At 39.6% G+C, this 72089-nt stretch overlaps 1 protein-coding gene across 1 annotated transcript; it reads right to left on the reverse strand.

Moving 5' to 3' along the window:
- Positions 1–4416: 4416 nt before the first annotated feature.
- Positions 4417–29766, reverse strand: GNAT3 (G protein subunit alpha transducin 3). The gene is made up of 8 exons (XM_009943568.2): positions 29649–29766; positions 22990–23032; positions 18203–18344; positions 14653–14810; positions 10648–10776; positions 6332–6461; positions 5972–6125; positions 4417–4607 (listed from the first exon to the last, which is right to left on the reverse strand). The coding sequence occupies exons 1-8, from the start codon at positions 29764–29766 to the stop codon at positions 4417–4419; spliced, it is 1065 nt and encodes a 354-aa protein (XP_009941870.1).
- Between the last annotated feature and the right edge of the window lie 42323 nt (positions 29767–72089).

Raw genomic sequence — 72089 nt, forward strand, 5'->3', positions numbered from 1 at the left:
GCATTTATCCAGGACAAATCAAACCAGAGGAGTATGGAGTTCATGGTGGGTGGGTTTTCTCCTCTTTGCTAGGAGGAGCATGATGTCCATGTTGATGGCTGCTTCCTCCTCGTTCTAGGGGCTACTTGTGCCCATTTTATATGTCTGTTAACATGCTCTACACTGATTTTAGTTCCTTGGTCCACAATTCTTATGTTGCACCTAACTTTAGTACTTACGGTAGGTCTTACATACACATAAACACTTTTCTTCTTTGTTATGCCTACAGCTGGTTTTACCCAGTTCCTAGGCTTGCAGTGCCCTCACTGGTGAGTTACTGACAGCCCTGGGGCCTCTGGTGTCATCCTGCGCTCAAACCTTTGCAGCCACCACTACTGCAACACAGCTTTACTTCTTTATGCTTCCTCATTAATGTAGGGTCACAGATAGTCCATTCTACACAGCCAAGTTACTTGTTATTCCTATTTACATAAATGCTTCTAACAACAAACATTACACCAATTAGACAAAGCCAAGCAAAACTAAAACAAAAAAGGTAGGAGCCACCTGCTCATTAGGCAATCGCTGACACAGATAAACAAGCTGAAACAAAGCTCCAAGCTAGCTGAGACTAGTCCGGACAAAACCTGGCAAGCCCTCCGGCCTGTGTTAACTTAATGCAAAGCCTGCGGGTTGCTACCAGCAGCAGCAATCCTGTGTTTACTAACGCATGGGGGTACACGGGGGCTCCACCTGAAGGAGGAGAGATTCCAAGGGACTTGGTAAGAGAATCCAAGTCCTTAGGCTGAAAATCAGGGTGAGAGCTGATGAGATTTGAATACGGACAAGAACAGCTTTCAGAACACTAAATTCTCAGTGCAACATTGTCAACCCTGAGAAATAAGAAAAAGGGCTCATCTTGACTTGAAGTGCTGCTTTACCTTCTGCCATTCACATCTCACCTGATTTCTCGCATAGGGTAGATTTAAGACAAGGAGTAGGGCTTGAATATGAAAAAGTGCAAGCTCAGGAGCCCGGGGTCCTGCTGCATCTTGGAGCTGGGAAGAGGACTCACTGCCATTTTCCTCGTAACTATTTCACAGAATCACAGAATCACAGAATAGTAGGGGTTGGAAGGGACCTCTGTGGGTCATCTAGTCCAACCCTCCTGCCGAAGCAGGGTCACCTACAGTAGGCTGCACAGGACCTTGTCCAGGTGGGTCTTGAATATCTCCAGAGAAGGAGTCTCCACAACCTCCCTGGGCAGCCTGTTCCAGTGCTCCATCACCCTCAGAGGGAAGAAGTTCTTCCTCATGTTCAGACGGAACTTCCTGTGCCTCAGTTTGTGCCCATTGCCCCTTGTCCTGTCACTGGGCACCACTGAAAAGAGCTTGGCCCCATCCTCCTGACACCCACCCTTAAGATATTTATAAGCATATATAGGTCCCCTCGCAGCCTTCTCTTCTTCAGGCTGAACAAGCCCAGCTCCCTCAGCCTCTCCTCGTAGGAGAGATGTTCCAGTCCCCTCATCATCCTTGTAGCCCTCCGCTGGACTCTCTCCAGTAGCTCTTCATCTTTCTTGAACTGGGGAGCCCAGAACTGGACACAGTACTCCAGATGAGGCCTCACCAGGGCAGTGTAGAGGGGAAGGAGAACCTCCCTCATCCTGCTGGCCACACTCTTTTTGATGCACCCCAGGATCCCATTGGCTTTCTTGGCAGCCAGGGCACACTGCTGGCTCATGGTTAACCTGTCGTCCACCAGGACACCCAGGTCCCTCTCCACAGAGCTGCTCTCCAGCAGGTCCACCCCAAGCCTGTACTGGTGCATGGGGTTGTTCCTCCCCAGGTGCAGGACCCTGCATTTGCCTTTGTGGAACCTCATCAGGTTCCTCTCTGCCCAACTTTCCAGCCTGTCCAGGTCACGCTGAATGGCAGCACAGCCTTCCGGTGTGTCTACCAAACCTCCCAGTTTGGTGTCATCAGCAAACTTGCAGAGGGTACATTCTAACTCTTCATCCATGTCGTTGATGAAGAAGTTAAACAAGGCTGGGCCCCGTACTGACCCCTGGGGGACACCACTTGTTACCAGCCTCCAACTAGACTCAGTGCCGCTGACGACAACCCTCTGAGTTCTGCCATTCAGCCAGTTCTCAATCCACTTCACCGACCACTCATCCAGCCCACACTTCCTCAGCTTCCCTAGGAGGATGTTATGGGAGACTGTGTCGAAGACCTTGCTGAAGTCTAGGTAGACAACATCCACGGCTCTCCCTTCGTCTACCCAGCCAGTCATGTCATCGTAGAAAGCTATCAGATTGGTCAGGCATGATTTCCCTTTGGTGAATCCACGCTGACTACTCCTGATAACCTTCTTTTCTTCCACTTGCTTCATGATGACCTCCAGGATAAGCTGCTCCATCACCTTTCCCGGGATGGAGGTGAGGCTGACTGGCCTGTAGTTCCCTGGGTCCTCCTTCTTGCCCTTTTTGAAGATTGGAGTGACATTGGCCTTTCTCCAGTCCTCGGGCACCTCTCCTGTCCTCCAGGACCTCTCAAAGATGATGGAGAGTGGCTCAGCAATGACATCTACCAGCTCTCTCAGCACTCGTGGGTGCATTTCCTTAACCCCTTGTTGGCTCCTGTCTCAGGCGTAGCTTTACATTTTAAAGTGAGGTAGGACCAAGATCAGGGTTACAGCTAGGCTTTGGGAAAGTATGGGCCCATGAGCCCAGGTTCCTGCTGCAGCTTGGAGGTCCCTGAGTGCACAGAATAGGTTTCAAACTGTCGAAGACACCTTTTCTTCATCATTCTCTGCTCATGGGATCAACTTCCTTTCTAGCTAAGGCCAAAATCGCAGTTAGGGGTTGGGAAATCTGTTTTCTATTATTAAGTGCCTTTTCTATGTGAAGTGCAGACAGATTCCTGGGAAGATTTTTGGAAACCTCTGGGTGTCTTTTCTCTGGAAGTCACGTTTCATGTTTCCATATGGTCTCAAAGATTTCTTTCCCCCATGAATAAGAACAGCAATGGGAAAATGTATTTTACTGTGTGTAAAAATGCTACCATGTACGAAAACCACACAGCAGCTGTCATGGCCTTCCTTCTTCCTCCTCCCCACCCCTAACATGGCCCATTCACCGCGGTCCTCCCCAGGCCTCCCCCCGGGCCTCCCCGGGACTCCGGGCAGAGCTGGGGTCGGTGCAGGCCACAGGCGGGGCCGGGCTCCTGGTGCGGGTCAGGGCAACTCCGGCACAGTCTGACCCGTGTCAGCTCTCAGGCTGTGGAGTAAAGTCTGCCCTGCTTCTTCGGCATTCACTTGGAGAATACTTTTGAGAGATGTTTATGCGTTTTGTTCATGAGTTGGTATCATAAAGAGCTTGGCTTTTCTTATGCTGTCAGGGCATCCAGAAATTAATGTTGATGCCACCATAGTTCAAATTACTCATTTTAAATTAGATTTATTGCTGGAAATGAATCCAGAAACCTTACTACTGGAAATCCATTATTTTCAATACGAATAAGGAATTAATCATGTGGAGCATTACACATCAGGCAGCAACAGAAATGAAGACAATGGAAAATTTATTTTAGCTCTGTGCTTCCTACTGCTGCTGGGGGACCGGCACAGACCCAAGTCCTTGATCACGTGGAGGGCTTGTGGGACTCTGTTGTTCGGTGACCAATTTTAGTTGTTTAGTCTAGCCTATTCTAGTGTTTTCATTAATTAGATTAACCAGAACACAATGACTGGTTTTTTTTTCCCAAACTGGATAGCAGCATTTGTGAATTTTATACATGTGTAGTTTTTATGTACATGTCCCTCAACTTTTCTAATAAAACAGTATAATTAAACATTCAGATTTGCACTGCTCTTTGTCATACACCAGCTAAGTGGGAGGTTTGCCTGTGTTGAATTAGTGGTCTGTCTTTTTTGGTTGTGAATGTAACAAGAAAATAAAAAAGTACCAAATGGAAATTATCTATTGATGCTGTTTAATGCTGTAGCTTTCTTAAGGCTTCAGATATAAATAAACGTCTATTATCTGTTATATATTATCTTTTTTCTCCCATCACTAGAAAACACAGGATACTGAGGTGTCCCCAGTTTCCTGAGAAATGAACCATATTGATTAAAATTGATATCATACTGATTAATCATATTCATTGAAATAGGAATTTCCCTTTGATTCTGGTATGATTTATCAGTGGCTGGCATCTCTGTGGAGCAGGAAAATTTTTTCAATCTTCTTATGACATACAGAAGGTCAGTGTTGGTCTGCAATGCTCAGGGTATACCCAAGGCTTCAACTGATATCTAACGAAAGCCTCAATGATATTGTTTCTTCCCTAGAGTTTATTATTTTAGTCAGCACACAGGACGAAGAGAGAAAAGTGGACCGAGATGAAGCCAGGCTATGAGCAAGGGAATGAACAGCTAGAAAAGCCCACAGTCTTTCAGATTTTCTTTGATTATTATGTCTGTGACTGCATCGAATACAAACTTGACATTCTGGGTGTCTGTGGCACATGTCAAGTGAGAATATATCTCTTTATCTTCTTTCCTTGAGTTCAAGTCTAGGAATTGTTTCTTGATGTAATTTCCAGCATCTTCAAATGTGTTTGGTCCTAGTGAAGAGAACAGTAAAAGAAAAAAAAGACATTTCAATTGGTACTTCCTCATAGCTGCTAAGAAACAAGAATTATTTTTTTTCTGTTTTTTCTTTCTTTTTTTTTTCTAAAAGAAATTACCTTCATGCAATAGGTATGAAAAATATTATTTAAACTGCCCCCCGCTAAATTTAAATTTCCATGCCTAAAGAGAAGCTCTCATTTCTGAAGTGAAATGCTCCTGAGTAAGTGAGTGTGAAACAGTTGAGGACCTTAGAGAGCAAGCAGGAAGGGAAAGAAACAGAAGAAAAAAGAAAGGAGTGTGTATTCAAAGGGAATTGGGCACATGGCAGACAAAATTGGTGGGAAGTACAAAGAAGAAGAGATGAAGAAATGAAGAAGCAAAAGGGGAAAAACTCAGATACCTATATATTCAGCCATAATTTCTTCACACAGCTTTTCTGCCCCTCAGTAGTACTCCTTCAGAGCAGTGGCAGGCGTGAGCACCGGTTCAGTGGCCGGGCTCTGTGTCCAGAGCAGGCCGGGGCTCTGGAGGCAGGCTGCTGCAGGAACCTGTGATGGCTCCTGTCTTGTCTGTTGCCCTGGACAGAGTGAAGTGGTGTAGCTCTGCTGAGTGTAGCACATACTGTTTGATTAACCCAGTGAAGCACTGAGCAATTTTTGGTTGCTGTGTTGATGTGTCCTAAGACACATCAGTGTCTTAGTGAGTGAAGGAGCTGATGTTCAGGAAGAGCACAGAACCCATCTTATAGTGTTGCTTTACTTACGCTTCATTCTGGACACTCTCTATCCCAAATACATTAGGTTGATACTAAAATACTGACAGATTTTGATTGTTCTCTGGCACTTTCTGACATAGCCTCACATATTCTCCTGCATCAGCTGGGAAAAGCTGCTGTTTTTTATTTCCAATAGATGCTACTGTGGCATACAAAAAGAGACAGACATCCTTTATGGAATAGATCTTCAAAGTAAGAACAAAAGACTTGGATTCAGTTATGGTGTGTGTGAGTGATAAGCCACTGACTTGTACTGAAATATTGGGTGGGCTCATCACACCACACTTCAGCCATCTGAGACTTTTAGTTCTCTGATCTTCCTCTACTGCCAATGGAGAGAAATAAACATCTCCCAGGAGAGATGATCCCACCCTAGGATAAGCGTTGTGAGTAGGTGAGATGAATTGGATGCTGGCCGTGTCTGTCCCATACCATTCTTTTGAGAGAATAGCTAGATGCTCAGATAAGATGCTTAGTATTTAAATAATTATATGTAGGTGGCCCAAGTCAAAGTCTCAGTCTTTGATGCATGGCCTACACTAATCTTCTGAATCTATTTTCTTCTGAAAACACCAAACTTACCATTATACTCTGGAAAGCAGATACTCAGATGAACTTTTGCTATTTTCTCTTGAAAGAGGTCTTTTTTGTTTAGAAACAGCACAATGGAAGTGGCTGCAAAGCACTTGTGGTTGCAGATGCTGTTGAACAGTTGAAGGCTTTCGTGCATTCTGTTCTGTTAAGATGCAAAAGGTAACCATGAGAGACTGACAAATATCATCCCCATACGTGATTTTTACTGTAAAGTTCTTTACTGGCAAGAACCAATACAGTGTAATAGCCTTTCAATGGTTATCAGGGAACAGGAACAGTTCTGATATGCCATCAGAGAGTACATTAAAACTTAGCAGCAAAGAGAGTTGTTTGTCTCTTCTGACTCACCACTTCTTTATCTTCCACCAGAACCATGTCATAGGCACTGAGTGCAGCACAGAATATGATGCAAGTAACTCCTTCAAAGCAGTGAATCCACTTTTTTCTCTCTGATCGCTGTCCACCCACATCAAACATCCTTGCAGAAAAAAAAAAACATATGTACAATGTAAAGCACGAACTAATAAGGATGTAGTCATGCCGTTAATGCGCAGAGTGCAACAGGAGATGAATGACAATCCAACATTCAGCTTTTCCGAGTATTGGTCTGTTTCTATCTCAACTGCTCAATGAATACTATGTATTATTTACAGCTTTGTAGTGGGTGTAAAATGAAATGTAAAGGTTTAAATACCTGCATATAGGACATATATTCTGTGCTTTCAGGTGCCACTCTGTGTTGAGGAAGTGGGGCTCCACATAAGAGCTCAGTGCATGACTAAGCCCTTCTGGCACGGATTTATTCAGGACAGAGTTCATACGTGAAACATTGACAAAAGACCCTCAAATCCACGGTCATTTGTTGCTTCATGGTTTTGCTTGTAGTTAACTGACACATTGGTCAGTAAGGCTTATGACTGGAACCTGGCCCTGGATTGACCCACTGGCTGTGTTTAATTGGCTGCTTTAGATTTACATTTAGTCATCTCTTCATTGCCCTGGTGCGATCACTTTCCTGGCTGTATAACCCGCAGTGTGAGTGGGGGGTCTCTGCCCTTTCAATCTCATTGCTTGCTGTTTAAGCAGCAATTCATGGGGAGCAGGAATCCCTTCATTTGTAGAGAGGAAAATGTAGCGCTGTGCTCCTCTGCATTACTTTCTTTCAGTCTTTGCTGGAAATTCCTGTCTTTGGGTGGAGTCATATGAACTTTTTCTGGACTCTTTATGTGGCGCCTGATGCCAATTGAGCATACCTAGCTGGGACCTAGTTAGTAGAGCCCAGCTGAGATGGAGGTGTTGTCAAAGTGGCCGTGCTTCTGCTTAGCACTAGCTTTCAAAATTCCCGCTTAAATTTGCGGTTCTTCAGTGATAAGGGATAGGGCTCGCTTTTCTCTGTTTTTCTGATATAAAAGGTGCCGAACTGGACCATTTTTCAAGTGTATTAGAAAGGAGAAAATACGTGTAAAAAATTGAAATTTATCCTACCCTTACTATTTCTGTTTCCTTGTGTGCTTGGTGACTTTTCCCTGTGCTGCCTGTTTTTGAACTTAAAACTGTAAAACCTAATCCCTTGTTGCATTACCCCTTCCTTCAGGGAAATGCATTAGATCTTACTCTCTGGATGGATCTCCTGCAGTATCTGAATATTAAACACAACTCAATTTTTAGAACAATGAAAATATTGGGATTCAGTATGAAAAATCATGTCAGTAATAAACAGAGCAAGAGTAATTTGTTACTGAAGCACCATTTTTTGCAGTATATTGGTCCTCTGTTTTCTTCACCATCAGCAGTGCAGCTGATACAAACAGAGGTTATTGTTTATCATTTTTCATCCTGCTTAGAAGAAATGAAACCCTTCCCAATGCTCATGATAAACTGTTTCTGCAGCTGAGGAGTAATTAGAGATTTTTTTTTCTAGTACACTTCATCTCTTTGTCTGATCTTTGGGTGTCTATAAATGTGAATTATTAGGAAATCAGGAAGCTGTTGTGGAGCAAGATTTTGATATCAGTAATGGCATACTTCCAAGCATATCTTCACTGAGTTCAGTATGCCTGCTGAAGAGTGAGGTCAGTGTGAATAAAGCATTTTGACTTTCAACTGGGATTAGTGCTCAGAAGTAACCTGCCATTAAGTGTCTTCCTTGATTTGCGGTATATAACTCTGAAATCAGGGTTATGGAATTAAAAAAGCTTCAAAATTTAGTCCACAGTAAAGTTTTGCAAGCATACATATTCATACGAATCTGTACTCGCTTCCTGCAGGCTTTTAGCATATGGCCCTGTGAATGTTCATGAGAAGTCAGTTAACACAGGACAAGATCAAGGCCAAAGGCAATGCTGCTGGGCAGTTTTTGTTGTACTAACCTTAGTTTGGTTAGCTCTTTCCCTGTCAGCCCAGGACTTAACATACGCACTTATTAAACTGAAGTTCCTCTGTGAGTGGTATTAAATGTATTTCTGAGACAATCTTTTTCTTTTACCACGACAGTCAATTTTAGTCTTGAAAACTCTGTATTTTTGCAGCACTGCCTTTGGAAAACTTTGCTGCAGATGTGGGACTAGCTGTATATTCATTTGTCCTAATGGTACATGTAGTGAGACCTGAAGACTAAAATAAAGCTTGCCTGAGTTCAGTCAAACTCTTCCTAGCATATCAATGGAAACGACAGCGGGAGAGGACCTGTGAAGATCAGACCTTCTTATAAAAATATTTGAGTATGTTCTGAGCTCTGGAAATCAAAGTTAATGTTAGTGATGTAAATCAAAGAGCACAAGAAAGCTGAACTACACTAAAACATCAAAGTAACCACTAAGAAGATAGCAAATAATAAGAGGTGTTTTCTGTGCAACTGTAATTCAGTTCCCTGGAGCAGTACTGGGCTTTAGACTTTTACTGTAGAGCTACAAAAGGTTTTCTGCCTCATTGAGTTCAGGAGAGGGCGAAGTGTTTTGTGAATGAGGCATCCGTTCATGTTTTCTTTTTATACATGTATGGCTTGTGACCCCAAGCCTCATTTAAGTACATCAACCAAAACTCACTCAGGAATGTGGAAGTGTTCCTCTCTTGACAGATGTTTCTGTGGTACTTATCAAACGAAATGCAGAGTCATCAGGATTGCCCAGCTGTTTTGCATTGCTCTGACAATGTAAAATAGCAGTAACTGGTTGGTTTATAGCTGCTCTGTGTCACCATAGCAGCTCAAAACCCTCAGACTGTTTTGTAGTGTTTTTACCTCATTTTACTCAAGTGCCTAAAACCACCAATGAATTTACTCACATAACCCCACTGTGATACATAGCAGAGAGGCTAAACATAGTGGGTTTAGTGCTTGTGGTGGCACTGGGATCCTTCCTCTTGTTTACAGACACTCAGGTAACTTAATTCTCAGTTGTGCTGCCTTTCAGTCGAACTGAGACACCAATTCTGATATTCTAGTATCAGGACTGGTAGCACTCATGTTAAAAAGGATTTACATTCTGATGATTTATTTCTCCATCCTGATTTTTTTTTTTTACTTCTTACATAAACTGTGGTTGTAACTGAAGGTGCTCAGATTTCCAATGTACAAAGCGGTCTGGAAACGTGTCAATCAGAGAAAAAGAAGATGGTGTCTATGACATGGCACTGTACCGTTTGTCGGTAACTGCTGAATTTTCATGAGTGATCAGTGCATTAATAGGTGATAATAGCTTATTTGTAGAACATCTACTTCAGAATCTTATTTTGTATATGTGATCGCTGTTGTGTCAAGGCATCTGTGTGGTAGCATAGGTCGTTTGGGGGATGTTGAATTGCCACATGAGGAGAAAAAAAGAAGCCCAATGAAAAATGTAAAATTTATAATCCTGATGCTTCATACATCTGTCTATTTCTACAGACAATTTCTTGCCTAGGTTATGTTCCTCAATATGTACCCCAGCCTTCAAATTAAGAATTAAATGAGATTTAGTTCATAGAGAAAAGCATTATGGGACACTGAAACTATCATAATTCATTTAAATACATTTTTATGTGGAAATAAATGTTTTTAATTGCTTCACCAAGCACAACAAAATCTGGAGTATCTGAAAGAGTCCGTTATTTTCAGTCAAATTTCTCAGAGACATTATTTTGAAGATTTTTTTCTGAACATTTTGCTTTTGATCTTAAATGAGCGTGAAGGCATGCATGCTAATACTCAAATTTCCCATGGGACAGAAATGATTATTTTTTTGCTAACCATAATGCATTCCAGTGTTAAGAGCAGTTATTTCTGTTCTTAAAAGAAGAGAGTGAAAGGTTGAGAGTGCATACAAATTAGTAGTCATCAAACGTTTTGCATGCTGTTAAGGACATTTAGGTAGGCAAATTTCATAAATGTCACAAACAATTATTCAAATAGCAGGATACAAATAATGCTTTTTAGACACTTACATATGTAAAAATGTCCTTTTAGAACCTGATTTTCTGAGATCTCTTAATAACAGCATATTATAAGCTTAAAGCTGGAGTACTGGTACTAAAATATCTTGCTTTTTTGGCTGTTTCAAAATACAAAATAAGAGTCAATTCCAGGATATCACAATGGGATTACCAATATTACAAGATGTAAATACCTTTGAAAGAAAATAGGTAAGAAAGAGAAAATCGCAGAAAACTGTCAAATATGGCTTTCGTACCTGAAGTTCAAATCCTTGAAAGAAAACTGAGTCTCTATAATCCCAGTTGTTTTCACTCGGGAGTGCAAAATATCTTGCTCACTAGGCACATAGTCTGGCTTCGCTAACCTATCCAAATCGTTGAGGTAACTAAGGAGCAGAAGAAGAAATGGTGACTGGTGAGTTCAAAAGGTGAAATGAACACTGCAAAATCACTTCACAGTGAGCTGCTTTGAAATATTTTCTGTAAACTACATATTTAAATAAAATACTACTTTTTAATATAACCTAGATCCACAAACCAGAGCCTGCCCTTTTTCTTTTTTTTTTTCTTGTATATAGAAGTGTAATTTACTTGTATACCATAAACATCTTTCTGAGAATTTCAGTTAAGAAAAATCCTTATTTTCCTCAGAGATGCTAAAAAAACACCTTGTCCAGAGAGGGGTTTTGTCCATTTGCTTTCAGCACGTGGGAATTGCCACCGCAGGGGAAGAACTGCAAGCATCTTTCAGAAGCACATTGACTAGAAGTTATCGCAGCCTATCAGTCAGACCTGTTGTAACAGTATCTTCCTTCCTAAGTGAAAGTGCATGGCATCATATTTTGGAGAAATTCACATTTAAGGACTGTTTTCCCTGCAGAGGAAGGTACATGATAATTTAAAAAAAAATACATTTTGCAGCCAAAACCAGAAGCTTCAATGAAACTGAGTATCCCCTAGGCTAGTATTCTCACAACCCACTGGAAAAGAGTGTATTATCTGGTTTTATGTCTGGCATACAGAGATAAAATCATTATGAAGTAAGAATCCAAAACAGATCTTTGAAGCCTGTTCTTGTCCTACCACCAGCCCTTCTCCTGTGTCTTCCAGGGGCAGGCAGCTTTCTCGCAGTGGCAGAAAAGGGCCTGTGAATCCTACTGGCTGGTCTAGAAATCTGTGTAAAGAGCTTATGAACTGACAGAAGGAAAAGAAGAGGTGAAATCTGGGTAGTTTACTACCTTTTAACTACTAACTTTCAAATAAAGAACAAAGCCGAAAGCAAGACACCATATACAACAGTTGAAGAATTTTCAAACTTTCAGTGTCCCATTTGGCACCTTTCCATTTGTAGCCTCTTGTCTCTGACAAGCAAAAAACAGTCTTTCTAATGTTTATTAGGCTTCATGCTTTTTTTTACTTCTCTAACACAAAGTCTGCCCAGCATGAAGTTCTGCTGTTCAGACAGCTACTAAAACAAGCCTCACAGCTCATCATCCTTGTCGGCAATATTTAATATAAAATAAAATAAAATAAAATTTAATTTAATTTAAAAAGCTAGAATCTTCCATATGGACATTTTTAAGTAATGCTTGGAAATGAAATTTTCTTATGTTAAGTTGAATAAACTGAATCCACTCAGCAAGGAGTGCTGAAGTTTATTTGAGGAATTCAATGTTTGCCCATTATTTGAGTCCAGGAAACAATCTGTTTTTTTTAAAAAATAACATAGCTCTGGTTCTCTGAATAGGGCCTGAGACAAACTCATCTCAGCCCAACTTTGTGGAAGGCAGAAACAAAAGACCTTTTGCAATTTATAAAGCATGTAGGCACTAAAATAAATACTTGTATATAAAATTCATTATAAGGATCTGATAGTTCTTCTTCACAAATACCTAAATTCAGTTCAATGCAGCCAATTGTAATTGCATCGAAAATTAAAGAAGTTAATTATCTAGTCAATAGAGCAAGAGAGGCATCTTCAGATTCTTCCTAGAGCTGTACACAGCACCAACGGAACACTCTCTAGGCTGGCTTTCCCCTGGCACGAGAGGGAACACAAACCAGTAGGTTAGTCTAAACGCCTGATCTTTCTTGGCTTCAATTAGGTGACACGAATCCTACCCGGAGAGGCAAATGACTGAGCAAGCAATAAGCACCAAGTACCACTGCTAGCTATACAATGACATTTAAGGTCATGATTTATAATCCTGATTTTGCCTCTTCCTTATACATCTCTCCATTTTTAAACAGGATTTATTCCAGGTGAGCCTAAGGGCATAATTCAGCCAAATTAGATATATGGGGGATTTTCTGTTATTCGGAAAACCTGATTTTTTTCAATTGAAACACACAGAGGAAAGACAGTGATGAAACTTCGTTAGCGTGAATTAATAATGAAAAGACTCAGAGAAGATAGCCTCAGAAAGTTAGAGTTTACACAGTATAAATCAATAACTCTGTGTAGGAGCTGCTTCACAGGAGCTGAGAAACAGGGTTTTTGTTTTAAAAGAAATTGGAATGTAGCATTAGATGGTTGATTGACTCTAGATCGTTTTGAACTGATGATTAGAAGCCCAGCAGCAAGGGCAAAAATTAAATTGCTTTTAAAGGTTCAGAGCCAAAGGCTAGATTTTCAGAAGCATCAGGTACCACAAGATGAACTCAGAGGATTTTCAGGATTTTCAGAAGCATTCAAGCAGATGAAAAACATATCATGGTTGGTTTTGATGTAACTGTAGCAACAAATAGTGATTATTGTCTTCTTTACAGCCTGTACTATCTCCCTTAAATACTGAAACCTGTTGCACATTTATGATATATATATGACCCAGCCCATAACACTGAGAGGGAATTACTTTAGATTACCTTGTCTTCTTTTTAGGCAGCAAAACCTAATCTGCCAGGCACAGTGTACACACTAGAATGTTAGCTGGTAAACAGGTAATATTTTGTTCTTCTGCATTAGGCTTTTTTTGTATTTGTTTTTGCTTTTATTTGTGATAACTGACTTGTTATGGGCTTTTAGTGCTGGGCCCTGCGGTGTGGCCTGTCAGAAAGGGTGGGTCAGGAAAGAAAAGGTCGCTCTGTACGATTCCTACAGAAATACAAGGCTGCCATAAAATACTGCCAAATCAGGCACAAATCAACACAGGCAAGATTTTCTTTGTTTAGGTATCTTGCAGAAAGTTCTTCATTCTTGTTTTGAAGATATAAAGAAACTAAGAATTTTTAATGTTTTCATGGTGTATCCCTTTTACTATCTGCAATCAGTGAGCTGTTGCTGCCTTTGGTTTGCCTGGCCCTGACGTGTGCCATTCCAGGCTGAGCAGAAAGGCCACCCGACACCTGGTGAGGCTTCACCCCACAGGTGCCCTCAGCCTGCAGGAGGAGCTGCAGGAGCAGAGGAACCCCCATCTGCAGCTCTTGGAAGATGGACTTTGGCTGGAACAACCCTCTGCCCCAGGTCCAGAATCTGACTTAGGCACTCCAGGAAAGCTCTGACCCAGGTGACACCTCCCTTTTTGGTCTCATATGACCTTATGGAGGAAACAGTGGAACAGGACCACTGTAGCCCGCGAGAACACCTGTAGAAGCAACCAAACCAGGGACTCCTGAAAAGTCTAATATTACTGACTATTTCTAAGCTCGGAGATGTACCCCAGCTGAATGCTGACCTTTTGTGGAGGTGCAGCTGAGCAGCCCTGGTCCCCTGACTATCCGCCTGCCACCTCCCAGGCCGCAGAAAGGGAACTGGGGCCATGAGGCTGGAGAGCGGCTCCAGCACCGCTGGACAGGACCAGCTGGATGCCTAGATGGTGACGGCCCAGGGAACACCCGTTTATGCAGGCAGATCAGTTGAGAGGAAAGATTTTATGGTTTTCTCCAGACTTACACTTAGCAGCTTGAAGTCCATACGTTCAAAGTGCAGCTATAGGTAAAACCTAAGCTGTTTCAATTCACCTTTTCACTTGTTTTGTCAATTTTAGCGTTACCTAGGCAGAGAATAGACTTTTTTTTTTTTTTTACAGTTTAAACAAACTCACAGAAGCAAGTTGTTCCTTGTTTTCACACTTCTTTCCTTCAATTAAACATTGCTAGTATATTATAAACAGTAGCAAAAAAGCTCATTCTTTTTCAGGTTAATAAGCAATAATTTTCCTAGGCTATTCTGCACGTAAGGAAGAGATCTTGTCACAAGCCTTCCCCTGCTGTCCGTTACAGCAACAGCCAGCTGTTCAGCACCCGCAGCTGGTGCCACCTACTAGGCTGCCGAGTCGCTGAGCTGGTACTCCGCTGCCCTGGCGAAGCAGGCCTGCGTCCCGCCGTCGTTCCACAGTTGTTTGATGAGTTCAACCAGTTCAGAAGACAGGTCACCATCCTCCAGCGTTGTTGCAATGGCACACAGTTTCCTTTCATCTTCCTAAAGAGAAATGTAAGTAAATATTGTGCAAGGGCACTGTTCCCCTCCACCTGCTTGAAGATGTGCTTGATTTACAGCATGTTGCAGGGGCAAAATTTCTCATTTGCAATGATTTTTCTGGGTAGCTGTACTCGCCTGTGCATGTAACCATCCTTTTACAAGCTCACTTCCCTTTAGTTAGTGCCAAGGTTAGACTTGAATCATGATACACTGTTTTCCTCTTTTTATTGTTCTCTTCTGATCATGCAAGGGCTCAGTTTGCTCTTACCATAGGTCTTCACAAAGTTTCCAACTTGGAAGGAGGGTTTTATTGCAAGACAGAGTAGTGGGGTATCAAAAACTAAATTAGAAAGGATATTTAAAGCTTAAACATATCATATAAAAGCAGAAATATGCAGCTAAATATATTTTTTAATATATTTAGAAAAAAAAGATCTAGCTTAAAGCCACAGTGAGAAATGTGGCAAAGTCACTACAACAAGTGAATGCATTTCCTATATGTTTTATTATTTGGGAAAGAACAAATGTATAACTGAATAAATTCCCAAATATTTCAAATGTATTATTCTGTAATTTCTTCCTTTTGTAGTCAATCCAAAAAGACTTCAAGTAATCTATTACATTAAAAATATTTCTTTTCAGTGGTTAACAGCTTAGGAATGTACCATAAATAAAGAGCATGATTAAAATAGGGTCATCTGATACACTGTCACAGCAATGGATAATTATACAATATAATTCCTTCCTAGTTGTATAAGTAGACAACTGAAGTGACTTGTAGTAAATAGTTGCAAAAGTAGAAATGCATTCTGACAGGCACTGTTTTGGCAGGGAATATGTTTTATTCAAAAGTACAAAACAATAATTTGTAACAAATTTATTTGAGGAATATTCTGTATCTTTACGTTGCAATAGAAATTGCAGTTTATGGAAACTTTATAAAAGCCAGAGACTGATCAAAAATAAACGACTGCAGGTTTTCTAGAATGTTGGAGAAATAGAGTTAGCATGGAAAAAAAGAGAAAAAAAAAAAGGGGGGAAATAACCACTGGAGAATTGCCTTCATTTGAAAGAGGAGGGAGGACAGCCATACAATTGCCCTTCTAGATTCAACAAAACCAGCGCCATTCTACAGTCCCATCCACTCGCCCAGTGATGGGATCAGCAGAACTGAGTCATGCTCTCTCGTATGCTCCCCTCATTTGTCTCCAGGGCTGCTCTCTAGGGCGCACGCTTGTTCAGCTTTGAGATAAGGGTAGGAATGTTCTCTCCTTTGAGATATCACCTGTCATTTAATGATAGAGCTGTCCTCCTTCAGTGTTTGGCTTGCTGGTTGAATAGCCTACAATGAGAAGCCTTGAGCTCAAAGCCAATGGGTGTACGGTAAAAGTTTATTGACCGTTATGCAAAAGGTGGCTACTGTGGATTTTGGTTCTTACGTAGAAAATGAAGATAGCGGCAGATTGAGTTTATCATAACCCTGGTTTATACAATGTTTTGTTTCTCTCTGGCATTTAGACAGACTTCAGATGACTTTCATGTTAAAAATAGATTGCAATGGTGCTTTAGGAAGAAAAAAATACCTCTCTCACCTGAACAGATGTTGTTCGAAATGATGCACTGAGGCACTTTCAGGACCACTTAGAGGTTTTTACAGGCAGTCCTGGAACATGGATGAACCCATTGCTTTCAGGTCCAAGATAAGCACAGTCTTTGGACTTTATTACTATAAACAGCTAAATCTGGACCAGAACACAGCAAGAACAAAGTCTAGCTGATATTGAAGTTTATATCAAAACAACTCAAGGTTATAGATGGCTTATGATTTTACAGACAGTGTAAGTTAAGTTCGTTTTTGGAAGAAAAGGCAACGTTTAGGGGCAATTCAAATAAATGCGACCAAAATGCTAAATTCTTTAGATCTCGTATCCAGGTTGCTCTTATGTGATTCTGGGCAAAAAGAAGGCAGGCACTGCAATTGTTTTATACAGGTGTATTCAACGGTATTCCTAGAGGCCTATTCTGCTAATGACAGTAAGGGTGGGCTTACTGTTCTATAAATGGTAAGCTTACAAGAGCTGTATTTTCTGCATTTGGTTATATACAATACTAAGAAATGAACTGGGCTATTTAATAAAAATTTTCAATTCTCAGTTCCCCAGGCTGCGAAATCCCTTGAAAATAACATCTATGAAACTAGCATAGATGACAGATCATGAGAGAACATGTGTAAAACTCTCCGAAAGACTCTGGACCACGTGGTGTGTCTTAGAGGCTGAGCCAGGACCTGTGGCTAGGTGCTGCAAGGTGCAGATCTCTTAGGCTGTGTAGACAGGTGAATGGCTCCTTATGCGGAACATGTGTCTATCACAATTGAGGAGACAGACCAAGATGCAGACGTTCACATGGGTCTATTTCCTGTGTGCTGCTTTTGGGCACCATTACGTTTGTTTGAATGACTTGCATTTAGGGACCCTTAATAGGACACAGGAACAAAAAAAATTAATTTCTATTTTGTCAAATGACTGTGTGAGCTTCATTAACCTCTGAAACGTTGTTATCATTTTTTAGGTCAAAGTACCACATGTCATTGTAGTAAAATGGAGACTTCTGGAACAAGAAGAGCTCTGTCAGATAAGCAGATGTAATTCCATCTAAGATAAACCTCAAGGGAGTAGGCAGAAATTGCCAAAACTGGGACCAGCTGGTATTCTGACAGGCCTTTGCAAAATTCTCAGCAAGGTCTGAATTTCAGGCAATAGACTAAATCATTGCACTGAGAAGAAAAGTATGAGTTTTTCCTTTATTTCTGTCCCTGAAAATTCAGCGTGATTACCAGAAAATGGCAGGGCTTCTTACTGTGGGTTTTCCTCTGTGTGCTTGTGCATAGGATTGCTAACTGCATCAGGAAGGCCAGGCTCCACTTCTCTGCCATGCCACCACGCTAGTGCTGCGTCTGTACAGCAGGGAGGTCTCTGCTCCAGGAACAAAGCCAAACTGAAATATTCCCAACATGTCTAGATGACCCTTACATGGCTGAGCCCCAAGATTTGTTCATAAAAGGGAAATATTTATGATATTTCCTGATAGCAATAAATAAGTGACTAAGCAGCTAAGAATAGGTTCATTTTTTTCTTTCTTCTGTCTTTGCAAGTTGGACATTTCTTTTGTAACAAACTTGAGAGCAATTAATGCAGAGGTTAGACCTCAGGCATCAATCTTGAGAAAATAAAAATTAGTAAGGACATCTCATCACATATGACTCAAGCAGTACTTAGCTTCCACTATCATAAAGCAAATACTGAACCCACTTTGTTCTACTACTTTCTACTACCCTATTACAAAAAATTGTATTGTAGTGCCTATTTCAAGAGAAAGGGTGTCATACTCACAATTCTAGCTGGGTTTTCATAACTGATTCCTAACTGCGTCATTGCTTTCACGATAGACAGGATAGACTGCACTGCGTTACTGTAAACAACAGGTCTGAACTCCATGCGTTCCTTGTAGGTGAAACCATCTTTATGGATGATCCTGGTGCAAAAATAGAAAACAAAAGATTTATGGGATACATTAAAAAAAGGAAGTAATGAGAAGTTGGGTCAGATCCTTCTGTGGTCAGCGTGAGAAAGAACTGAATCTATCAGGCCCTTGGAAAAGCATTTATCATTGGTCAATCTGCCTATTCTGCTGGAACAGATAAACAGCAGTTTCTGCAGCTACGTGAGGTTAAATTTACGAGGCTAGGTTTTAACTTCCCAGTCTGAGTGAAAAGGTATTATTTTATTGCCTTGTGGGTCAATATGAGGTACTGTGTGAATCCAGAACAAGACCCAGGACCATTCCTGTGGCTTAAGGTCAAGATGCATAGCTTTACTTCTATCCTAAATCTTTTATTACTGGAATCTACAATGTTAGGCATGGGCTGCCACTTTGCTTGTTTAATCATTCTTTTTTTTTTTTTCCAGAGTCTTATCTAGAGGAGAAAGAAAATATTTAATATTTCTTTGTACATCAGTTACAATTTCTAGTTATTGAAAGGTGTTGCTGTTATTATCTACAGGCTTTTGGGACATACCTGTGACTCCAGAGGGTTTGGCCTTTATTCCAGAGGACAAAGAACCCTAGCAGTGCAATTCAATTATCTAATTCTGACAGGTGGATTATAATTTCTTAATCCTTTTTGTCTGGAGAATAGCATATGGTTAAAGTTCTTCAAGATCAGTGCACACATTGTATCATGATTCAGAAACATCTTTTTCCATGACTTGTGAAAAAGAATGAAAACTTGACTGTTTCTGGTGTAGTGTACTCTCAATGAACAGACGCCAGACTGCTTTGGCTGCTGCTGGCACCAATGCTCTATTCTTCCTCACCTCAGTTGTTCAGAGATGAAGGCCAGGTTATTTAATTAACAGTTTCTGGGGTTTGGGTTTTGTTTTTTTTTTTCCCTGTTTCTTGCCAGAGATACCATCTGGACAGAGCCATACAAGCAGAAAGGGGTGATGTGAAAGGATCTGACAGGTTAACCCAGGATGACTATAGGTGTGTGCCTTGGGGAGGCTTTCCTTTCCAGGGGATAGGTCAGCCCTGTCAAAAAATAATTTATTCACACACACACACAAAAAACCCAGATCACAACTGAATGTCTCTTAACATCTCTCTGACTTATGGATGTCAGAAAATTCAAAAGTTGCATTCTTATGTCTGTAGGAATAGCGTCTGTAGGAAAAAAGGGTTCTCTAAATGTGCTCCCCATCACTTCTAGGCCAGGCAAATCTATAAAATCTGTTTTGAAGCTTTGTTTTTTTGAATGCTTTTTTCAGTGTGAAATCGAGTGAATCTGCAAGATTCAAAGGAATCCTGTTAAACTTGGGAGAAATAAAAAGGGGAGCTATAATGTTATGTGTTCTGGTATACCAGTGAACCTGGTTTTGCCATCCTCTGAAATATCCATGTATCCCTGTGTAAAGACAGTGATTTGAATGAAGCAACTACAAACCTTTTGAAGTACATGAACTTGGTTTAACTACTTTGTGTATCTCACAGTGGTGGCCGTAATAAAATTTCTGAGGAAGGTGGGTGTTTTGCCTGTGGCTAAAAAAATCTGGGATGAGAGAGAAGGAAGGCCCCTAAGACAGTCCACAAATGGCTATTTTGTATTTTCATGCTTTCCCTTTGAAGAACAAAGGAAGGAAGAAAATATGAGATTTTGAAAGAAAGTTAGATTCTGTAATTACAGAAAGAAAACTTGGTTTTGCTTGAGGCTTTTCATGGAGCTTTTTGTTTCGTTGTTGTTTTTTCTTTAAAATAATATATTTATGTCCTCTGGCAGAAGGTATGTTAGCCACCCTTTTAAATCAGTAGTGAATTTTGCTGCTTTTATTAAGAATCTGCCATTCTTAAGGAAGGATGATAAAACAGGCTGATATCTTGTATGGCCAGAAGGCCCATTTTAGCAAATGGAAAATTTTGTTCCCTGTTCCTCTTTGAAAAAATAAACACCCTTTAAAAAGTAAATGCAGGACACTGAAAGCAAGAGGTGTTAGGTTACCAGCCATAAGAGGAAAAAAGTTAGTCTTCTGCTTTTTTTCATACAAGGAGGACTTCTAGCCAGATAGGTCAAATTGATTAAATCTCAACAGACATGATGAGTTACAGAATATTTTGTTTCCTGCTTTTTATTCACTGAATTATTTATAGTAGGTTTTTACTGCTAACATAGAGTATAACACAGAAATACTCAACACAGTTTTAAAAAAGTTAGATCACACTTTGGAAATGCTCTAGTCAGAGGCACAGAACTCCAGAGAAGCTCATTTTTTTCCTTTTTGTCTATCCCTCATAACCATCCTATGCCTTGCAGCATACCTATACTTTAAGCATCACAAGCTATTGTGCAAAGCTTAGTGGAAAGATTTTACTTTGAAATCTTTAGTCTGGAAAGAATGACATTTATGAATTAAAAATTTATATTCATAGGAGTGAAATCATCCTCATTTTGGTGGAAAATTGTATTTTCAGCAAAATTATTTCTTTTGTAAGCAGCTAGTGGTCTTCTCTAGAAAATGTTATGCTTCATTGAAAAAAATAATAACTGAAAATGGGTTTTTTTTAGCTGAAAGATTTACCTTTAAAAAAAAAAGTCCTCAGTTGCAACAGAAAGATGACATTTTGTGTGAAAGATGATAATTTTCTTAAACAGTTTTCCTGCAAAATAATTCATATTTGTGATCTGGTTGACAACTCCAGCACAGAGCTTTACAGATAACTCTCAGCTGTGCAGTTTTCTGCCCCTTCCTCAATGCTGTTAAGGGTTATCAGCCTTCTTAAAGTGCTCAATTCAAAGCAACATCTTTAATCTGCTCCTACTTGGGAAACCTTTGAGCACAATACATTGCAGTGATTTGCTGAATAGGGAGGGTCTGCTGATTGGAACTCAAAACAGAAATAAAATTATCCACCATTTAACTGGAACAAAAGAGTTAGCAATGTATTTGATGGATGGTTCTGAATCTGTCTTATTAAAGAACGAGCTACTTAAATAGTAAAAAACTTTTATTATGACATAACATTTTTTAATTCTCTCTTTAAAATGCATCAGTGAAGATATGAAATAGTTAGAAGACCTTAAGTTTAGAATAATATTGCTGATTTCTTAAAGCAGTCTGATTTTTACACTGGAAGAGATTGGTGCTTACAAAGTTGGGTCATGTCTAAACAGTTGCAATGCCTGTGAAATTTTTTTCTGTATTTGGACAGATTCAGGAAGAAGACCTGGGCACTGTCTATGAAAATAAGGCTAGATACAACAGCAGTATTATAGCAGGCTACACAGCAAACAAGGATTTTTGCTGCCTGTGTAAGTATGATCTCTTGAAGGCAGGTGGATTATCTATTTGAAACAGATCATCATTAGTATTTTGGCTACCCTTAAAAGAATAACATGAATAAATTTAGGTTTAGCCAGTTTTACATTATGTGAAGATATTGTGATAGTAAATTGTAAGTGAGGGCACACATACAGACACACACACATAAATCTGACCTTCCTCTGAAATCAGGGGAAATAAAGCTTCTGACTTCAATCTGTGTGGCACCATGTGCACTTTTAACAAACATTTACAAGTATTCTTACGGTACATTTATGGTGCAGTCACAAGATCTTCCTAACCAGATACTCAGTCTGAATTTGAACAGGGATTTCTACATTTGAGCTTGTACAGTCTGTTTTCTCCCAGATAGATTATTGTATGAAAATTTTGGTGGGTGATACCTTCCTTGCTAAAAGCAGTTCGCATGACTGTCCCTACCCATGAGAGTTGGTGGGTAGCAGCTGGTCATTGTGTAGGCTAAATATGTTCTCACCTGGCCTTTGGAAGACCTGAGAACAAAGTTGTTCACCTCTGGCAGTAGCTGGAATAAGACTGTGGAGACCAAAAATGATCTACAGAGCACAGTTTTGGGGAAAACAAAAAGACTGTGCTATTATACAATGTGAATGCTTAAATATTTTCTCTTGCAATACAGTGAAATAAAATGAAATTAATAGGGACCAAATTAAAATTCAACAAAGGGAGATGATTCACATCATATGTAATTAAACTGTGGAACTACTTGACCTAGAATATTGTGTATGTTAATAGTCCACACAGGTTCCAAAGAGATTAATGAGAAACATATATATGAATTCACTGAGGTGCCGTGTCTAGTTCAGGATGGTGCCTGAGTCACAGTTCATCAGATACTATCAGGGTATCCAGCACAAGAATTGCTGTGTGTTTGCTTGTCTGATCTGATGATCTTCTGGAAATGTCCTTCATTAGCTACCATGGGAGATGGGATACTAGGCTAGGTGAATGTGCCGTGGCTGGTTGTTTTATACATTCATGTTCTCACTGCAGTACTGTAACTCCTACTAAAGACAATGAAGACACTTCCCTGTCTTCAGTAGGGAGTTGGACCAGTGCATGATTCGATCAGATTTGATTACCAATACAGCTGTGTGTCTTAGTCACTTTGTGTTTTTCTTTATGTGGTTGAATGAGAACTTGATTTGAATGATGTTTCTTTGCATTTTATTCAAATAAGCATAAATATTGTAATAAGACATCAGCTAGATAGCTTATATTACAAATACCAATTCAACAACTGAATATATGAATATTCATATACTTACTTCATTTGCTTTACAATAGTGCTCTTTCCTGACTCCCCAGCACCTGCAGAAGGGGAATGTTGAGAAGATGTGATTGATAGATGAATAAGTAGCAAGTATTAAAAATAACTTTTTGGAACACAGAATTTTGTATCTATGTTTTAGATCCCCATTGTACTAACTATAACCCTCCCTAGTATCCATTCAGACTTAAAAAGAATGAAATCTTGGTAGAAGTTTTAATTCTGAAAAGGAAAGGGACATTTGAAAAGAAGGGAACATTCAGTCAATAAAGAGAAAAATATAGATTCTTTAATTAGCAAGGAAATAAAATATGGGTCATATTTTGATCTCATCTCTGGCAGATGGGTAGAAAGACATGAACAAGCTTCTGACAGTGTCCCGTTCATTACATGATTTGTAGTGGCTCATTTAATGTGTATCATGACCTTTTGCAAACCAGACCAGCTAGTTCCATGCTCTTTAGCCAGCCTCTTTGAGCACTGGAAACACAGAGCATGGAGACTTGCATGTGGTCTAGCTCATGATGCAGAGGCAACACATGAGCAAACTTCTTGACACTGGCATTCTGTCAGTTCTGCTTCCCCACAGTCTTCTGCTATGAAGGAAGCAGTGTGGCTGGAAGTGGGAATCTTGCAGAGCAATGCAACAGATCCAGCTTGGGAACAGTTCTGCAGGCAATCCCCATAGCTGTCAGGGAGATACAGGCATGTGCTTGCGCAGCCAGTTGCACGAATAGGGCATACATTTAGTCAGATTATCTATGGTTAATTTGCCCTTCTTATCTCACACAAAGTGAGTAATCACAATGCAAACCTTCTCCATTTCAAATCGGTGCCAGTGACGATCATCTTAACTTCTGTCAGTGAGAGTGGTGAGGTTTGGCAAGAACTGACAAACGAGCCAGATTTCGAAAGCACCTGAAGACAGAACTTAATTTGGCTGTGAATCCATAGGACAGGATTCATCTCAGTTTTTCTCTTAGCAGATTATTTATTTACCTCACTGGACGGTGTCAAATACTTTCGACAAAAGAGGGTATCTGGGTATCTGGGACATAGCTATTTTAACTGAGGGATTCTCAGTGAATGGAACAAACTGATTACAGACTTTCCAAACAGATTTTGTAAAGCTAATGACATTTAAATGACGGGGATTAATTTACTCAAATGAATCACAACAGACAGTAAACCATACGCAAAGCATTTTCAAAAGCCCACAAAGTGACTGGCAAAAAGTGCGAGAGAAAAATGAGCCTATGCAAAATGGGCTGATGCTGCCATCTGCCACAGTTTGGAAAAAATGCAAATTTGCCATAGATCATCTTCTATCCCTTCAATGCCCTTCTGAAGAACTTGGTAAAGCCCTGTTGGCAAGGTGGCATTTGCTGCACTTTCTGTAGGGAAGAGAGCAGCCTGTGCTGAGAATGCATACATTCACCTCATGGAAAGATGCCAGGAAACATAATATAGAAATGAACTCCTCTTTCAAACCTGAAAGGCAAAGTTAAAAATAGAGTGGGAGGCATAATTTATCTCTTTTGGGTGCATTTCTCTACCTCTGCTCATCTTTAATTTATAATCCAGTAATGTCTTTATCTAAACAACAGATGACTCTCAGACTTTGGCTTCACTCCGGAGTACAGTGTTAGTCGTAGCAGCATTTGCACCCCAGGAAATGAGTTAGAAACAATTTACGTTGCACCTGCTTCCTTTCTTCCTCCCTCGTCCTGTGCAGCCTGCTCCTCTGGCCAGGGCCCCAGGGTGGGAGAGAAACAGCAGCATGAGCACATCATGATAGCCCTTTCGTGACTGCATGGGGAACTGAAGGCAGCTTCCGTTTAGGAGGCAGTGAAAAGGCCAATTATAATCGAGCCCAGATTTCCTGAATAGAAGACAAGAATTTAGGCCAAACTTAGTCCTGTCTTGAAGCTTGGAAAGTTTAACTGGCTCTTGAAAAGTCCTCTGTCACTGTGAAGATTCATAGCTCAGCCTGGTAGGGACCAGGGATAATAAACTAATGAATGTAGCCTATCTATTGCATTTCACGTATTTAAGATCTTGCTTTTTCAGATTTACCTCTAATTTCTCTATCTCTGTTTGGGTGCCAAGTTTTCCTGAGGTGGATTAAGGCACAGAAAATAAAGGCACAGCCATCAGAGCCATTGCCTGAAGCTCTGGCCTCGCTCCTGGGAGCTGAAAGAAGTCCCCGCTGGCAGTAAAGTTGATCAAAGTTTGCTCCCATACTTCTTCACGGAGATCACGCCCTGGGGCATGCCACATTCACCTTTAGCGAGGTGCTCTGCACACTGCAACATGCCTCTCTTCTTGTTTTCGATATTTTAAACCGCACCCCTCTGCGTCCCGAGCCCATGGTGTTTCTGGGCACGCTGGGCCTGCAGAGGAGACTCCAGAAGTGGAGTGGCATGGATGCAGGCACCAAGCTGCAATGGAGCCATCCCTCACCAGCCTGATGTGAACCTGCCCGCTGCTCTGGACCTGCCTGACCCCTTCACTGCAGGCCACCACAGCAGTTAGAGCAGAAATAGAGAAAAAATTGGAGGTGACTTGAAAGCTGGTGAGAATCTCTCGAATTCAAATGAGGACAGAACCCAAGACATCAGCTGTAACTTGACATTACTGGTTTTCTAAGCAGAATTCATTTGAATAGTTGTGGAAACTGGGGAGACTACAAGCCCCTTTCAAGATTAGCATCTGCTGAGCTGTTGAAGAAAGTTCTTTTTAAGTATTAAACTGCTTTTGTGTCTTAGAGCAAGAGCTATTATCTCTTTACAGTTATTAAAGTTATCATTTATGTTGAAGTAAACGTTTGGTTTGGGAAAGTTTCCAGAAGTAAAGATAAGAAAATTAAAATACCTACTGCCTGAATATTTTGTTTGAAACCTGTCACAAAAGCCACTGACAGTGATATAAACCAGCAGAAAGCAGGAAAAGAAAAATATTCAAATTAAAATAAGAAAAGATTTCACATCTCTGCATGTGCCTTGTCTGTGCCATTCAGAGCTCTGGAAACTGTGAAAAAGACTGGAAATGGTATCTTTCTGGTTCTTTCGCCAAAGTGAGCAAACTTTCTCCATGGAAGGAAAAAAGGCGAGAAAAGATCTAAGGTCTAACCCCCTTGAGGGAATAAGGTCATGAAATGCTGTCCCTCCTCCACTAAAGAAAATCGGTGTATTCTGGTCAATAGGATTATTGGGCCATATTTGTGCTCAAAGTCTTTCCTTCCAGTGCAGGTGTTAGTAAAAGGAACTTACCTATGTCCAGTACTACAGTAACTGACTCAATTGGCTGGTTTTAAAGATCTATACTCTAAACTTCTGCCTTCAGACTACTTATCAGAGACCTCTTATAGTCGGTGGAGAAAAACATTTGCTACTAAAACTAAATCAACCAACCAACCAACCAACCAGCTTCAATTTTTGTCACCCTGAAGCAGACGTTTAAATTAAATCGGATGAGTCGTGCCCTAAAAGTGAGTATTTCTCAGTAAAGTGAGCTGAGGATGACCAGCTCAAATGAGGGTGAGTTTTGTCCTGCCACTGAAAACTGTAGACAATGAGTCCATGGGGTAATATTTTGAAAAGAAATAAGCTCAAAGTTTAATGATTATATACTCTGAAGCCAAGTTCTTATTTCTGTGAAACATCACTGTGAGCATCAGCTGGTTTTGGCCACATTTCAAATGTGCACTGTACTTTGCACACAAATAAATTGCAAGCTGGCCTCCTACAAAGTATATAAACTGCATGTGTCGTGGTAGGCAAGAGATGGCCCTGATATCAAGGAAATAAAACTTTCACCTTGGAGTTTGTTCCAGACTCATAAAACAAACTGATTTTTTTGAAGTATAGATACGTAGAGGCTAGGTTTGTGGACAAGGTGAGGGGTGGGATGGCCTTGACAGCATAGGGACACCTTGCACAGAGGAATTAACACCCCTGGCTCCTGGACAGCTTGTGAAGATCAGCAGAAAATGGCATGTTTTTCCACCTCCCCCAGTTTATATGTCCGGTTTTTATGTGCATGTCATATAAACTGTAAATTATCACGTCAGCACAGGTAACGTGCTTACCCAGTTCATAGAACTAAACATAAACAAATGTGATGTCTTTGGTTTCTGGATATAATTTAATTTTTTGTAAAGGGACCTGTTGGAGGACACAGAGAGACCAGACTTGGTATTAAACAATCCTTTCAGGAAATAACTTGAATACATATTTTTTTTGCATTTTAAGGGTAGAGTGTAATGATCACACTGAAAAACTTATGATATGCACATCCATTTTTTTTCCCGAGCATTTTCTACCAATCTGCCTATTGCAAAAGAAATAAAGGTGACATCTGGTCTGTAATATAGAGGCAACATATGGTCTGAATGAACAGAAACCTAGGACTAGGGTAGGACTAGGCTGGCTGGCTTGAATGGAGCTGCCCTTGATTTGTGAATTGTAATATATGAATCATTTCTGAGATCACCTCAAAGGTACGGAAAGGTAACATGCCAGATCTGAATATCGCAGACTTAATATTCTCCTGTCTGGCCATTTCACTGGTTGACTATGGAAGGGGCTAAACGGTGCCCCTTACACACATTGCTTCACCAGCTGTGATGCCAGGTGTTCAAGAGACACTTCCAGTCTATCTGTGCAACAGGCTCAAAACAAACTCATGTTTTATTCACTCCTTGCTTTTTTAAATACAAGAAAATTCAAGCTGTTAAGTCTAGAATCTCCACCTGCCCTCCCCCAATCTGTTTTTTTACCAACTCCTTAATTCCTTGTGATTTGCCATAATAGTTCTGAAAATTCTTCCAAAGCATTACCCACTGGCAAATTTGAATCTTTATCATGTGTAACATGAATAAAAGAACATATTAAAGAAATATACACTATAAAGAAGACTTCAGCAAAAGTACTGCAGATTCTGATGATCATCTTGTCTCATAAAAAGAGTGCTTTTATAGTTGATGAAACTGAAATATGTTCAGATTTGAAATGAATGAACTAGAAGTCTTTCACATAGCTTGCAATTTATCTCAAAGAATTTTACTACAGTAAACTTGAGAAAGTGATATTAATAGTGTCAGAAAACCATTGATTATATACATTGGGAAACATAAAAAGATGAAGTTCTTAATACTAAATACGTATATGTGTTCTGGGAGGGGTGATTTAGTTTGTGTCAGACAGCCTCCAGTATTACTACCAAGACATGAAGGCCTTAAGATAAAAATATATCGTGAAACTGCTTATCTCATAAATTGCTCTTTATCCTATAAATTACTCTGAAAAGATTTCTTACATCTTCCTCATATATCAGTGTTGGATTAGGTCACAGACAGGATGCTGGAGTAGAAGGACCCTGTCTCTAATTCGATAAGCCAATTCCTTTTTGTGAGACTATATAGAAAGTATTGAAACTTTATGAAAGTGTCCATGAAAATATTACTCTGGTTTTTGACCAGCTCAAGCTTGTCTCAGTAGGGGCAATATTTTGTATGAATGTGGCACAGAAAATCTTCATATTCTCCACTGGATTTAAAAGTTTTGTAAACCACAGTCTCAATACTGATGGTACATAAAGTGTATCAAAATACTACTTTCCTATCATTATTTGAGAAACCTGCATGGTTGTTTTTTTCTAGTATTTCTTTATTAATAACATAACAATAGTTAGATTCTCAGCATGTATAAATAAAAGAACTGAGTTAAGCCGATTTACTTTATCGAAAGGATCTAGCTATGCCTGAACTAGTGTCAGCTTAGAAGCATCTGTGAGCATTGTGGTTACAATGAAGGAAAAAGAGAAACATTTCAATTATGAAAGGCTGTTTTACTATTCATTTGGTGAAACCAAGGCAAACTGTCATAGCAGGTGTCATACTACTAGCAGAAAAATATTAAGATGGTGGCAGTGTTAATGTACTCTTAGATACTTCTTGTAGGCTATGCAGTACCATGGGAAAAAAGTGAGAATAACAAAGCTGTATCAAGAAAAAAATAATTTTTCTTTTACCATTACACCCACTGGGTGTAAACAAACTGATCATAATGTGGATTAGAAGTAGTAGTCTATGACAATATTCATTTGTATTCATCTCATTACCTTCCATTCTACTCTCCACAATACCTTTTTTATACATTGAAAAAAGACCTTCTAAGTGGCTTTTCTGCTTCTGTAAAAAACAAAGTGCAATGGCTTGGAAAATAAATAATATCAATACCTTGTGACACCTGTGGATTTTCTAGGTAAACAGTTATCTCACTTAATCCTGCAAACAAATGCATATAGATCCATGAAAAAAAAAAATAAGCCTGCGCTACATTCTGTGTAAGTAAGCATCATAAATTTTGTTCTAACAGTAGGTACTCATTTCTCAAATATTTTCAAAGTCAAAGAATTATAATAATTACAATTGAATACATGCAGTGACACGGCCATTTCCAGCCTGTTCCTTGTGACTTCATTTGTTGCTTCACGAGTGTTTCCGACTAGAAAATATTTTGTGCATGTAATACAGGAATGTCTTCTTCAAACAGAACAGTGAGAGATGGAAAATTCACTGTACTGAAATATAATTGCAGAGCAAAATAGCCCCTCAATAGGAAAGCATTATGAACAATTTTTTTTTCTATTTACCCAACAGTAGCAGTTTGACTGTTCGGGCTTCCCTTTCTGCATCTGCCTGGAGTTTCTTTTCCAGTTCTCTGGATCTCCTGGCCGACTCCTTGCTCTCAGAACTGGCTCCACTGCCCATCTTGAGGTGTTAAAAATCCTTTGTTTGTTCAGCTGATTTGCTTCTTATCAGACTAGTTGCTTTAATTCAGAAGAAGGACAACAGCCTGTTCTTCAAGAAAATTTAAAAATCCCATTTGACCTCTGCGTTCAGCCTTCAAATCAAGCAGTCCTTTTTCATCTGTCACATGATCTGGAGATGCTACAGTCAAGCATTTACATAGGGACATAAAAACGTACTGTTATGGTGTCATAGAATTGAAATGATCCATTCGAGTGCAAAACCAAGGTCCAAATAGGTCTCTGTCCTTTTTTGGACAGGTTCCAGCTTCATGTGCTTCAAAGAAATGTGCAGAATATCTTGAAACAATAAAATTGGTAATAACTCAGCCCAAGGAAAAAAATTTCAGCTTGTGAATCAGTGTTGGTGCCCTGTAGCAAAATCAGGTTTATATATCTTTGAAACATTTGCATAATTTATTTGTCATGTTTCTCCGTGGTTGTAGCTCTAAATATATGTATTCTTTATTTTAAAATGTCAGAATGTGGATTTATATTGTTAAGACAGCTTTTGTTTTGAATTATTAATTAACATGCAGAACTTTTCCTGCATTTAAGTATTATGGTAAGTGCATTTATTTTCTTGTGATAGTAATGTGTAATTTACTGCAATCTGTAACTTCTTTGGGATATTGTTGTGTAGCCATTCCTTGATAAGTGTTGTAGTCTTTTCGATTTTCCTATGATGTCGTTGGCAGTTATCAGTTTTGACTGAAAGCACCACAACATTTTTGTATAACAAAGAACACAGGTCAGATTCTCCCCACTGATGTAATAATTCATCTTCATTTCTTCGTGGTGCAATAGTAATACAGAAGTGTTTTTTGCAATATGGTGGAAATGTTACTTGGCATGTGGTGTCAACAGTATATGGAGAAAATACACTCTGCTGTAACATTTTGGTAGTGGATAAGAGTAAAATTACTGTCAGAACTTAAAGATCCAAAATACTTTCTTTTTGGTCCCTTCTCTTCAGATTAAGAGTTTCAGTAAAATATATCTCACTGGTGTGCAACACTAAAATTAATTGTAATGTACTTATTCACTTTATGTCCAATTATATAAAACATACAAAAATGAAATTGTATTACAGTGTTACAATTATTGTCTAGTAATAGTCAATAAAGCTCTGACTTCACAGCATGTAAGTTTATAAGGTTTAGCCTAGAAATAATGTTTGAGGGAAACATAAGCATACAGGTCAGTTTGGGTGACATTAGATGCATTTTTAGGTCACAAGATAAATGAGGAAGAGGGCCAGAGGTAAAGTGTTTAACTCCTCCCCTCCTATCCAAAAGCCACTTTCACACAGCAGAAGTAGGTGGACCCCAGATGTAACAGGAAGGCAACTGGTACTGGATGAGGAAGACAGGAGTGAGAGGAATAAAGATCACCAGTGGTGCTGATGAGTTCAGTGCCGCTAGAGCAGGAGAGACCAGTTTTCTGAGAAGACAGGTCCTTTGCTGTGCTGATCCCATTCAAAGTGAGTGTCTTCTCAGATTTAAAATTAGGACCACATACTGCAATAAAGATCTGAAGTTGTACTTTTTCAGTATATGCTTCTCAGTCAGCGCAGCAGGAAGCCCTGTTTTCAGTCTCCTTCGCTGCTTTGCCAGAAATGATTAATCAGTACTTGTTAACCACTGAATTTTTGCATACACATTTACAATGCAAGAAAACGCTCTGCTTTGTTAAGCTTATATTCTTTCTTACTTTGTTTATTCTTTAAAATAGGCTGTAATAAGATCTTTGTGCAGCCATAGTAACAACTGGTTTGTTTTCAAAATGAAAATAAACAGCTTCGGAAGTGCAATATCAGTGCCAGGTGTCTGTTTATCAGAACCATAGGCAAGTACAGTGCACCTATGGATTTCAGTAGGTTTGAAAAGTAAGTCTGTTTGAGCATTTCAGAACACTAACTGAATTTACATATTAATCTATACAGCCACAAGTCATGGAGAAGAACATTGTTTCCAGATGAAGGGCCTGTTTCACTACTGAGTTGCTCCGGGCATGTACTAATATAACTTCACTCATTTTGCATTTAATTTTTACAGCATCAAACTGGACTATTGTAATGGTAAACTAGGTCCTATTCAATTGTACTGCGAGAAAATGGGCGTAAATAAATCAAGATAGAAAGCTTAATATCTTTTTTCCTAGGTGGAAAGTAATGGAAAAATCAAATGTACACCCCCTAGCATAGATTTCCTGCCACCCTCCATTGCTGTTATGACTACATACAGAAATTGGCTTTAAATAAGTAGGTGTCCGATACAAGCAGGCTGTAAACAGAATAAAGAAATAAAGATACAAACAATTACTTCATAAACATACAACATCTGTAACTTCTTATCCATTTGATCTGCTCACTTCTGCCTTCAAACCCTTATCTAAATAGTTCGCTGAAAAAACAACAATCTGCTTCTATTTCTTTGGAGACTCAAGGCCGATTTAGGAGAATGGACAGGATTCTGTTCTGCTTTGGACATCTTTGTTGTAGTTGTCGTCATCATCATCGTCGTCGTCATCATCATCATCATCATCATCATCATCAAGTGTATTCTGCTTGAGGAACTTGCTGATGATCATCAAGCCAAAAGCAACAGACACTGTCATACAGGGTTCAGTTGAATCAAAAATGCCTTGTGGCATCTTTTCTCTGTCTCTTCTAGGTGTAATAATAAAAAGACGGCCTCTCCCTGCCTCTCTTTTATTGTATCTGCCATGTATATTTGATATGGAAGTCTTCACAAGACAGTAAGTCTGGCAAATTCTCCTTTGAAATACAAACACACTTTGTAAATAACATAAATTTATGTTTTTGGAGTTGTTTCTAGTGATGCACTCTAGGTGGTGCTGATAACATAGAGTGTACACTAAAGGCTTTCTGTAGCTAGTAAGAGTTATAAGATACAAGAGACTTTCTGAAAGGCTCTTTCAAACCGTATGTTCAGAAGTCATACTTTTGTGATACTGGATTCCAATTCCAAAATTTATTTCGGAACTTCTATTAAAGGTGTACTGGTCTGGGATTTTTGTATGGCAAATAATATAGCTTGTTCTCTTAACACAGTCTTTCAATTAATTCAGGTTTTTATTTTCAGTTTCTTCTGAAAGTACCATACTCTTCTCAGTCAAAGCGAGAGGAATAACTTAGGAAATTCACACCTTCTAAGTTCTTCTGTCTTATTTTCTTCCTAGGTCTTTGCATTTAGAAACTGTTCGGACTGGAGTCTGTTCACCTTTTCCATGTTACCCTATAACTAATGTTTTCCCTTTTCCCTGATAAAATTTGGAGGAATGACATATTGATGGAAAAGGAGGAAGTTTTAGTAAGAATAGAATTCTCTAAATTTAGGAACTTTGGATACTTTTTCTTCAGTATGCTCCTAAATAAAGGAAGCCTGAAAAATCTTCAGTACAGTGCCTGTTACAATCAAAGGAAACCCTTCAGCTCTTTCAGTTGGCTACTGAATTACTTCCAGTGCACAAGAAGAAACAAAACAGCAAATTACTCTGTTGTGCATTGGCAACATCTCGGTGGAAAGATATTTCCCTTACACCCTGAACATTGACAAGCCCATCTAGACTTTTGTAACTACTGACATGCAGAGATATCTGCTGAAAGACAGATATTCTAGAGACATAACGAAGTAGGTACAGAGACTTCTTATATGCTCCCAGTCAGCACTGGTATTCGCTTGGATCCATGGCAAGCTGCATTAACACAGCACAAAGCTAAAGCTTTTGAAACCAGTTAAGAGTAAAGTTTTATTACCTCTGGCACTCGGCCACTATCATGGGGCTGATATGTTTGTGGATCTGAGGTACTATGTCCACATAGGGCTATGTTTCACTGTGTGATGTTTACAGTTTGGATTGTCGTCTGCCTTGTACAGTGTAGGCATATTTACATTGCTTGACTGCTTTAAGTGATATACCAGATGGACGTTAATCCTTCTGTGAGCTTTTCATCTCTCAGACTGCTTTGCATCTCTCAGACTCACAAGAATGCAAGTAGGCCCTGGAAGAAGCTACTAGGGTTGACTTCAGAACTGACCATCTAGCCTAGCAAAAAAGTCTAACAGCTGGAGAATCTTTGGGTAGTAGATTGGCCATGGAGGGCTTCTCAAGTTATCTCCTCTTGTTACTCTGATCCTCTTCCAAGATTTTGTGACTCAGTCACAAAACTGAAACTGTTGAAGCTCGAGTGTGATATGAAACCCACAAAAAGTCGTCCAGATAAGTGTCTACTCCTCTTAAGAATCGTATCCATACACCTCAAGCCAAAGGGAAAACGTATCAATCTCAACAGCAACTGTACTATGGCACTGCGATATCAGACACAGACCAAGTAAATGTGACAATCATCAAACTGGTGTCACCAGCCAACTTCATACTACTTTAAATGTTTATAAAAATGACAGTAGGAGACTGAATTACTTCTATTACTCATCATTCTGTCTCCATGACAGAAGCAGACATTCCAGTGTCATTGGCAGCAAGTTCTCCAGGTTCTCTGGTTTTCCCTGTACCACTTCTGCTATCCATTCTGCCTGTGCACGTATGTGACATGCTCAGTCTTGTTGACACAAGCGTAGTCAAAGCCTGGACTTCCTCAGTTTCCTACTGGGGAATCCAGACACAATCCTTTGGGCACACTGCCTGCAAGGATTTGGCCACAAGATCTGATGAAGAGAGGAGTATTCAGATCTTACCATGCTACTACTGTCTGTTCAGTTATCTTACATGCATAAGATAAGGTGACTTAATCAGAAAACACCCTCTGGACTGTCTGTCCTCTCGGCGGCGGAATATATTGAAATTCATGGGTGCAGATCAAGTTCACAGGTCAATCTCTTGTGTTCTATTCTGCATGAGCAGTAGTTCTGTTTGTGAATGTGCACAATTGCAAAGTGGGATCCTTTGAGTTTATTGACAGAGAAGGTTGAGATGTTTTGGGACAGAGGTCCATTTATAGTTCAGATACCTATGCTGGAGATGTTCACAGTATACACTGACATGAAAGTCAGGTGATACCTGAGACATATCATTCACCAGTAAAGACAGCACATGTTTCCTAATCCACCCTTCTCCAGACACACAGATAAGTGGTCTTCTACGAACATGATTTTATATAAAATATAGAGGATCTTTAAGAAAGAGGCACTGCAGAGTGTCGTGCTTGAGGCCTTAGGAACACACAGAACATCTTCATACATTAAAGGTAAAACTAGTTACGATTTCTCTAGTAGAATAATGTAACAATTTATGCTGAAAGTCCAACCCTCAGCTTAAAGCAGAGATAAATTCAAAGTTAAAGTTTCTCAGGGCTTTGCATTGCTAAATTATGAAGTATCCAAAGATGAACATTTCACAGCCTCTCCAGGTAACGTATTCCAGCCCTTAAACATTCAGTGTGAAGAATTTTTTTCATTTCTCTGGTTGAAATTTCCTTTGCTAGAGCACGTGGCTGTTGCCTCCTTTCTCGGGAGAGTTTGGCTCTGTCAGCTTTCCTTTTCCTTAATGGAAGACTACCATTAGATCCTCTCCTTAGCCAGACTGAGCAAACCAGTGCCGTCTTCCTGATATGCTTTAGCCTTCTAATCTTCTTCATTGGCTTTGTTTTTATTAGTGGTCCAAAACCTAGAAACATTTCTCTGGATGTTCCTTCATGAGAGCTCAGTAGAATGATTCCTTTGACCTAATGGCTGTGTTCTTAAGGCAGTCCAGTACGTGGTTGGCCTTGTCTAAGGGCATGTTGCTGTTCATACTCAACTTACTGTCCACCATTCAGGTCCTTTTCTGCAAAGCTGCTTTGTCTCTAGTCAGCTCCCAACCCGTAATATTTCATGGAGTCCTTCTGTTCCATATGCAGGAGTTTGCATTTGCCCTTGAGCTTTGTGAGGTTCATGTTGGCCCATTCCTCTAGCTTACTGAGGTCCGTCTGAAAGGCAGCCCTGCCCCTAAGCATACCAGCCAGCAATAAGCACTGTCCAAAGTTAATGTTAAGTAAGTTAACCCAAAGTGGTATGCAAGTACACTCATTATTCAGTGTTTTTTCAACAGAGCTATTTGCTACTGGAAAAAGTTAACAAGTTACTTGAGTCTTTTCAAGAACAATTGAAAGCATATCCTCATAAAAACAAATGAACATTTAACTCAGAACAACTCAAGTATATGATCTAGCACCTCCTTAATACTATTCCTATTATGTACCCACTGTGAAACATTTTCCGTATGCACTGCATGATTCCACAGTGATTTAAATATTCTGTTATATGAAAGATAAGCTTCTTGTAGTCCTGGTGCCTGTAATCAGCCATGTTTACTTAAGATTCCATTTATTGATGAAACCTGATGTTTATCCTCTTGCTGTAATTGAAGAAAAAACATATAAAATAGTTCTACATAATTCTCCTCATATGTAGTGGTGCAGCCTCCCCGACTGGGTCACCTGGCACTCTCAGAATTAGCCAATATTGTGTTCTTGCCTCCGTTACAAGAGCAGTGAGTGGGGCAACCTGGAATTTGTCTTGTCTTTGGTTGGACGCTCCCTAACCATACCTGGAACTCCTGCTGCCTGGATCATAGCCCTGTCTGGTGGATACCAGAATTGTACATTCTGGAAAATACCAGAATAGTATGGTTGCTGCTAAGATACCAGAATTACTTGACACAGGTTATGACTAAGATGGAAATTTACTGATGACTAAAGCAAATCGTCTCACGACCCTGTAAACAGCAGTCTCAAGTTAGGCCCTTTGAGCTCTCCTGGACCACAGCGGGCTGCAACTAGCATCTCCTTCTGCATGGGACACCTCTCAGAGCTTGCAAACACTTCAGTTTGAGAAGTTCGGAGGACTGTCACCGAAAACTAATGATGGTACCTGGGCTGGAAGCCTTCATTGCTTGAGGCTCAACCCTGGCCCACTGAGAAATGGTGAGACATTTGAAGTGAATAGTGCACTGACCTTGAGGGGGGATTTTAACAGGTATACCTTCACAAGTTTATATATCCTTGTGTCTGTGTGGCTGCATGTGTGACTTGATTTAGGTACCTGGTAACTAGTATAGTATAAATATTGCCATGTTGAATCTGTAATTAAGTCACTGTTGTGACTGAAGTAAATCCCATTAACTCACTTTGTAAGTGTTAAATTAATCAATGATTCAGTGCTGCTAAAATCCTGTGATCCCGCTTAAACTGTGACTAAACCTTAGATTGCTGCTAGCTGTATAAATCATCCTACCTCAATCCTACCTCGATTTTCCTTTGTATGTTCCATCCATGTAGCAAGTAACAGAGTGGACCTTGCCATCAAACTTTGTCAAATGATGTTTTTACGAATCCCTGTTAAAATTACTTTCGCTAACTCCTGTGAAAGAAAATGATTTTTAAGTGATCTAAACTGCTTACTTTGTGACAACATGAATTTGAAGAAAAGAACTCTAAAGAACTCTAACATAGCTGTTTCAGAAGGGTCACATAGCTGAATTTAGATCATCCTGGATGTTTGTGTGGTAAACTATCATCTGTATTTTCCATGCTATGTAAAAAAGCCTAAGTAAGAAAAACTAATATACTGACAATTGGTAAGAAAACAATGATGTAGTTAATATCAGCTGAGACAGTTCTACGTATTCACCAGTACTTCACATTTTTGTCCTCTTATTTTCATATCATCTCTACATTTTGATGAAAGACCATTGTGCAGATTTAATTGGCAACTGAATTCATGTGGAAATGGCAACTGAATTCATGTGGAAATGTTAACTGAATTCATGTGGAAAAAAATGTGATTGTTGGGTCTTTAGCTCTGTGGTTTCCTTTATAAGCAGAATTATTCTTCAGCTGCAGGTTTATGAAATTTTCCAAATGAAAACAAAAAAACTCTCCAAGTTTCTAATGGGGAAGAAAATATTGTTGCTATGAAAAACATTGAAATGCATTGATAGCTCCCTTAAGTTGAAGATTTTGACATTTTTTCTCTAAATATTAAAAAAATACAAAATTCAGGGTTTTTTTTCTTTTTGATTTGCTGTGCTCCTTCCCAGTTTTTCTTTTTCCTTTTTCTACACTGGATATAAATAAGTGAGTTCAGTCTAAAATTTTCTGGTTTTCCTCCTCCCACCCCTCTCAGTCCTCATTTGTCATTTTCTATCTAGGAAACTTTACCAAATAGCAGAAAAATAAAAAGGAAATCTTGTTCCTTAGATCTGCAGTAGTATGACAGTAATGACACTGTAACATTTGCAAAGCTGTATGGTTATATAAGAGAAGAAAAATGAATGGTGCATTCATTCATTTTTGCTGCTTTCAGAAGTGAAAAAGAAAATGAAGTAGAAGAAGGAAAGAAATAATATTACAAATGTGAAGAGAAAATATTTTTTAAATAATAAGGAGCTGTTACGTTTTCAACCCTGTCAAACAGATTTTTTTCCCCAAATATTGACATACCCGACAATTCTCTTCCCTTTTTCTGAAAATCACATCAGATGCATGAATGGTACCAGCTTCAGTACACTCGTTATCCTCCGTTCTATATTTGCAACACATGCTAATGCAATGGAGTATGTGACATTGTGTAAGCAAAGATTAGTGAGCACTGGGTGGGGGCTTGCTGGCTAAGTATTGGTCAAGGTAAGACTCACAGAATTTTGGCAAGTTTACAAATACTTCAGCTGTACATAGGCTGTGTTCTCAGTGAACATCTGCCAATTTTGCGGCAGTGTATGTGTGGCTGAGCTACTATGTTCACATTAAGATCTTGTCTTCCCAAAAGTCTGAAACTTGATGTATAGATTCGACTCACCAGTGACAAAGAAACTTCCAGTGCAAAGCTATAAAAGAAGCCCAAACCCTTCAGTCTCTCCTGAACCAACACTCTGACTCCAGACCATGCTTATGGGATGTCTGTTATATATTTGAAAGAGCTATGAACTGCACAGAGCAATGCTGGTTTCCCCCGATTTCTCACATGAGGACAGCAAATATCTCAGGGTCTGACCTTTCTACAAAGATTAACAAACTATCTTTCAGCTATGGTGAGTTTAAATTTTCTCCTGTCTTCTTGCTCATTCACCCAAGAAAATTAAAAAGAACAGTCAGAATGTAATGCATTATAACAAATAAATTATTTGAGGTATTTGAACTGATTCACATGTATTTCCCACTGGAGTGTCTGACACTCTCCTGCTGACTCCTGCAAGAGGTGCATCTCATATTTTTTTGGGGGGAAAATCACAGAATCACAGAAAAAAAGAGAAAAAAAAAGAAAAAGGGAATCTTAGCAAGAAAATGAGTGTTGCCTGCTATCTCTGCTAAAAGGATTTAGTTTCTAGTACAAGGTGAACAGTCAACACAATACATTAAAAAAAGAGCTTTAAACAATGGGGAAATATTTTGTCAACACCCCACTCTAAATGTTTCCAATTCCCAGTAGAACCATAGATTAAGACCTGCCAAGTCCCACAGTGCCTTGCACAGCCAGAAATAAATGAAGAGTAACAGCAAACACAATTCTTATTTGACTTGTAGAAGTCCTTGAATAACAAATATTTTCATATTTCCTTTTGGTGTCAAACTAACACGCATGGAAAAGTATGGGATAGATGAAAAGACATTTTTCCCAGCATTCTAGCATTCCTTCTCTTTTATCTGGCAGTTTTGTTCCAGATAAACCAGCCTGGAATGGCCATCTCTTCAGCGGAATACGAGTGGCTCTGTGTTGTAACACAGCTGTGTAGTGCCTGGATAAAATTTGATTTCTGAACACTGAAGAGGATGTAAGGGTGTAGCTTCAGAGCTTGGAGTGATTTCCAGGATGTCAGCTGAATTGAACTATGCTGTGTGGAGTGTGTCCATAAACATTTTTTCCATAAGAACTGTTGTTGTATTGTAATAATCCCGATAGAAAATACTCTAGAAGAGATTGTTCTGCTGCTGAGATAAGGCACTGCATCTGAAGAGACTGGGTTTATTCTATATGGATTCTTATACCGCATACTTATGGAAGCTGGCTAACAGCTGCTGCGTAATATTTGTTCTGTCATTCACACTGCAGGCCATAACTATAACTAAATAAGATCCTTATTTTGTTAGCGTTTTAGAGAGGATGGTGGTGTTAAGTTTTTAAAGATACATTTCACTGTAACTTTGTGTTAGACCTGATTAATTCAAGAATGGAACATGGCAGCAAAACGTGGCAAGACAAAAAAGAGAGCGATATTTCTTAGGGAAATCCATCTATAAGATTGAAATTTTTCTGGGAGAACTCTGTCTCCTGCTCAGTATAACTTCTGGAAGAAAAATTATTTCTCCAGAGGAGCAAAGTTGTCTCTCATTAGCTTTGTGGCTTGTAACCATTTTAGCTTCTGGTTGAGCCCTATACATTCTCTTCTCATGTGGTCAGATTTGCTTAACTTTCAAATCTCTTCATATAAGATACCTAAAGTACTTTCTGTCTTGCTGGTATCCTGAAATACAGTGAGATAGCATAATGATGTACCTCATCCTGACCCATGCAGCATGTGGAGGAAATACTGAGACTTTTCACTCTTTTGGGACTGTAAGAATTAATGATGTTTTTAGTATTCTTCCATTCTGCTTATAAAGCAGTGTTTTAATTAATACAACTCTAGATGACACTTCCCCTAGAAAAATATGTATTGTCCTGGGAAGAATTCCAGGGAAAATGGAAATTATCTCATTCTTCTCAATTCCCGCTCCCCTTAAAGAGGAACTTCAGAGTTGAGCATTTCTTCCTGAGCTAGGCCGGCCTCCACCCTAAAAAATGTTCTGTTCTTAGATAGGGAAGGAAAACGAAAACAAAAACAAAATGTTTTTACTACTCTCCTGAATGGAATGAGAACAGATCAGACTCCCTGGGTATTTGGGGATGGAGATCCTAAGCACATATGTTAAGAACTCCACCCATGTACAATAAGTTGATGGGAAAAAAAGTAAACCTTTGAATCCTCAGGTCTCATAAGAAAAGAGGTCAGGACTTAGGTGCAAAGGAAATGGAAGAGCCTACAAGACTAGCCAGACGTTTTGTGAATGCCAGTAGGGTCTAAGTGTTGTTCCATAAGAAATCACAGCTGGGAGTGTCTCCATCTTTGACAGTATTCAACTTCAGTTGCCTGAAACGAAGTGTCAGCCATGTTTGGTAATTACAGAATAACATGTTGAGATGGGAAAAGCCTCCATACCTTCAGGCAGCACATTAGTTTACACCTTCAATAGTGATGTTTTTCTTCTTCAAAACCACATGATCATTTCCAGAATTAAATACTATCCTTCTAGTTTTATTCTCAGAATCCTAACTTCAAGTAGAATTACTTTCTAGTCTCCTGGGTCTTGTTCTCTTGGCATCCACAGATGCTTTGTGCAAATGTCTCTGTCCATGATTTCTTCTATTTCCAGCATTTACCATGCCTCAAAGTTGGCTTTATCTGAGTCTGCTGCTTACTGAAGTGCAGAACAGAATCTGCCAGTTCTTTCGATAGTGACTGTGTTTTCCCATTTGCTCATTTGAGTATTTTTCTCATTAGAGATTCTACATGGTAAGGCTGCAGCTGTTTAAGATCCCCTGTGGGACAACTTGAGTTATCCCATGTTACAGTGTCCTGTGTCCCAAATGTTTTGTTTGTTCTGGCAATTGATTTTGTGTTTTCATATTTATTATTAAATTTTTTGTGGCAGTACTTTTGTGGGGTGCAGGGTGCCATTTCCCCCAGAAGTCACTGTAGTGCCTATCCCTCATTATCAAGTGTTGTGCAGTTGGCAAGCTGCGTTACTGATATTTCACACAACTCTGTCAGGCTTTTTATTTATCTGCATGCCCTCTGCGGCTCCGGAGTCACCCTGGTGGAAAGTCCTCTCTGGGTTGAAGTGCTGGCCAGATGCCATGCCTTGCCCTGTGTGATTGCAGCTCCATGGAGGGGGGTCACATACCTGCTGCGGTCCTACTGCCTGAGAGTCACGCCGTGTCCTTTAGTGTGCCGCTCCGCTTGCATCTTGGATTTCATTTGTGCCTGCTCAGTTTTGAATTCCCTCTGAACGGCACACACTGCAGGGCTGGACTCCAAGAAGTTGTGATCAAACACCTCATATGTATTCAACCCCATATTCTGTTCAGATTTCCACTCCTTAGTTAAACCATTCCCTACATATATAGCTTAGCAATGCAGGTTGCTTTTCCAGATTATCAGCTCTTCTGCATTATCTTGTGGCATGGGACAGAAAAAAAGAAGTCTCCTCACTCAGTATTTGCTCCCTACGTTCAGTTATCTGTTGAATTTATAGGCAGCAACTATATTAGTAAATTCAAGAATGCCTAGCAATTAGCCTGGAGCTGGATTGTCTGTGTTTGTAAATTGTTAAGACAGTCCCAGTAAAGAATTTGATGTATTTATGACATTCCTTGGACAATTTATAGACTGCCAAAGAAAATTGGCACAACTAAAGGCAGATTGCTTGCAACCTGTTTAGTCTGAAGGCTGTGACTCTTTGTTAATACAGACTTGAGGTGCACTGTGATACTTATTCTCAGTTAAAGTAGGTGTAAGTCGTACATTCTGAAGCTGACATTATGTAAAGGACAAAGTGTTTGCAAGCTGTCTCATGCTCAGCCTTTCTGGATCTTGACTCTCAGAGCCTTATTCCACATTACACCTGCCTGTGCTTCCGAAGTTAGTGTCAGGGTGTAAGCACAGGCTGAGGTGACTGCTGTGCCCGCAATATGCACAAATCTGCAACATCAGAGATGGGAGTTTCGCTTACAGCAGAAGAACCACTTAGATCACAAGTGTGATCCAAGCTTTAGAGGAAGTCTTTCCACTATGTTATGTGATAGTAAAAAAATACTATTGTGTTACTTAGTTCCTTTATGTCAGGATGCTGACTGCCAAGATGCTTTAGCTTCCCAGATTTTTTAACCTTTAGTATAGCCACATCTTCTCTCTCCCCATCTTCTGAGATCCCTGGAATTAAGGGTACCTTTAGCATAGTGAGAGGCTCAGAAAACAAAAGAACAGTAGAGGCATTATTTGTCTTGTGGCTTCCTTAATGTCTTCCGCTGTTAGAGCAAACTAGTCAATAAATGGCAGACAAACACTTTCAAGAATGCACTTCTCTTCAGATGACTGCAGCATTCTACTTATTTTTCAATGCATTCTATGCTGATCCGTGTGCACGAGGAGGCCAATCCCTGCATCCCAGAGGAAAGCAAAGACTATTTAGCAAAGTGGTCGTTTCAATACCGTCCAGGCATCTTGCAGCTCCCTTCTACTCCTGCTGAAACCCTAAGCACTATCAAGCGAGAAGTGGAGCAGCCTATTTTCCTAGTTTGCCTACCAGTTTATTTTGTAATATCCTTCTCTGATTTGTGGGGAATGTTCGAGGTTAACAACTGGAAAAGTGCTGCCTTCAGAAATGAACAAACAATGATGAGCTCCCTGCTACTCTGTTCAAAATTTTTGTCTGCCTCTGGTCTATGATTGCATCAGTATCCACAACTAGCATTTTTTGGTCAAGGTGCTGATTAGCCACCTGCTCAGCATCCTTCACGTATCATCCTCTTGGAACATATGATCCTATACAGTAAGAATGAATTTTGAAAATGTCTTACCACTTCCAAGATCCAAGACTGAGGAGAGCTTTTGGGAAAATAATACCAAATAACAAAGGAAAACAGATGGTGAATCATTGTGAATAGAGACCTACAGTGTGGGCAATACTGTCCTTTTCCTCTCTTTTTTTGTATGTCAGAGATGTCACAGTGGCCAAAGGTAAAAATGTCATGAGTTGTGTGAGAACTATAAAACTAGGAGGAAGAGATACAACTTTTAAAAGATCCCCAAAAGACATACTCAAAGACAGAAGAAGATATATCTCTGACATGTGTGTATTTTGGGAAAAGCTCATCATGTTCTCCAGGGGCATTTCTAATTATGTGACACTGTATGAAAAAGAACTGAAAGATCCTCTAACTTTATCACCCTTTGATAGCCCAAGATGTCATTTTGAGCATTCTGTTTGCACAAGTTTGTATTTATGAAAAAAACCCAGTGTTTGTAGATATATTATTTTCTTTTAAAAGTGCAGGTTTGTGTAAAGGCAAAAAAAATACATATGAATATGTACAAATAATAATTTGTTGTTCACTTTTATGTTGTGTGTTCTTTATCAATAATTCACTAGACTCATGAATGCTTAGTAAAACTACATTCTGTCACTGCTGTTACAATGTTGAAATGTATTTGTTGACATTAGTTGCAGCTGTCTGCAGATGCCTACAGTGTAGAAGTCTACATCTGAACTAGTCCTCTTCTTCTCTTTTTGTGGGCAATGTAAAATAATAGGCATTTCCAGAGTTCAGTTTCCTCTCACACTTCCAGCATATAGTCAAGAGGCCTCATCTTTTGCTGCTAAAAATCTTCAGCAAGAATGCTAAAATCTTTAATATCTCCATCTGCAGTGCTCTCCCTGTGCTTCTCAAAAAGATTCTTCTGAGCATGGTTCTCATCAGAAGCGTATATTTTTGATCAGAACCCTTCAGCTTTTTTTCATTGCTGAAAACCCAGCAATTATCCAGGGAGAATTTGAATAGTGTCCCTCTCCCATGCAAGTATGTGGTGAAAGATTTCTTCACCATGGAAGCTGAATGAACTGTTTTTCTCACAGTCATTGGACAGATGACAGTGTCATCAATACCCAGAGAGACTCCAAGAGCCAAAGTTCAATGTCCCATTTTAAGAAAAGACCTTGCATTTAGGAGCCTTTGCAGACTTCAGTGCATGAACATGTTTGACTTGTTACTGGAGGTTGCTTGCAGAGGTTAGTGGCAGGCAGTCTGGAGACATCCTGATAAACTCTGAGACTTGCTGTGCAACAGGTCTGTGTAAATCTTGTGAGTGTCTCCAAAAGAGTTTGGAAAACTGACAGAAAGTTGGAAAATGGCCAAAGCTAGTTATAATTTCCAGATTAAATAATTTTATGGATAGAAACACATATTTCTTTAAAATATTCCAGGGATCTATCTATGAACACGAAAAGAGGAAAAGGTGATCAAGGCCATTGGGAGACAGGGAGTGTCCTTGAGACGATAACCAGTGCACCTTTGTGTTAACAAGAGCTCTTTTGTGTATGAGATGGTTGGGGTTTTTCCCCTATTCTGCATGCAAGGTATCACATTTAATTTCACTTCATTAGATTGATTGTATAATCTAGCCATCCATCTAGGTCTCACTTTTGAAAGGACATTTTCATGTCAGAGGTTATATCTAATTAATAACTAAGAATGAAATCCGTCTCTGGAATAATTTCTACCTGCTTCATTACCCTGTAATATGAATATTAGAACATTTGTTCAGAACTCATGGGTTTCAAAAAGGAAAAAAACAGAAAAAATGAAAACGTCAGAAATAATATAGAACCATTTTCTCTAGCAGAAAAATAAATATAAATGAACTTTAAAGGCAAGCAAAATTGGCTACTGTGTGTGTGATTACGGAGACTTATAGTCCGCTATAGAAAAACATCTGATTTACTACAGGGCAGTTCTGAATTGTTTTGAGTCTGTGTGGGTGTACACGGAAATTATGTGGAAAAAAGACAGAGACATAGCTCTAGGGGCAGGAAAATGTTGAAGGCCTCAGTTCTACATATATACCAAGGAAATGAAGAAAGTGGATATACAGACGTCTTCTGAATATGACGCCTGTCTTAGAGTTTCAGATTTGTCGTAACACGCATACCTGAAAGGAATTGTAGCTGATAATATTCAAGTCAACATAGTCAAGGAGAGTTATTCCCAGAGATAACATTACGCTGCTGAAATACAAGAGGAGTTTCATACAAGACAGTGATCAGTTCCATCATCTCCTTACAGAAGCCTCTTACAGCCAAGTGCAGTAGCTCATAATGGAGGCCAAAGCCTAGAAGCAGCCTTCTTCGCCCTTGTTACACTTTTTCTGACTGAAAATGTCAGGGGAATTCTAGACAAAACTGTTGTATACGTTCACCTTATCGCTTTGTAAGTAAACACCAGTTGAATATCATAGGCGACAGACTTCCACTATGCCCTAATTTTTACAATAAATATGCAGCACAATTGTTTTAGTGTATTTGTCTAATGTGATATATGCCATCTGAAAGTATGATCATGAAAATTCTTTAATTTCTAATAGTTTTGACAGCTTAGGTGCATTTTTCCATTATTAATAGAGAATATACAAGGGGGTTATGCTGTTTAAGTGACAAAGCAAAGACAAGGTGTATTAAGCACTAGGAAAAAATAAGCTTATAGAAATAATGGTCATAGTAAAAAAAAGATCAGATTTCTTTGTAAGTTTGGAAGATAGAGTAACAAGGAACTGAAGTGTGGAAATGGTGATGATAGCAAAAAAATACCAAACATGCATTTTGAGAAGAGTGGAGATCTGATGTTCAGGTCAGGAAAAAAAAGAAAATCATAATTCATAGCAAAGAAGGTTTCAATCAGATCTTATGAAAACCTTCTAACTGTACAGATAGTTAAGCACTGGGACAAACTATATATGAAGGTTATTGAAATCCCTTGGTTTTATAGGAATAAATGGGATTAGTTTCTACCAGGGACTGTTACAGCACACTAAATCAGTCATATTTAACCCAGAGAGACAGACTGGAACTGCTTTTGATGTCCCATGTACTTCTACACTTCATTACTTGCGTTGTCTTTGTAAGAATTGGGGCAAATCTTAAGATTTTGTGTCAACAACACGATTCCTCTCCTCACTCACATGAATCCTAGTGTTCCTTTACACATAGTTAGCTTGATCAGTGACCTCTTCTTCCTCAGATACAGCCTTTTTGGCAACTTGCAAAGATCCTCATAATAGTATCCCCTTCCTTCCTGAAGGTTACACTGAAATACTGTACCACATGCCTCAATGTTGTATGCCAGATTAAAACATAGTTTTTTACTTGCTTTAAACAAAATTATAAGGATTTCAGAAACTTTTTTTAGGCTGAGGATTTTTCCTACACCCTCCAATCATGTGGTTGTGCATTGCTTTTAAGAGTACTCAGGGGTCAAAAGGGAGTCCAGAGTGAACAAAACAATATCAAAGAAACAGAAAGCTGTGTATGAAATTCATCCAGACTAACTGAGAACTACCTAGTTGCCTCAATATGCAGTTGTTGATCTGATCCAAATTCAATAGGCAGACTCTCACCACCTGAATTAACCACCCTAGTGCAAGGAGGGTTTGCCTGGACCCCTGAGGCAAGTCAGAGAGCTGATATTGGGCACGGAGGTTTATGGTCCAATCAATGGTAGGAAGCTGTCACCTCCAGGAGAGATGCTGAACTCTCCAAAGAGGTGCTGAGTGCAAAATCTAGCTTAGACTTTTCCACCAAGAGCAGAAGATGGTAGGAAGGAGATCATCAAGTACAATGGCTCTCTAAGCTAGGGGTTGGGTACTCAGTATTGAATAGACACTCAAGAATATATACATTTTTCTGTTTGTCTTGTATTTACCAACAGGTAAAACAGCAGAAGAAGAGTTTCCTTCTTCCTTTTCTGAAAGTTAAGATCACCTTTTCAGGTCTGAATTGGGATGAAAGTTAGGTGGGAGCCTCCATGGCTTCTCTGATCAAGATAATGTGAAGGACCTTATGGCATAATATACAAATGTGATCTGAACTTGTCCACGTTCAGGGTTCCTTCATGCTGGAGAGCAAACACTAGACCTCTCTTTATCCATCTCAAGATCCTTAATTGCTCTTCAGGTTTATCATTGGGACCAAAGTAGGTGATCTTAATCTTATCATGGCTGTTTCTTACAATGGAAGAAAATAAATTTGGGTGAGCCTTATTACCTATGAATGGAACTTTACTTCAGAAATTCCTAGGATGTTTTGCTTTTTAAGCATGTTTCTAAGACTTCAAAACAGCTATTAAGGTAAGGAAATTGTTTAGCTACTTTATGTCTGTTTCCTTCTTTTGTTGAGCCCTTAGTAAAAAACTAGAACATTACTTAGATGGTGATACGAAACACAGGTGGTGGGCTGAAACCTCCTTGTATTTATGGCAATGTACTAATTTTATATCTCCTAATCTTCCTTCCATCCCATCTCCAATTGTTTCAGTAATTGATGACAATTTGTAAGAGCCTAGAGAGAAAATTTTGCAAGAATGGAGCTCTTCAAATAGGATTTCAGGGAAGTCCTATGTCTCATGTTATGCAGACAGTCAGAAAAGACAATCACAACGCAGCACTAGCTTTGTCACTTATGGACTGGTTTGTATTGCATTTCTGGTCAGCTCTAAACAGAAAGAGACCTGATATCCACTTGGGGCATTTAAGTGCTATGGTAGCACCAGGCATAAAAACATCGTTAGTGATGTATGACAAGATCTGTAACAGCTCACAGAAAGTAGAAGCTGGTTCCTTACATTGGTGGTAACTAACTGATTAGCAAGAAATTTATAATTATAAAGATGTGGTTTGCTTCCAAAAAAGTTTTCATAAGTTCTGTTGACTGTGCTTACGAAGCATATTGCTGTATATCTCTTCTATCCAGCCTTGTATGCTGATCTCACGAATCAGAAACTTTTGCTGTCTTGTTTCTTCACAGGTATATAGATGAAGCAGAAATGCACATACGACTTTGTTCTATTTTTTGTGTATTGCTTTCTTTCCTATATCTTTTCCTCAGCTTCTTTCCCTTAATTTCATGGAATTACACCCAGGAAGTCGAGGGATCCAAAGCTAAACCAGGGCTGGACAGGCGGCTTGGAGTCCTGTACTGATGCTGGACCTGAAATGGGGGACCTGGTTCTTGTGAGCATCCAGTTGACAGTGGACACTGCAACTGCCTTGCAGGTAGGTCTAGCTTAGTGCCTCTGATGTGGCCAAACAGCAGTGGAAAAGGGGAAGCAGATGTTAAAGAATGAATCAGTCCATGTTCTCTAGGCTGTTGCTCCCTCAGCAGCCCTGCTTAAGTGGGTTTCTCTTTTTATGAAGAAGGGGCAGCAGGAAAGACATAAGAGTTTTAGCCTACATTACCCCCCCATGGCTGACGGAGAGTGCTAACTCTATTTATCTGCTAGTTATCTCAGTTACCCAAACCACACCAGTCCCAACTCAGTTCTGTCTGCACCGCTAGTGGTGCCCATTCAAATGATTCTAACATTGAAGTAACCAACAAAAATGTGTGATAAACAGAAAATTCTGAATCTTCTTCAAGCTCAGTCTGATCCTGTGTATTCGATGTTTATCTGTGTTCAGCTAGACCAAATTCTAAAATTACAATTCAAATTACATGGAGTGCTGGCCATCTAGAAGCCTTAGCTTCAATGCCAGCAGAAACCTTTTGCCCTTGTTCCTCTGTCAGATTACACTGCTGGGGGCTTCAAGGCAGTTGGGTTAAACTCAGAACAGGTATTGAAAAAGAGAGTGCTGTGGAACATACAAGCTTTTTTTTGTACTTCACTTATCTTTACAGGGCCTCAGAACAGCAATCAAGTGAAACATTTTGATTTGTTTTGTTAGGTAGTCTGAACAGGAGGAGGCTGCTCTGCAGCATGTGTTCCACTAGAGAGCTCCAATGCAGCAGCAGCATTTGGGATGCTATTGTCGTCTTGGTTATGGGCTCTCCACATCCTCTTTCGTGGTTTGTTCAGAAGAACTCACTATGGGGCCCTCCCAGTCAGGGACAATGATGAGGGCAAATGTTGTATATGACTAAATTCTTGGGAGGATACACTGTGCAGGTCCTCCTAAGGTCTCTCAGAGTTTGTGTTTGAATAATATGAATAGTATGCATGTCCATACCTCAAGCCACAACCCACCACTGTACCCTCCAGGCACAAACTGAGAAAGGTTGTCTCTCTCTCTCTCTGGAGGCTACGAAACCTTTTTCTTCCCCAGTTTTGCCTCTGAACTTTTTAGTTAGATATGAGATTAGAAACAAAACCACGACCATTTTTTTTTAAAGCTGGAATCATAATTTTTTTACTGGACATTATAACATCCCTGACTGAAGTTAAAAGTTTAAGGGAAAACAAAAATACACCATTGCTCTAAAGTAAAAATACTGTTAAACTAAAACCACACTCTTCATAGTAAGAAAGAGGGAGATGGGGAAGAAATTTCTGTATGCGGACTGGGAAGCAGGTTTTGAAATCCCCAAGCCTAGTTGTTTCAGTTGTTCGGAAGAGTACTGAAACAGAGTTAGACACACAAATTCATCAGTATTAAATAGTTTTATAAAGAAAGTTTTCTCATAGGGTGAGTTTTAGAAGTAGTGTTCTATGGAAAAGAAGAGCTATGTCCTCAAATGGAAACATGAAATTAAATGAAATGTCTGAAGCTCCCCTTAGACAGGTAAGGGTAATGTAATCCTCTGGGGAAGATTTCAGAGAAAAGCAGGTTACACGCTCCCCCACCAGATGCTGTGCTACATTTTCCCTTTCACAAGTTATATAAAGCATTTCATAGGAAGAGCTCTAATATTAAACCTCGAATCACAACATTCATCTTTGTTTATTCTGGAGGGTTGTCTCACAATGACTTCCTAGAACCTACACTTACCTGGCACAGCAACTCCCCACCGTGAATGCATGTAACAGAGACGGGTTAAACCTTGGAGCTAACACTGAAATTTGCTACTGAGAGAAATAGACCTGGGAGGAGGGTGGAGGCTGGCTGGGGCTGAGCAACTTCCACTACAAGGAGGGAAGAGGAAACTGGTGGGAAAATGTGTGGAGCTGCGCTTGCTGCTGCTGTTACCTCTCAGGAGACAGGGAAAAAAAGGATGGTGAATGGTGCCTGGGAGGAGCTTCTCTTCCTCCTCTCCCCAGCACTGTGCACCAGCCCACTGGCCACAGAAAGACAAACCATCTTTGAAAGGACTCAGTATCATAAGCAAGGAGAAGGGAGAAGGAACCGCTGTTTCTATTTTCTTGATCTGCTTTCCTAAACAACGGCCTACATTATCCATGACTAAATCAATCATCTGTAGGAGTGAGTGAATGTTGCTGTGCACCTTAACTGCGATTCCTGTCTTTCTGTTAGAAAAACTAGGCAATCTAGTTTGTCAGAACAGCTTTGACAGAAATGGCTATGGGCAGCTACTCAAGTTATCATTGATTTATCTCAAGTACAATCTATTTCTGGCAAGGCAAAGCTCGATGTGATGTAATTTACCTTTCTTTATGTCAAGAACATGTTTACTGTTATTAGTCCAATCTGATGAGAGTTTCCTTTTGGGAAACTCATCAGAGTTTTCCATAAAAACTGCAAACCATTGTGCTGCTTCGTATGGAACACTTAGTACTGCGGAGTCCCTGTGTAGAAGCTGTTCCTGCTACACCTCTTTTCAGTGACTGTCTACCAAAATGCCAAGCCATGTCTCCTCCTTTCTTGGCTGTGCAAATGCTCTTCTTCTTCTGGCCTTCCGATTCAAGCTTCAAGTTTGAGATTTGCATATCTTATAAGAAAGGGTATAAGGATTCTCAGAGATAAAATATAAGGTTTATTGGAGTTTGCTCATCAACACAGGGATACGCCTCTGACTGGAGTAGTTGTTACCCAGGAATGGTCAGAAGCTTCCTTTTTCATTCCAGCACCCTCCCTTTTATATCTGGTTGTCCGAGTTACTCGGGGACTCCTCCAGTGGTTCTGGAAGGGGGTCCTCTTTTCCTTTTTCAGTAGGATTAGACAAATTTATGTCCTGTGTTGATGTCTCAATGCTGCCACTGAAATAACACACCATGGTACATTTTTCAAAACTAGAAGGCACCTTTCCCCCACTCTTAAAACTTTAACAGGTTTTACTAAAACCTTTAACTAAAGGTTTTAGTAGGACTGGGTAACGTAGTCATGGCTATTGTCACAGATATGGCTGGCATCCATCCATTTTTTCAGGAATGCTAAACAGTCTGTTTTAATAATACATTTCCTCATATTGAATGCACTTTACATACTGTGCCATGGTTCTTGAAGGTTGCAAACAGGTTCAAGGACTTAGGCTTCTCATAGCTGATTTTCTGTTGCTTTGGTTGTGATTCTTTCAATCAGTGAACGCTGCTTCTAAAATTTTCTTGCGCATTATGCACAACAGTTGGAGATTGCTTGCTAAGAAGGGTTGTGTTTGGGGAATTTCCTTTAATGGACTAAACAACACTTCTGGCTGTTCCTTCTTGTTCGGTTTTTCTGATTGACCTAGCGAATAATTTTAGGTAGTTCCTGAGATGGTTTGTGAAAGCAGTAATTTCAAGTGCTACTTGTGTGAATTCTTCATTCTACTGTTTCAGCTGAGCAGTGGCTACATCTTCTATTAACAATCTAATTTCATGGTGAGATCTTTAACCTCTTTTGAAAGAGGCTTGTCATGGTTCTGGTTAAAATAGAACCGATTCTCTTTTAGGGAATCTTCCTCACAGCTAAGTTTTTCTAAGAAACTTTGTTTTTCTGAAGTTGGCTGCATGTTACAGACGGTGTCACTCCAAAGCTGATAACATCTAATGTTTGTAGTTATACTATAGGGAAGAAAAGGCCAATGTTGATAATTATTACTATAGCAGCCAAGATCACCAATAGACCTTGTATAAACAGGGGCCTTTTTCTGCATTCCATTTCTACCGTTACCTCAGTATAACTATTAACATTAGGCATTATCAGCTTTGGAGCAGACATTGTCTGTAAAATATGCAGCCAACTTCAGAGAAATGCAGTTTTTTAGAAAAACTTAGCTGTAAGGAAGATTCCCTAAAAGAGAATCGGTTTTATTTTAACTAAAACCATGACAAGGCTAAATGGCTTTTACTTAGAAAAGCACAGTTGCTCTGGTGCTTTTACTTTGAGTAAGTGCTATATTTCATTATTGTAAACAGAGTAAAAATGACAAAAAATTTTCATGAGCTATGCTGAAATGATTTTAGTAAGCTTTAATGTTCTAGTTGTTTAGAAACTGGACATAAACCAATACAAGCTAATGTTTAGTGTCAGCTCATTTCTGATTTATTTGCATTAAATTTGTACCATGGAGAACTTAGACACTTTGTGGAAGAATTTTATTCCTTAACAATCTACTTTTAGGAGTTTTTTGAATAAACAAAGTAGATTGTGCTTGACTTCAAAATAATTTTGGAACTTTGATGTTAATTTAATTATTGATAGGCAGACCCAGGCTTCTTATAGTGTCATCTTCTGAATAAATTGTTTAGGAGCATTTTCATTTTGATGTTTCAGGTAACAATTCCTGAATTTAACCTTTTAAGGTTTACTGAGCTGGAGTTATGAAACCGTTCTTCCAGCAGTAACAGATATTGGAGGGTGTATGGTTATGCTTTTTTACCCATTAAGTTGCTAAGTTGAGCCGAATGAGTTTCCATTGCTGCGCGTGTGAATTTCTCTTCTGTCACATTGTAACAACATAATAGCTGCTGTGATTTGGTGAAAAATGAAACAAAAAACCAGAAAACACCTCAAAACACTCAGCCCCCAAAACTATTTCCAGTTGTTTCCAGGTTTGGTTTGGTTACCGGTGTGAGATGTTGATCTTTCAGTTTACAGAACACTGCCTACTGGAGCTCCTTCTCATTGTAAACATAGCAAGATCCATGTGATTATCCCTCCTTGCATTCCTTAGGAGCCTTCTGACTTGCAGCCGCTTATCTTTTTGCTGTTCCGAGAAACGACCCTCTGTCCGTCATAACTAGCAACTTTTCAGTTCCAACCAATTTTTTGGTATTTGTACATTTCCTCCTAAAGACCCTAAACAAATGGAAAAAACAGACCTTGAAAGATTTGTTCTTCTCTTTAAAAGGGGATCTAATATTTCAGGACAATCTGGAACTTTCCCAGGGGAACACAAACCTTGGGGAAGGGGATATGTTATTGCTAGGGGTTTTTTTAGATGATTCCTGAATACCGAGACAGTGGCTGCAGTCATTCTTATGCTTTGGCATTTCATAGTAGTATTTGACAGCACTCCTTCACAAAAAAAAGGAAAATTGCAATCTAAAACACACAAAACGGTGATTAATGTGAAACTTTTATTTGAAAACAGCTATTCCTGTGACATCTCTCTGTAATGCAAACAAAAAATGCAGGTCAGGAAAGCAAAGTCTGAAAAGATACAGAATGAAAACTTCGCAGTGCCTTGCTAAAGTTGAAAAACGAGTGTGGTCCTGGCTTTTGAGTTACTGTTATACAGGTATTATTCTACTGACTCTAGGGAATTTATTCCAAATATCCTCTGCATCAGTGTAGAATATCCTTCTGTGTGCTTAACTGTTAAGGAACAGGAACATAAATGGGATTGCCGGGGGTTTGCAATACCAAAGCTGCAAGAGCAGCAGAGGTTATTTAATTAGCCTTAACATACTTATGCATATGTAATGAACACAGTGGCAGAGTACTCAATTGTGTCGATTTTCTCCTGCACGCTCTGGAAATATAAGAGTGAATTTGAGAAATTTATTGCACTACAGGTGGGTACAAGCAGGTGTAAGTTCTGGTAGTAAGCACTTTACTATGGCATAGTGAGCAGATCCTTCTTTGTAGTAATTTCGCTAGCACGTGGTCTCAAAGATAGTGTTTCAGAGAAGCAGTTATTGTGGTATCCCTGCATTCCCCACAGCTACAGCTCACCAAAGCTCAAGCATGTTACTGGAGCACAGGTCCTTCCCCTGACTGCTCGGTGATTAGATTCCACTTCCTGCTTACTTAACTCGAAAATGTGATTAGCCTTCAAGATGCAGGAAGGGTCAAATTTAGACACAGTTGGAAACTGCACATTTTTTTTCCCAGTAAAACAACAGGGACAAACTGTTTATACAAATATTGGCAGGCTGTTGCTGGCAGCACTACACAAAATGCAGCTGGCTGGCTGGCAGTCCGGTACTGCTCCGAGAGGCACAGCTGGAGACTGAGTAACGAAAACCTGTTTCTACCAAGCACTACAGAGAAAGCAAGCTGCTGTAGTGACCACAGCAGCCACCTGTCATGTTTTCTTTAAAGATAATAAGAACAATTCCATTTTGTGAGAGGAATTTCAGTTCCTCTAAAGTAATTCTTATTTCAGGATAAAGGTTACTCATGAAATTGCTGGATGACACATTTCAAAACCTCTGACTCAGCAATAAATCCATGTTACATTCCCCACAGTTCCTCATGCAGTGGAAAATTCATGGACAAATCTCTGGGTCTGTGAACAGCCTTTGCTAATTGCAGAAGAAGATTATCACGCTTCAGGGACTGAAGAACAGAGTTCTTTAGCTTCATACATTTGGTATTAAATCCTTCACTTAAGAAACTTTGATTCAGAGTATTTCAGTCTGTGTAGCAGCACATAATCAGCTCTGTCCTTTTTAATGCCAAAAAGACTTTCTGGCCATGTTCTGCTGCTGCAAACAAAATATCTAAAGACAGACCTTTGAGTACTCCATGCTATATATGTCACTTTGCAAAGCAAACAGTGCACTGGATTAATAATTTAAAGGAACTCTTCATAGCAGCTGATAATTTTTTGTTGTAACAGAACACTGGGAAAATGCTGATGCTAAAAAATTAAATGCTCTCCAGTCAGCTGGCAAGTGAGTGGCTGGGCTTGCTGGGCAGGGTGCCTTCAGGCTGCTCAGCTTGCTGACTGCCCTGCTCTCAGCCCAGCTTTTTTCTTGCAGCGCTTAAGACCCACTTCTCCCTTAGTAGATTTTTCAGAAATTTACTATATAAAAATTTGAATTATATAGATGTATATTTAATCATTCACTTCAATAAAGAAATATATATTATGTTTGTACTTCTAAATACATTATTTTGACCAAAAGTATTGCACACACCCTTTTTAAGGGGTTGTGTCAAACAAATCTCAAAATTCCATACCATGCATGTGGCTATTTACAAACTAATAAACCAGATATCTTTCCTTTTTGTTCCTGATGAACAGATACACACATATATAAAAGACTGCTATTAAATATTCAACAATAGAATGCAAATACTGTTTTCCACATAAATGGTCTCACTTATGTTTTCTTGATCAAGACTGAAAAGACATTTATATGATGAAGTAATAAAGGTCATGTAAAAATAACCAGCAATACCTGAAGTGTACCTTATTGCTTGCCAGTTCCCCTATGCCTGATAGCTTAGTTAAATATTAAAAAAGTCTTATTTGAAATTCTCCTTTGTAGATTGCTTTTTCTGACCTGAGATAAAACACTGGGATAGCCAACATGTTCTCCCTGCCACTCTAAAGTTAAAAGCTACCTATTTTTTCTTCACGTAGCAATACGTTCAGCCTAACCACAATCAAAAGGGTGGGGGAGCACTGATCCCACAGCAAAGGGAGGGAGTCTGGGGCTTTACTGTCAATTCTGGCGCCAGCTGATTTGGCTCTGGACCAAGAGGTCCTGGCTGAGGCACGGTGGTGAGCCTGAGCTGTGATTAACTAACCGACTGAACCCTGACATATTGCAAGCCACAGGATTTAATGTGATTACTCCCGAAGACAGCAGAACAATTTGGGCTTCACTCGATTCTATTTGGTTTTCACTAAAATGTATGTATCTTCAAATGCGAGTTGCTGGATTAAAGCAGAAGCGAAAGTCCAGTGGCGTTTGGAGTGGTCATGCTTTTGGCTAGAAGCCAGTTTTGAAGCAAGCCACTGTGAGTGCACCAGTGAATGATCATCAACTTTTTGGCTGAGGGTTGACTCTAAGATAGGAGCAGCTGACAGCTAAGGACTGAGGTGATACTTTATCTCAGGCCATGGCACTCTTCTTGAATCCCTAAGAGAAAGTAAAAGCATTAGAAACAGGAAATCTGATTCTACAAAGCTCTGTCTGGTTTTCATGGCTTTCTTGCATGCATTGTCGTGTCATGGGCAGTAGTAAAGTTGACAGACTGACTATGCTGGGTACTTACCAACAAGAACTTCTGTTTGGGCAAAACCAAGTTGCAAGGTTTGAAGCTGTCTATGTCTTTTACAACACAATTGTGACAGAATTAGATGTGCCTAAAGTGAAAGTCCTGTAGCCTTCAAAGTCTGAAACGAAGTGTGGGCAAATGGCATCAAAATAAGTGCAGAAGTCCTGATCACAAACTCATGGCCCCATGGGAAGTTTTTGGTTACAGGGGAAGATAGTATGGTGCAAATAATCCAAGAAAACTTTGGATCCTGTGAGTGAAAATTTTCTATTATAAATGTTAGAGAAGCCAGACTGGCCTATGTTAGGAAAATGTCATTCTCTAACTATTGTACAATTTAGTCTTTATAGTATGAAATTGTATGAGCTTTCCTAATAGTATGAAATTGTATTAGCTTTCTTAAGAGATATATAGATTACATTGAATACTGCATAGTCATGGATAAGTCAACATAACCAAAGGGCCCCAGCTCATTGCAAGGAGGCGGACAGTCCCTACCCTGAAGATAATGACCTTTAATTCTCCAAATCTTAAAGCCAACTGACATAACACCAGACCCTAAAACACCTCTGTGAAACCTTCCTGTTTTCTGGCATCATAGGTAAGTAGCGGTAGCAAGACCGACTCCAAGGACTTCTAGATCAAGAAAGAAGCAGATGGATGGTGACACCATAGATTAATAGTTGCTTCTAAAAATATTAGTACTTATGTGTTAAGCAGTGATAAGTCAAATCATGTTGTGCATGAATTCTTGAAAACTATAAAAACCATATGTAAAACTGTATTTGGTGTGCCTCAGTTTGAATGGGACACCTCATACACATGAATAAAGAATTACTCTTGAAATTGTATACTTAGCATCCCAGGGGACCCTACAAGCATGGCAGTTGGAAAAGAAAGTTGAGAGATGTGTTTTCACTGATGAATGGGATAGTCAATGTGATGACAGATGATTCTGAAAAGGCTGAAGTATTCATTGTTTTTTTTGCGCCAGTCACCACAAAGACTGCTCCCAGATCACTGCCTCTAGAAGATTTCGAAGAAGGCTAGCCAACAGTGGGGATGCAACAAATTAAGAACTACTTAAAAATTCTGAGTGTATTCACAACCATGAGTTAGATGGTATTCAGTGAAGTGTGACTGCAGGATGACTGACTGTTACCTACAAAACCTTCATAGTAATTGAGGAAGTCCCTCACTGGAAAAAGGTTAATATTATGCTCAGCTTGAAGAGTGGCAAAAGGGAGGCTCGAGGCCAGAAATGTTGGTCAACCTCATTTCAGTTTGGACATCATGTATTTCTGCAATCCATTTACAAGCACTGGAAAGACAAGAAAGTCCTTCAGGAACAGTAAGCATAAATTTAACAAGGACAGGCCATTCTTGACCAACTTGAGTGTCTTATATGATGAAATGGCTAGCTGTGGGGACAAGAGGATAGCACTGGATATCAGATACCTAAACTTTCATAAGGCCTCTGACACCATTTTCCACAGCCTTCCCAGCTGTAAACTGAGGAAGAATGCATTGGATGAGGTGTACATTAGATGGGCTGATCAACCATTGGGCTCAAATGATAGTAATCAATGGCTTGACATCTAGTTGACAGCTGATAACAAGCACCCCAAAGGTCGATACTGGGATTAATATTGTAAAATATCATCAGTAGCATCTCAAATGATGAAACAGACCACATCCTCCGAAAATTTATAAATGACATTATATTTGGGTAGGGTGATTGACATGTTGACAGTTGAGGTTCAGTCCAGAGGGATTTTGAGAAGCTTAAAGAGTGGGTCAACAGATACTTTATGAAGTTCATCAAGAAGCCTAAATTTCTGTCCCTAGGGCAGGATAACACTAGGCATGGTTACAGGCCGCAAACTGACCTGCTGAGCTGCAAACTTGCTGAGCAGGCTATGGTGGACACCATGTTGAATATAAGCCAACAGTGTGCTCTCTTTGTAAATAAGATAAACTGCTTATGGAATAGGAAAGCATATCCAACACATTGAGGAAGCCACTATTACCGACTGCATGGTGCTGGTGTGGATGCACATGAAATATTCTGTGCAGTTTTTCACTCAGTCTAGAAAATGCAGAAAATCCATCCAACCACTAAGATGATTAGGGGTCTAGAGAATATTACTCGTGAGGATAGTTGGAGGTTGACAGTCTTATTTAATCTAGCAAAGAGGGTGTTAAGGGACAGTGTAACCACAGTCTGAAACAACTTCAAAGGGAAATGTAAAGTGAAAGCTAAAGCTTCTCAATACTGGCAGATGTACAACACAAGAAAAGAGCCAGAGGCTGAGTATTACTGAACATCAGGAAAAGATTCTTCACTTAGTGGGAGTGGGATAATGCAACATTGGACGAGTCTATGGAGAGTCTATCCTTCTTGGTCTTCATCGTACAGCTAGTCAAATCTGCAGCTGATGCAATACAGCACTGATGAAGCTCTTGGTTTAAGAAGGATATTGGACCTGAGACCTCTGGACATGCCCCTTCCAACTAACATTTCTGTGATTAGCTGCTGTTGTGGATCTACATTCTGTTGAAGCTCAGGTGAATGTGTGCTTACTTGGTGTATCCAAAGATGTTATACTGAAGAAAAGGAGTGGAAATTCACTTCAGGTAGCAGGAGACTGTCCTCTGACTTTTGCACAATATCCGAGGACACACTATACTACATATAAATGCAAGAGTCAAACAGTAGTGAGAAGGTACTGGAAGTTCATAGTGGGAACCTCTTCCTGTTTAAACCTATGACAGTTTCACAAGCCTCATGCTTGTGGGAAAAAAAAAAAAAAAAGGACAAGATGCCCTAAATACAGTGTGATCTGTTTATGAAGTCTTCTGCCTGTTGCCAGTAAACAAATATTAAGCCATACACTTCATGATCAACCAATGCAGTTGTGTGATTACACAGTACTAGTTGCCCATATCTCATCTGTGTCTACATAATCCTGTGTGTTCCTTCAAAGCTAGAAAGGAGAACAAAATATTTCTCATCATATATCATGCCACAGCAGTTAAGGAGGTGGAGAGTATTGCCAGTAATAATTAAGCTTAAATGATACTGTAACATAGATCATTAGCAAATCAATCCTATCATCTGTTTCAGTCTTTGTTTTTTTGAGCACTTTTGTAAGTTGCTCTTATATATATTTTCACTTATTTAATTTAATTTTATTTTATTTTATTTTATTTTGTTTTATTTATATATATTTATTTATTTTTTACTTTAAAACCTCTTGCTGTGCAGGTAACAGTTTTGGGGGCTGTCATTTTTAGTATATCAAACTTTGACTCTGGCTCATGCAGCTGTATTTCACCTGACAGAAACTATTGCTGAGTCAGTTCAATCCTGAATTCTGACACACTTAGGCTGAGTAATTTGAGCTGGTGGCTTAACCATGGCAGCATGAGCAGGAGTTTGGCCTTGTGAAAATGATTCTTCAGACACTTTTCTACAACATATTTGGGTATGGCTTTTTTTGCTCCCTGGGTGGAGATAGGAAACAGGTGGTGATACTTTAGATCCAGATCTCTTTCTAGATTTGATCCTTAGCTCTGCAACAAAATGTTACCCTTCGTGTGAGCTGTGAGAAAACTGCAGTTTAATTAATGACCCAGTAGAAGGGACGGATCAAGGGCTGAGAATAACTACCTGGTGACCGATGAAGAATGCTAAAAATAACACAGCCAATGGCAAAATGAATGCTGAAGTATTCTTTTTGTATGTATGTGCTGAACTAGTTTTCGAGGAGATCTGATACAAAAGAGACACTTTAATGTCATCCTCCCTGTGCAGAAACCCTGTGCTGCCCAGGAGAAGCTTGTTTTTCAGTTGTGAATTGCAGCAGTTAGTAAGATGTGCATTTGCTGAAGGGACACGCTCATCGATCAGGAATGGTGTCCAGGCTGACCTTTTGACGTAAATTGTCTCACCGTTTAGTAAACATACATGTGGCCGTCACCATTTAAATGCTTGTAACACAGCTGGAATGCATATAACCGCTTGCCTCTTCAACAGTTCCTTTGTGCTGTGGCCTCTTTACATCTATCATCCCTTAGACTTTGTATTTGGAAGTCAACATTCTTAATTTATTCCCTTCAAACTGGTTGTTTTTAAAAGCATTTAGAATTTCTCCACTGAGCCTTCAGATGAATATATGATGCTAATAGCAACTAATTAAACATGATCTTTCTAAAGATTTCACAGAAGGTTACAAAAGTTTTTAAGAAATTAGTCCTTAAAACATCACAGTGATTTGGGAGAAGATCTCTTATTTTTTTCTGATTAAGGATATTAAACTTCTAGAATAAATCACTTGTCCAAGGCCCAGAAACAAATTGTGACTGAATACAGATTTGGAGTTCCAAAAGAAGCAAAAAGAAGTTTACCCATTTGGTGTTCATATCAATAGAAAAAATCTCTCCTAGACTTCAGTTGGTCTGAATTCATAATTTGACCATCACTTTTTAGAAAATGAGAACCCTAGATGCAGACTCGGAAAGGTACATTCATGTCTTTCTCTGCAGGCGATAGTCTTGCTCTTTGAGTAGAGAAAGCTATAGAATTGTGCAACGCACAAAGCTGTAGGATTGTGCAAAGCGAAACAAAGGTAATCCTATTTTAGGGTGGTTCTTCCATTAAGCTCTGAATTCAGGTGAGTTTTGAGTGAGTCTGTAACAGCATATGGGGAACATGTTCCTCATGAGAAGATGCTGACTACAAGGAGATCTGCAAATGTGAGTTTAGGGCTTTAGGAAAGTTTGACCTCCTCTGCTGTCAGGAACGTACTGAAAAGCAAGCTTTCTGGACCTGCAAACACTTAAATGACTCCTGAAGTGAGAAGGCTTTCCTTTGGTTAAACAAGAACACCAACCAGACTGAATAACTGAGGAAAGGAGGAGACACTGAGGTAAGGTGAAGGGGCTGTGCAGTCCTCTTCTGCACCAGTATTTTATCCAGCCAAGGCTCAGATATGAAAGTGCATGGCCCCAAGTTCAGCAGGGTAGGCAGCGATACCTGTGTGTTTGAGGATGGTGAAGGAGCAGTCAAGGGGAAATAAGTCAAGGGGAAGTAACTGACATGCGTCTGGTCAGTTCACTAGAGAGGTAGAGGGCTGTGAAATTAAAATAACAACAAACGACTAGTGCAATTGTATCTACTTTGTCCAACAGAATAGCTGCACTTCATCTTCAAGAGGACTATAAATACTAAAGAGGATTACAATGCAAAATCCTACTAAACTACAGAAATTATCTGAAATTTTTTAAAGTCAGTAAAGTGTAATATTTATGAAGAATTTAAGTATTTCAATATGGGTCAATAATCTGAGACTTTTATACAGAAGTAAAAAAAGCCACAACCAACAAGCCCCAGACCACCCTTACTCTTGGATGTTTTAAGAACAAGGTTGTATTACAGAGAAAGTAATATGCTTTTTATGTGTTATTATTGAAGTTAGGAAGACTGTAAGCAGGGTAAGATGAATGCAGACAAACTGGAGAAAGTCCAGAGGAGACAGGTACGAGAATGTGTGATTACTATGGACAGGCTAACTGCACTTTATTTGGTCAAGAAGATGAAGAAAGTTATAAAAGCATGGTTTTATGCAGTGTAGTAAAGAGAATGGTGGACAGTTTTCCTCCTTGTCAACCGAAGATAAAAAAAAGGAAATAAGCCTAATTATTAGCAAAGGAGATTCAGGGTGGAAATTTGCAATAATATCTGATGATGTATTTCTGTTTAAAAAGATGATAATTTCCAACTAGAAAAGTAACTGATATACGGAAAATATTTAGAAAAATTAGGATAGAAGTGGAAATAAATAACTATTTGTTGCTAGTTTACAAATTGCTTTTTTTAAAAAGATCTCAACTTATAAATAATAAAAAGTAAGTGAGGGTGTTAGGCTACAATAATTCTTTTGTATTGTAAGGCATTAAGAAAAAAACCTGAGGTTTCCGCAGGACAGGAATTATTCTATCTTAGTCCTTGGCAAAGATAAAAGCCCAAGAAGAAAGAAATTAATACAGGGGGGACATTGATGATGGAGTAAAAAGTACTGATAAGAAGGTTTTGTCTTCTGCAGTCATGGGCTGCTGTCCTGAGCATGATGAGGAAGAACGACAAACCATAACAGTTTGCCAAAAAATGAAGAGAAGTTACATTGAGTTATGACTGATCCCAAAGAAAGGAATTGGGCTGAAAGGTGGAAGCCACCACAGAGCTTTGGAATTGGCTAAAAGTAATGGAGCTACCAAAGGTGCAATCTAGTCTTCTCAGCTTTGGCACTTGCACTGCAACTACTTCTAGGCAGCTGCTGATAACTGTCCTTTACAGGTGTCTGTATGGAGTGAAGATGACCTAAACGGGACTATCTGCCTGAGTTTACCTCTATTTATTAGGCAGATTAGAGCCGATTCATGTTGAAAATGTCTAGTTTCAAATGTCAAAATGTCTAGTTTCAAATATCAAGACCACGTAGAAAGGTAGGAAGTAATTGAAGTTTGAATGCCAAATCTATGATTTCACTGAGCCATCAAGACATTTGTTTGGAAAAACTGCAAAGCTAGAATACATATATATATAGAAAGATATAGTCTTTCTATATTGACACAGATTATTTTCTCTACAGACAGTTTATTTTCTGGAAGCGCACTCTATTTTTATATCTTTAATGGCCTTCTGCAAGGGTAGAACCTGCGGGAAGCTTTACTATCCACAAAACTGTTTGAAAATTATAGACCATGACACAACCCAGCAAGTTCTCAGATTGTGTTGAGAACAAGTTTTTCTTTCAAAGAGCTGAGCAAGAGACTAAATGGACCATACAATTTACTTCTTTTGAAAAAAACGCTCCCTAAAAACACAGAAATAAAACGCTATCAGCATAACAACTCCTCAAAAAAATTGTAATGCTTACTCACCGAGGTCATAGCCTTAGAATAGAATCATTAAGGTCTGAGTAGCAGTTTTACTGCTATTTTATTGCTTCAGGAGCTTCAAAATGATAGGCTAGACAATTTAGCTCCCTGATTTGTGATAGAATTTGGAGTAGCAGACTATAGATGGAAGACTGTAAAACTCCGCTTTCCACCAACTCAGGAAACTGCTGGATTTAGTCTTACAGTGTAGTATAATAGAAAAAAAATTAATTGCCAAATGACAGTCTTAAAGGCATAATGGTAAACACTTCAAGGGAAAGAGAGATAAGAACCACACAGCCAAAGAACACTAGAACTTAATTGGAACCTTTTAAATAATGAGGCAGGCGGGAACAGTGAGATAAGCATGATCGTGCTTGTGACTTTGGTTTCAAACTGATAGTTAAGGTTTGCTTGGTGACAAGAATTTAAACTCTTCTTGCAGAGATAATTAAATCTACAATCACCACATCCTGTGTGGGTACTCAGATTGCGTATATAGACATGCCTACATGCACATATATGAGGAAAAGTACTTAAAATGGATTAGTGCTGAATTAGTTTTAGAGGAGCTGCAAATTTTCACACAAATCCAAGACTTTTCAGGATGCCAGTGAACAACAGACATGCACATATTAATCTTGGGCAAGGCAACTGTACTTCTAATTAAGTACAGAAGTTTAGCTTCTGGCATTCCAACACATTCTGGCAGGGCAGTAGGTTGCTAAACATTCTCCTCTATGTGACTGTATAAGTAGTTTTTTTCCTCCCTATGTAGTAAGTCTGACCACGTAAAGAGTCTCTCTACATGACAGTGGTGTGAAAACAGTGTAATTCATTTTTTTGTCTTTGTCCATCAGTGACTAATTAGCTGTCGTACACAAGGGCCAGTGGGTGTTTGCTCTTCTCTGGGTCTGTAAAGGTTAAATACAACTACTAGCCACCTTTGTGTACTTTCTCTCATGGCCCATTTGACTGAAAACCAACACTAGGCATACCTTGATCCCTTAAAGCAATTTCTGCTTGATTTTAAGCTTCTGTTCTTTTTGTGGTTAAGCCAGGATGTCTAAATGATCAACTGTGAGTGAAGGATTTCTTTCACTGTGTGTTGTAAGCAGTTTTGTAAGTGACCGTTCACTGGTGGCTTTCCTGTCACGAGTCTTACTCATAATGCACAAGCTAAACTCGTGCCTTTTCTGATACTTCCTCTTACAATTTATTCATTTACCCTAGAGATCATTTTGTTGGAGCAGATTTCCTTATATGTGCTTCTAAAGCTTAACCTCAGATCTGTCTCCTGAGGATCCCCAGCTCCCCATGATGTAGTCGGTACAGCTTCTCTCCCCTGCCTGAAGTCTTTGGGATATTCTAAATCAAATTTGGTAAGCCACAGATAGATTCAGTCTTTTGTAGTGACTTAGGGGAAAGTCTCTGCTTCCTGATGACAGGACTTGGATGCAGCTTAAGCCATGCTGCATGATTGGTGTACTTTAAATTGTGTAATTATTATTTTTTAACTTTGGCACTCAATTCCCATATTTGTTAACAGCGCAGGTGAAGCACTCAGGTCACCAGTGCATAGAATTTAACTTATTTTATCTGTTTCATGTATCAGAAACTATGGAATGATCCATAACCACCCAAAGTATGTTTTAAAACAGGTGGAGAAAAATGTCTTGCATTGACTGTGATGTGAGGTAGTTGGGAGGATCACAAATATGATCATTTACATATGTGTGTAATAGAAGATAATAGATTATGAAACAGAAAATTTTACACAGTGGCTATGTCAAGCCAGTGAAGGTTTCTGACCTGGCAGTTTTGTTTATGAATGCCAGTCAATTTCATGCAAAAATACTTTTACCTGTCAGAGTCAAGTCAAAGTAGAATCAGTGGCATTGTTGCTGGAGGTAGAAGGTTTTCAGCCTCTGTGGTTATAAACTGGTTCTCGATTTCTGCAACTTCTTTTTTTAAAACTGTGGCAGAATCACAAACATCCCAGTCAGTGTAAAAAAACAATGCTGTCAAAGCTAACACATGACTCCTGAAAAGTTGGCATTTCTTAAATTAATAGCAAGAATTCTAAGGTGTGATTTCGAGATAACTGGAAAACTTTAAGTTCATCCCAGAAATGGTTAATAACCATGTGCATCATTATACTACCTGTAAAGTCTCCCAGTGTGAAATTAATTTTAGAGAATACCAAGAGCGAGCCAGTAAAACTCCATGCGTGTTACAGCAACATTCTACCAACTAAATGATGATTGAGGCATCAACAAGCAAGTGGAGGAAAAGAAGGTTATCAGGAGTAGTCAGCATGGATTCACCAAGGGGAAATCATGCCTGACCAATCTGATAGCTGTCTACGATGACATGACTGGCTGGGTAGATGAAGGGAGAGCCGTGGATGTTGTCTACCTAGACTTCAGCAAGGCTTTCGACATGGTCTCCCATAATATCCTCCTAGGGAAGCTCAGGAAGTGTGGGCTGGATGAGTGGTCGGTGAGGTGGATTGAGAACTGGCTGAATGGCAGAACTCAGAGGGTTGTCGTCAGCGGCACTGAGTCTAGTTGGAGGTCGGTAACTAGTGGTGTCCCCAGGGGTCAGGACTGGGCCCAGTCTTGTTTAACTTCTTCATCAACGACATGGATGAAGAGTTAGAATGTGCCCTCAGCAAGTTTGCTGATGACACCAAACTGGGAGGTTTCGTAGATACACTGGAAGGCTGTGCTGCCATTCAGCGTGACCTGGATAGGCTGGAAAGCTGGGCAGAGAGGAACCTGATGAGGTTCAACAAAGGCAAATGCAGGGTCCTGCACCTGGGGAGGAACAACCTCATGCACCAGTACAGGCTTGGGGTCGACCTGCTGGAGTGCAGCTCTGTGGAGAGGGACCTGGGAGTTCTGGTGGATGACAGGTTAACCATGAGCCAGTAGTGTGCCCTGGCTGCCAAGAAGGCCAATGGCATCCTGGGATGCATCAAAAAGAGTGTGGCCAGCAGGTCGAGGGAGGTTCTCCTTCCCCTCTACACTGCCCTGGTGAGGCCTCATCTGGAGTACTGTGTCCAGTTCTGGGCTCCCCAGTTCAAGAAAGATGAAGAGCCACTGGAGAGAGTCCAGCGGAGGGCTACGAGGGTGGTGAGGGCACTGGAACTTCTCTGCTACGAGAAGAGGCTGAGGGAGCTGGGCTTGTTCAGCCTGAAGAAGAGAAGGCTGCGAGGGGACCTAATATATACTTACAAATATCTGAAGGGTGGGTGTCAGGAGGATGGGGCCAAGCTCTTTTCAGTGGTGCCCAGTGACAGGACAAGGGGCAATGGGCACGGCACAAACTGAGGCACAGGAAGTTCCATCTGAACATGAGGAAGAACTTCTTCCCTCTGAGGGTGACGGAGCACTGGAACAGGCTGCCCAGGGAGGTTGTGGAGTCTTCTTCTCTGGAGATATTCAAGACCTGCCTGGACAAGGTCCTGTGCAGCCTACTGTAGGTGACCCTGCTTCGGCAGGAGGGTTGGACTAGATGACCCACAGAGGTCCCTTCCAACCCCTACCATTCTGTGGTTCTGTGATTCTGTAATTCTGTGAGGCAGAGTGATCAAATGAATCCAGATATTTTACTGGGTTTTGAGTGCAAAGGCTCTTCACACTGGGGAAGATTCTTCATCTTCATCACTGAGAGCCTTGCACTCGCTTCTGTTTCTTTTTCATTGCACTTCATGCTTATTGTTGGGGTTGTGAAGTTTCCAGATGATGTTTCAGTCTTGTTTCCCTTCCCCTGTCCATTTCAACATAAGTGAGATGCTCCCAGGTGTGAGGTGGGAGAGGAACAGTGGAGGGTCACTTCGCACACAGGGAGGTCATTGCAGCACAGAGGATGGTGTCTGCTCTAAATCCTGGAACTAAACCAAAAGGAGGTCTGTGAAGGTCTGCAGTTGTTTGTTTGTCAGGATCCTGAGGGCATTGATAGGCTTTATTGTCCCTGTCCACTTCCTCCTGGAGCCTTCTCCACCTTGCCCATGACCCAGGTCCCCGTTCCAGCCCAATTCCGTGACATCAGCCCCTGGCCCAGCCCATGGGGAGCTGTTGACCTGCACTGGTGCAAGATTTTAATTACTTTCTTTGCCTGTCTTGACTCTGCATACTTTTCATAGCTAGAACTTTAGGAAAGAGTCATTCCACACAAAAAGTTTTAGGGATGGCAACTCCTTGGAAAAAGTCACTCAGGTGAGTAGTGCGTTCTTCCAAGGTTTTCAGTGTTAAACACTGTCTTAGAAGTCACTAGATTGCAGGTTGTTATTTGTACCTTTAGCTGTAGGTGTTGGTAGAGCTTATGAAACATGCAAAAGAAATGACACACAAATTAAAACAAAACCACAACTCCAACAAAAAAAGTGGGAGTTTTCACCACTGTCCTCACAAAGAGCTGAATTAGGATGCAGTTTCTTTACCATTTGCCAGGGTGATGCTTTGAACGTGATGAAAGTCTAGAACACGCAGCCTGGGTAGTGTGGAATATTTTGTCCACACCCTGCAATTTTGAAATAGGGAGTATTATGTTAATTAAACTGTATTTTGTGTAATGTTCTTACTCAGAACTTTTATGGGTTTTTTCCTTAATGAATAATTAAAATAAGTACTTATCCTTAGCTACTGGGATTACAGTATTTTTTTTAAACTGTTATTAGTATATTTTGTAAGAACAGTTTAGTTCATGCATGTTTTAAGCAAGAAACCTGGATCTTCTGTTCCACATCTCCAAAGGAGAACAGGCAGGTTCCAAGACTGGAGTAAATGAAGTGGAAAACTCTAAAAAGGAATAAATGATCAGGTCCTTATATCAGCAAAAAGATCCCAGTGGCTTTTATGCTAGGTGAAGACACAGAGTAAGAGCCCTGGTCTCTTTACCAAATGTTATAATATTTAATCCTTAAATACATGCATGACATTAATTCTCTGCTCTATTGACAGTCACTCTGCTTCTTATAGCTACATACACATTTGTCCTCAGTGCTAGCATGAGCAAGGAAATTACCCCCCAAGAGGATCTGGGGCCCAAATCTTGACATTTAGTGAATTGGGTGAGGTTAGGTGGTTACTCACTTCAGCTCCCTCCTGCAGTTTACAGAAAGCAGGAGAGAAGTAAAGTCACAAAGATCTGAATTGCTTCTCCAGATTCCTAACTTTCTCCAGAGAGCAGAGAGGGAGATTAACTTAGCTAAGCTAGTGATGCCTGGGGTACCTTTAACCACTATTTAGATGCCACAAGCATCCTAAAAAGCTACGTTCACCTAAGGCCTTGAGGAATCTATTCATACTGCCAAATAAAAGGGATCAGAACCAACTGAGGACCACGGAGGCCAAGTGGCATTGATTGTTCTATTACCACAGTGCTTGGTGGTAGAGCCAGTTGGAGTGGTAAAAAAAGCCAAGGAACTGCTGCAGTAAGAAGTGCTAAACACAGGAAGTTAGTGCTCACGCTCACTATTCACACTTCCCTTACTTCTGGTATGTCTATCTGTATACACCTACTGGTCTATGGTCTTGGTCCCTGAATTTCTTCTGCCAGAGCGTACATACTCAAAGCTGCTAAGAGCTAAGGCAGAGTCTTAAACTTGCTGAATCAGGCAGGAGAAAACCAATACGTGAGCTTTTTGCATCCCCTGAGCAGCACTATGACAAAAGAATATCTGTTATTCAGAGGTAGGTAAGGATATGTGAGTTGGTTCAACTCCTGAAATGAGTGTGGCCTTGACTACAATCCCACTTATGAGGAACAACTGCCTGTGGAGGAGTCCATCTCCATAGCTGAGAGTTCATGACTAAACATCCTATGTTGAAAGAGGCATACATCTAACCTGCGCTCCCTTTCTTCTGCCTGCCTTGCTTGCATAGCTTATGCAGCTGTTCCTTTGTGCTTTGTACAAGGGACACACAGTTCACGCTAACAACTAATTGAGATTTTAAACATAAATTTGGAGGACTGCAACACTTCAGTGCCTATGAAGATATGGAGTTAATCAACTTGCAAATGTCACTTAGATGACCTGTGGAGAAGTTGGAGTTTAATTGGGTCTCCCACAGCATAGGAAACCCTAATTCTCCATTCACTTTCTTCCTCAAACTGAGCCGATTCTGAACCTCCTTATTTAGCTCACACTTGCACTCTCTTCCTTCTTTAGTGCTTCTTCCAGTCTTCGACACTTCAGATGCTTGTTTTTGGGATCAGAGTAAGAATCAAAGTATTGGGCATTGGGCAGATGAAAGACAAGAACATTGAAAGTGGCAGAAGATATTCCAGTGGGAAAAGTCAGGACGATATTTTGAGTAGTCAGAGTCTGAAAGAGCTTTTAATGGCTATGAGTAAGAGAGAAAACACGAATAGAGGGGTACAGAAAGAGGACTGTTAGTCATCTATTTTAAATCAGATAAAAATTCTTTTGACTCCATAGGGTTAAATAAAGATAGAAAAGAGAACAACATATCAGAAAAAAAGTTGATGGGAATTATTTGTAAATATTAATGTCTCGATTGAAGGCTATCACTATAATTTGTGAATCCTTCATTCACTTTTGCAGGGTTTCTCTCTTCCCTTTTTGAGAAAATCTAAATAGGAAATAAAATTTAAAAGTCATCACTAAAGCCACACTCTTGGAGCCTTAAGACTCTTGACTAATTGAATTCGAGTCCCTCTGAAAAAAACCCAGTAACAGTGAAAGACATCACTCTACTGTTAAGCATTCCATGTAGCTCTGTTTCGAAGTTCAGAATCAAATGAGATATTCGAACAAGTAGCATACTTAACTTTAATTCAACTATGTTCATGAAGAAACTCTTTGTGACTCCTTTAACTAACCCACTCAGTTTGAATACACTTGTCACAGTCTCTAGGGGTAGAAGACTCCTTATCCACTACATACACGAGAAGAGATACACCTACACAATAAATATACATTGGAGTGCCACATTGCTAGCAGCAATCAGAACATCTGCATGCAAGACCTACCCTGCCGAATATTTGTATATCGTAATTTCATTTAGTCAAACTACTCTTCAGACTACACCGAAGTGAAATGACTTGAAATGTCCAGGGTACGCCTGCAGAGGAAACAATTTCCCTGCAGTGGGCTAAGTGAGCAGAAAAGACAAAAAACCCCAAAACTACAAAGATCATCATACTATCAACTTTCTCTTATTTCATAGAATCATAGAATCATAGAATGGTAAGTGTTGGAAGGGACCTTAAAGATCATCTGGTTCAAACCCCCCTGCCATGAACAGGGACATCATCCACTAGACCAGGTTGATCATTATTGCTATTCATCCCTAGAAGTGCTGCTCTGTTCTGCTGAACTGTGACATTTTAGTTGTCATAGATGGGAGAGGATCAAACCTGAGAAACAGAAATTTTGTTTTACTCAGTTCAATTTCAGTGGCCAAGATTCAATCAATCAGATATAGACTCCTTGATGTTACATGAAATACCTAGTTTTCATATGGATGAGATTTGTAAAAAAGTGAGATCAAACTAAAAGTTCATCTAGCCTAGTACCCTGAACACTGTCAAATAGGAAATGTCTACAGAATAGTGCAGGAGAGAAAATTTCTCTTGAGTAATACCCCAGCCTATAGCAGGCCATAGCTTACTGACAAAGAACTTTTTGTACTAAATAGCTTTAAATAGATTTTTTTTAAGAATCTTTTTCTGTTACTTTCTGAACCCAAGTAAATAAATGGCAGCAATCAATTCTGTAGCTTAACTTTGTAAAGGCACATGTCCTTTTGTTTTGCATCTGGTTTTGCGCCTTTTTGTTTTGTTTTTGTTTGTTTGTTTGTTTGTTTTATTCCACTCTAAAAAGTAATAGATTTCATTCCTGTGTTAGAAGAAAGAACAATTCACTTCTATCATGCTATTTACAGAACTCTGTCATGTCTTACCTCAGCAGTCCCTCTTGCAGTATAAAGAATTCAATATAGTTTCCAACATTTTGCTTGTTATTCTGACTGTTATTCAGAGTACATTCTCACGGAAATGCCTACTCTGTCCAAAATCTCTCATCACACAGATTCCTGACTCATAACAGGTCAGAAGTCCAGCAATTTTAGGATTATTTTCTTCTATGTACATAATTTCACTTATATTTTCAGAAAAATTTATTGCATAGTTGTTTAATGTCATAAGATATTTCTGCAGTTCTGCACAATCAGTTTTCATATTTCCTACCTGAATAATGTTTATTATCACTCAATTTCTGAATTCATTATTCTTCCTCTTTGCCTAACCTGTAAAATTTTGCTGACCTACATGAGCCTCAGCACAAATCTCTGTAGAATTCCCCTGCTGATCTCCCAGCTTCGTTAAAATTATTCAAAACCCTGATTACTTTGTCTTGCCATCCATTGTCTATCTTTT

The sequence above is a fragment of the Opisthocomus hoazin genome, chromosome 8 (assembly GCF_030867145.1).
Source record: "Opisthocomus hoazin isolate bOpiHoa1 chromosome 8, bOpiHoa1.hap1, whole genome shotgun sequence".
NCBI lineage: Eukaryota > Metazoa > Chordata > Aves > Opisthocomiformes > Opisthocomidae > Opisthocomus > Opisthocomus hoazin.

What these genes read in the sequence shown, in the direction of transcription:
- GNAT3 (XM_009943568.2), bottom strand. Translation starts at nt 29,766, where the DNA reads ATGGGCAGTGGAGCCAGTTCTGAGAGCAAGGAGTCGGCCAGGAGATCC. An exon ending in AGTCAAACTGCTACTGTTGG is followed by an intron (nt 23,033 to 29,648) that starts GTAAATAGAAAA and finishes CCCCTTCTGCAG; the next exon opens with GTGCTGGGGAGTCAGGAAAG. An exon ending in CTGCTTTCCAGAGTATAATG is followed by an intron (nt 4,608 to 5,971) that starts GTAAGTTTGGTG and finishes TCTCTTCACTAG; the next exon opens with GACCAAACACATTTGAAGAT.